This window comes from Electrona antarctica (assembly GCF_951216825.1).
Source record: "Electrona antarctica genome assembly, chromosome: 13".
Classification (NCBI taxonomy): Eukaryota; Metazoa; Chordata; class Actinopteri; order Myctophiformes; family Myctophidae; genus Electrona; species Electrona antarctica.
Window position 1 is genome coordinate 33041409 of NC_136794.1, and position 72089 is coordinate 33113497.

The following is a 72089-nucleotide window of genomic DNA, read 5'->3' on the forward strand; positions in this document are numbered from 1 at the left end:
AGATTATAAACTTAAATCAATATCCTAAACCTTGTTAACATTTTTCATCTGAGGCATGAGGCCTCCTATACAGCTATAGTGTACATGGTTAGGGTACAGAGTCGGTGAATGCATATATTTCCAGCTACTGTATCTGTCTGTCCCTCTCCATCGTCTGTCCCTTCTAATCCTTCAACTTCAACTATTGATTATCTCCTTAGTGATTATACTAACAATTACTATTTTCATTAATCAAATAATTGAGAAGGTTTCCTTTATAATGTACTAAATCAATTATGGTAGTCGGATTAATCACATAAAGCACCATGCACTCCACCCATGTTCAACCTACCTTCATATATAACTGGTCCACTCCACAGTACACTAATGCTCATTTTAGGATTTCTGTCTATTTGGACCATGTGTATCAGAGGAGGGCGGTGGACAGTTCATTAACCTGCCTACCGGTAGGCAGGTTTGGTTATTTCAAACAAGATTTAAACCTATAATTATGGTTTCCTTCAGTTTCCTATATGTCCTGATTCCTGTCGATCTTGACTCCCTACCCTCATACAGTAGTTATAACTTATCTGTGTTCTAGTGTCCTGAGACCCTGCAGGTTCTCTTCTGCTTTACCAGTTTGTTTGACCGTGTACCTGTCCCTGGACAGACTCGCCTGCTCCCCTTTTGGATTTGTTTTGCTCTGGGGACTATTTGTCCAGTCATGACCTCAGCCTGATGTTTCACCATCCTCTTGCCGTCCCTTTTGCGTTTCAATAAATTCTCTGTCTGGATTCTTGCTCTGCCTCCTTGGTCCGTGCACTTAGGTACTTTCCCCTGACACACTGTGACATTTACCAGGGTTCCCAAACATTTCCACGTCAAGGACCCCTGAATAGTCTCTGTCTGCAGCCTCCCTATTGCACAATGACTTAAAAAACAAACAAACAATGGAACTTGTGAAAATAGCCATGGCATTTTACAAGCTCCCTAAGCTACAGTATTTTACAAGCTCTCAACGCTTAATTGTAGATTGGCTACATTTGATTATTATTAATGACATGAGAGACATATCATGTTCAAAGTGGTTAAATTGTCACAATAATTTTCTGAATTGAATTATAATTTTAAAATGTCCTTTCCTTTAAAATTGGTCCTCCTGGTGCTCCTTGGTAACCCACGCACGCACACGCACACGCATGCGCACGCACGCACGCACGCGCACACGCACACGCACACACACACACACACACACACACACACACACACACACACACACACACACACACACACACACACACACACGATTCACCATAATCAAGTTATTGACGGCCTCTGCAATTAGCAAAAGACTCTCCTTGGCAAAGGTTATAGAGATCTGATTCTGATCCCCATGCTACCGACAGGATTTTCATTTAGAGTGATTAAGATTTTCTGGACATAATGATGACTCTGAGCTGCACAGATGAACCTGGCTTTAGAAACCATTAATGAGACAATCAATGAACAAATCAATGATTTTTTCTCTGCTAATCCCCTAGAGCCACCCAAGCAGCCATGCACAGTATTACCACACAGTCACTAATAGAGACAGAAAAAGGTCAGTGGTCTATGCCTATTTAAACACACATTCATCAGGGGTGTGTGTGTGTGCGTGCGTGCGCGCGCAGACGTCTGAGACGTCTCAGACGTGTACACAATACATGGGTTCAAAGTCATGTCTCCATTGGAAACAGTTGTGGTAAGGAAATAGATAGTCAAAAGATGCGCACACACGCACACGCACACTCCTCCCTTCAATCAATGGCAGGTGTAGTTCAAATCAGATTCGAGATACTCTTTATGCTGCCTCAGACCTGAGCTGTGTTCAGCGTGAGGAGGTGGTGGGAGTCAGTCAAGAGCATGTAAGAAGGCTTCACTCCTCATCACTGGCTGGGTGTATCTGCCCTGGAGTGTGAAGAGCAGCAGAGCAACTTTAGTGAAATAGGGCTCCGCAAACTGTAAACGTCTCCAGCTGACAGCATTTAGAAAAACTGGATTCTACACCCACACACTGGGAGGAACTTCCACCCGTGGAAGTGGTTGAGAGACGCGCTCCGGTGACATTGTATAATGTAAGTTTTCGCTACTTTCACAAGCCATCATCAGGAAAAGCGATTGCTCTTGCTGGTGACTTGTTATGAGAACAGGTGCAGTCTACACTGAGCCTGTGTATACCGTAGTCCCTTTCACTTGGGAGGATGCAGACCATAATGTTATGTATTTGGCCATGGACCCCCATTTGATAGCACTTTATTTTTAAATTGTTTTTAAATCTCGGGTACCCCAATTTAAGCTGTCAATGTTAATTGACTGTGTACAACAATGAGCGTCAGAGTTACAGACCGATAAAGGCATATTCATAATACTCCAGTTTTAGGTGATAAGGTGAACACCAAAAACTAGAACATGACATCACACCACGGTGGTAAGCGACTCACCGCTCACCCAAACACATCTCTCTTGTTTTTGTTAGTAAAAACAAGAGAGTGGTCACCTTATCACCTAAATCACCTTATCACCTAAAACTGGAATATGAATAGTCCTTAATGGTTGCATATTTGGACCCACGGTGGTCCCCAGACTCCAGAACTAAATGTGTGTAGACAATCATGTCTCCTCCCACATAGATAAGATAGATAAAGATAGATAAGATCTTTATTGTCACTGTATGAGACATACAATAACATTTTGTTTAGTGCAACCATAACACATATCAACAGAGAGAAAAAAAGACAAAGAAAGAAAGAAAGAAAGAAACACCGATGGTTTAGTTAGTCCGTCATAGTCCAGTCCAGTCAAGTCATCTCAATCCATTACTAAGAGCACCATTAAATGCACCATTAAAAATAATAAAATACACCAATATTTTGTAACTCCAAAGACTGTACAAATGTAATGTACTGTAATGTAACTGTAGAAATGTAAATTATTTGGGGGTTGTTCTATGCGAAACCATCACTCTGTCCATTTGGTTTGCGAGATACATCCGGACACACAAACCAACCCTCTCACAGACAGAGCTAGACTTCTGCAGAGCCTTGAAGTAATAAAAGGAATGCCGTGGTAGTGATATCACTGAGTACACAGTAGGTGTTAAGTGAGCTTGACTCACGTCTCACACAAGCAGACACCAGTTACAGAATCATCCAGACCAGCCCACCTTGCCCTAACTTTTACCTTTCCTTTACCACAGAAAAGAGATGTTGCACCTTGTGGCATGTTAGGTGTTAGAATTTACTCCCCTGTTTTCTCAGAAAATAACCATGTTCATGCATAGTCCCGACTCCCTCTTGGTTGGAGTGATTTCAGTAATTGGCTTTCCTGAATCCCTCTATACTATGTAATAGAATCAGGGCCTGGCACATGCCCCTCTACTAGGGAGTCATAGCTATCGGGTCAATAAAACGTTTAAAGCGGTTATCCTTTGGCATCTGTCATGGATCTGAACTGTAAAAAAAGATGTCATACTCCACCAAGACAACAATTGATGTTGTGTGCGACGGGGCAGCAGCCCAGAAATCCAGTCTTTGGGTTGTTTGACTCGTTTCTAGCGTGTATTGTGTTACTCTTTGGGTATATTTGTACATTTCCAACTTCAGTCAATGCTTCATATCCATATGAGTAAAATCGCTGAGGTGATTTGTTTATTTTTTGAACGCTGTCCTTGAGGCTAAGATTCCCCTGTAAGGATTGCAACACAACTAATAACCCCACGAACCAGGCGCATTGCGCCATCTTAATTATTTGTTGAATTTTGTTCAGTGGTTAATATGTATTAATTTCTAAACAATGACTTGCAATCAATCATCCCGCACAGCTACTTAATAAACATTTATAAATAAAATTGACCCAATCACCCAAAAGTAACAACAAAATGATGTATTTCCTTGCTTCCGGTAATGAAAGTAATGTAGGCTATTCCATAAATTTATGCCAGGTGTGGCCGCCCGTCCAGTGCAACACATTCGCCTCGGAAAGTGTTGATCAAATAGAATAAATCTTCGGTTACTGCATTTTCTATTTCTCGATTCAAATGTTTTATTTATTTATGTTTTATGTATTATTGAGAGCAATGTTTTGCTGTAAATTACATTGTCCGTTTGTTTACATGGCTGCCATGAAAAATCATAGAATAGAATAATCCCCACTCCTTTGGGTTGTATTTGGTCACATTATGTATTACATTGATACATCGAAACATTGCTGGCCTGGCCTGGCCTGGCCTGGCCTGGCCTGGAATTGTACCTGGACAACCAGGGGCTGTGGCTCCCGAGGCGGGCTCACTAACCCCCCAGCTATGGCCGCCCTTTGCAGCGCAGCAGGTGCTCTGAGCCTTTAATTAGACATAGACACAGCGGTCCGTTATTGAGCCCATCAGTCATTATCCAGAAATTAATAGCCGCTGAATTCAGTAATTGACCAACAACCAAGCCGTGTACTAAACAGTTTTAATTCAATCTTTAACTTTTTATACATAAATATCAGAAGTGGTATCAGTCATAGGAAATTCATATTTAATTCAGTCTGAACAGAAGCACATAAACATGAATCCTGGTCTCTAAACTGCCTCCCCCTGGCCAGCCGGGGTGCCTGATGGAGGGGAAAGGAACTGGTTGGAATAACGTGTTCCTTCCACGCGCTACGTCCAACCAGGGAAACTCCCCCCTGTCAGGTGTAAAGGAGCAACTTGGACACTCAGGCATGAAGGAAGCATGAGTTCAAGTCCGTTGCTCTCCCCATGTACCCCATATATGGGGACTAGGTGGGCGGAGGGTGTGTAGAGCCCAGGATCACATTAGATAATTGACACAGGGGTGAAAAATGGGTTACAAAATCGTGGGATAAAAATTATTATAAAAAAACAAACATAAACATGACTCATCAAAGGGGGAAGATATCAAAAGCAGAGGCATGGTGGACTTACCCCCCCTCAAGCAAATCCAACCCGTATATAATGATAGTCTTTTAACGTCCTCACTTGAGCCGTGTCAAACACAGCTGGGAATGAATTGGTGTCATTTGGTATACCGGTGGAGCATGCTGAGGTCGTTTTGCCACATATGAGCTGTGACCAATCAGATTTACTACGCCAGTGAAACGACATCTCTCATCCCGTGTCCTTGAGTTTGCTAGCTTTCATTGGCGGTGCACGCATGCCAAATGAGATTTTTCTCAGACCTTTTCGGAATGCGCCGCACCCGTCTCTCTGCTTTCTACTGTGACCCCCAGTCTGATAATACTGCGCAGTAGTCATAAACCACTTCATGGACCAAATATGTTTGCTCTGGCTTGTTCCATTGGATGTAATTCTGCACGGGAGAAACATAATGTTGAAATAAAACCTTTTTTTTATAAAAACGTTTTATTTTCTTTTTTTGGGGGGGGGGGGGGGGGTTTCTATGAACTACTTAGCCCCTATAATATGCAAACATTTGGCAAACATTACAGTAAGTGCAAAATGGCAGATCGTGAAGATCACTAGTCATCGTGTTGCGATGCGACAGTGAGCTTGTAGATCACCTATTTTTGCTTTTCATGATGCAATGAAGTCTAGGGCCTAAGCTACTGTATTTAAAGTGGTTAACATGCCTTTAATAAATTCAGTAGGCCTACAGGCTACAGCTCACAGTCAAAAGCATCAGCGATTCATTGGCACCAAACTAGACGTTTTCTCCTATCACAATATCCTATCACAATACCACTGTTTTACCAGTGGTGTAAAATAACTAAGTATTTCCAATTTCCAATACTTTTACTTCTACTCCACTACATTTCAGCGGAGAATATTGTACTTTTACTCCACTACATTTATTTGAAAACTTTAGTTAATAGTATTTGAAAATACTAGATGTGTTGCGATGCGACGCATTGTGGGCTTGTAGAGCAGGTATTTTCAAACTATTTTTATACATTTAAAAACTTGAAATGGGACATTCTACATAGTGAGTACTTTCTACTTTTGTACATTTTGATGCAAATACTTCTTTTAGTTATTTTACTCAAGCACATTTTGAATTCCAGACTTTTACTTGTAACGGAGTAGTTTGTTCTACATTGATGTATTGATACTTTTACCTAAGTAAAATAATGTGAGTTATCTTTTCCACCACTGTGTTTTACCAAGCATCCAACACTGCAGCAAGCGATAGTGGTCTGCTTGTCCCTGTCATTGTCACCATCAGTGAGGGAGCAATCGCCACTCAGGCTGCATGCTCCCTGAGGCAGAACGTACAGCAGTGATCAACAGAAATGAAATGGTAGCACTATACTGCCATTGGGGAGCTTGGGTCCATAGCAGCACAGTGTAATGAACAGGCTGATGGGATACTCTGCCGTGGCTATAGACTCCGAGGGATAAGGCGTCACTAAAGAATTCGGTACTCTGAAAACACAGCCATTATTAAAGACGGCTGTGTAGTGGGGTGGGGTGGGGGGGAGGGGAGGGTCAGATGATGCCTCATCACGTCACTGTGTATTCATGTTCACCACGAGTAGGACATATAAGTGTATATCTGCATGTCTTAATAATGTTCTGATGAATAGAAACTGGAGGACCATGATGTAAACAAGTCTTAGTGCTTTTTCTGGTTTTATCCTTTGAGCAGATTTTGTATTGACCTGTACTTTCGTTGAACTGTACCCATTCTACAAACTGTTAATAAAAAATGCAATCAATCATTCAATCAATCAATCGGAGAGTGTTCTGTATTGCTTGGGGGGAGGGGATGTATTAATTTTTATAGCCAGTGGAGATATGTTTTATCCCTGCTTCTGTCAGGCTGAATTAAATATACATCTCCTTTTTTGGAAATGTAGACATGTCTGAAATGTATGATATTTATGTTTGCTAATAATATCACAATTTAACACAGATCTACAAGCATACAACAGGCCTGGGCCGTGGCTCAGCGGTCCAGGCACCTTGGCTGGTAATCCAGTTTGGCAGTGTGCCGCGGGTTCGACTCCCGATCCCGACGGCCTTTACTGCATGTCACTCCCCCATCTCTCTCCCCATTTCCTGTCAGCCTACTGTCTGTCCCTCCATTAAAAAAACTATAAAATAAAGGCGAAAGCCACAACAAAAACATTTACAAGCATACAACACATGACATCGTGACATGTGAGCTTAGATAGGCTATTTTCACAATTTGTCTTATATTTTTTAAACAAAAATTGTAAAAAAAAAAAAAGAACTATAATAAAGTTGTGGTTCTGATTACGTATTCACCATCACCAGCCACTATTTGCATGGCGTCCTCGTCTCTCCTCACCTCGTCTTATCAAGCTACAAGCCCCTCGTGGGGCACACTATTACACATTCTGGGTAAACATCATCAAATCATCAAAATGCCGTAATAACGAATCCAGTGAGTGTGTGTGTGTGTGTGTGTGTGTGTGTGTGTGTGTGTGTGTGTGTGTGTGTTCAAGTTATTGCTTGGTGTCACAAATACACAGATACAAACACAGTGGACACACACACGCGTTCACGCAGGCAAGCATCAGTCACAGCATATAAATTAAGGGGGGTGGAGGAGGAGACATTGTGGTGATCTGTGTGCACGCCGGCAGATGTGCTCTCAGATTGTTTTCTAAGTCACTTTATTGCCTTGCTTGCTGTTCTGCAATTTCACAGCCCAGAGTCTACAGACACAGTGAGCATAAATTAAACAGTCTATTGACCTCACTCTGTCTGCATCCGCAACTAACGTTTGGAAATGAATTTCCCTCAATGAAAAATGGAGCACTGACCAAATGTCAGCAATCTGATTTGATCGTGAGGAGTTGTGTTCAGCCACTCGTGGAAGAACATGGTTATACTTGTGGACACTGTTAGACTCTTGATGGTATCTTTCCGTCTTGGCATCCTCCACCTCCCTGACTCAGGTCAGAAAACATGTGTTTTTTTCCTTCTGATGTGTCCGCATAGGTTACTTTGTGTAAAATATCTAAAACTCAGTATGTCACAAATTGTTTTAGCATTGAGCTGTTGCAGTCCATATTGTAGATGGGGAGTAAAGCATAAATTGTCATAGTTCATAGAAATAGTATAGGCCATAAAGTGCCCTAGCTACAGCCCGGCCTGTTCATAGCCACATATGTACTTTGTTGTTAACAATTGATTTTCAATGTGCGTCATCAAGGCCCGCGTTGATTGATGAACAAGTTGTAAGCCTTTAGATCTGCTAATTCCAGTTTGCAAAACATTGAGAAACCAAGTATACTACCTCATAGATTGATGAATCCATTGTGCCTGCATGTTGCACACTGACAAGCTGATCTACAAGCTCACAACGTGTTGCAGCACTACATGTTGTGAGCTTTTATATCTGCTATTTCCAGTGTGCAAAACATCGAGAAACCAAGTATAAATCAGGCTCAGACATTACTTTCTCGTCTGTGTTTGACACAGCTTTGAATTAAAATGGCCATTGTATACTTAAAATGGTATGGAAATGCTATTCTAATTCATTCTCCCAATTTCATCCGGCAAACCGTTTTGGAATGAACTCTATAACTCATTTTGACAGGGCTTCTACATGATTTCTACAAAAACAAAACCTAGGGGTTCTTGCCTGGCCCTGGACCCCGTCTTTGAAAAGCACTGGGTCAGTCAGTACAACATCGTACACAAATCCGCTTCTGCCATTAGCACACAAGCACAAAACAAGAGCTGCCCTGCATACTGAAGAACAAAGATGTAACTAACTCTAAACCAGCTCTGATGTATCTTCTGCCTGTGCACATTACATTGATCAAACCAGTTGCGTCCACCGGCATTGTGAATGCAGGGGAAAATGAATGTTCCCATTCAGGGGTTGAAAAGCCTGACCGGGGTATTGAATTCCGGTTGAGTCAGATGTAATATAAACATAAATCTATATCAGTCCCTGCATCCACAGAGAGGGTTTTGTGTGTTGGGAAAATATTAGATTTAGCCGAGTTGTTATTGTGCTGTAGCGCTCCGCTGAGTACTTTGCTGTGTATCGACCTTTTTGTTTCACTGAAAATGAATATGATAGAAGTCCTGGTCAGGCTTGGAGTGGTACAGTAGGTCTCTTACAGTGAAAACAGCCGATCTACAAGCTCACAATGTATTTCAGATGCAACCCATTATGAGCTTCTACGTCTGCTATTTGCGGGACCATCGTACGACGGAGCATAAATTAAGCAATATGCAGAGAGCAAAAGTGCGCTCTGAATGATCCTCATGCTGTGGGTGTCTGTGGTGTGCAGGGTTGAGGAGTCAGGGAGAGCGGTAAGTCGGTCAACTATAATGTTTGACCACTGAGCTGAAGCCTTCATAATCTTGATCGATGGCCAACTTCCACGTACCTCATCGCTACCAGCCTTGACCCATCCGTCAGGACACTCATATTTCAAGATACAGAAAGTCGGAATCATCAACTTGGATCTAAGTCGTATTAGCTGCTAGTCTAATATTATAAGAACAAATATGTGTTTCTGTTTGTTGCAATGCTAAATCAGTCACAAACAAATCCTGACGGTCTGCTTCTCTGTTGTAAACAGTGCCGTGGGATTTAAGGATAAAGTGTTTGATGTTTCAAAAAGGGGCTCAATTGAGAGAATAAACTATAAAACCTATAACCAAAAAAAGGTATTTTGGCTATTGCCTAAATGATAGTCTCATCTCTAATGTACAGTAATGCCTATAAAAATGTAACCAGCTCTAATATTATAAGAGGAACCATGCACCTTTCTGTGATTTTAATTTCCAAATTGGTCACAAATGTTGTCTATACAGAGCCCTCTTTCCCTCTACACCAAATCTCTATGCCATACATAACTGCTCTACAAGCTGAAAATAGATCTACAAGCTCTTATAGATTGCCTTTTTTTTGCAGGATGTTCACCTATTATGAATGAATCCAAAATAGGGAGTTAGAGATGCTAAGGTGCATGTGGTTAAGGCCTCAAAAACATATCCCTGTGTGGTAGTTGTGATTTAACAAAAACAAATGCTAGAGCTTGTTGCAGTATAGAGCCCTCTACCCTGTCCCCTCAACCAGCACGCCTGAACCTCCTCACACCACCCCGGCTTTGATGATGACTCCTGGATCAGGTGAAATACTGCTCAATCCTCTCTGCTGTCTGGTGAAGATGCAGTGGTGGCATGAAGATGTACAGTATGTATGCCAGGAGCCAACTCATATCTCTCAACTGATAGCCTTCCTCTATTCGCATCTTTCTCTCCTTCCGTCTTTGTCTCTTTCATTCTTGCTCTTCTAGTCTCTCTCTCTCTCTCTCTCTCTCTCTCTCATGCATGAAGAGCACTTCAGTGGCCGTTCAGTAGACCCCGGTGACAAACATCCCCCCACCCCCCGGCACCACAACCCCTGTCACAAGTGTTAGTGCTGCAGTGAGTATCATAAAGGGGCTGGCTGGTGAATGGGGTACATGGCTGGTGCCTGGTGGCCACATTGAGGCGATGCGGCGCAGAGGAAATTGTCTTTGTAGCATTAGATACTGTCAGTAAGATTGCTAATAGCTTCCTCTACTCGGATAATCGGGCATGTGAATGAACAGGCGCAGCCTAGGAAAAGGAAAACTCGCCCCAAACGTGAACATTTAATGCTGTGATCACTTTCTTCTATGTGCTCTTATTGCACATTGCTTTCTGCAGCTATGGTGAAGGTAAATACAGAACATCTTTCTGCAGCTGTGGTGGATGCATTGAAGGTAAATACAGAACATCTTTCTGTGCTCTAGTGGCATGCAGTGTTGATGCTTCAGACCGCAGCAGCCTTCCATGTCTCTGATCTCTGAAAGACCACTAGTGCCCTCTGTCAGCCGCTGTCTGGATCTGAAATATACTGTGCTGTTGGCTCATTTCTTGGAATTATACTGAAGTGGCAGCATTGTTGAGGGGCGCTAGCCCCTCCTATGTCCAGCTTTGAGGGTCTGTGTAAACACAAACATTGAAGACAAAAGTGTGTAAACACAAACATTGAAGACAAAAGTGTGTAAACACAAACATTGAAGACAAAAGTGAGGACACAAATTGTGATTGGCCGGAATGAGATCATACAGAATATGATGATGTATGATGATAAGAGCGCCCCTCACTTCACACAAGTGTGATTACGGTTGGTTTAACCACTAGGCCCTAATTTATACTTTGCATGGTGAAAATAGTCAATCCAAATGTGACGCGTTGTGAGCTTGTAGATTTTCTCTTGCCATTTATGACAACATTTGAACCTGCCTATAATATAATAATAATCATATAATAATACTAATACTAATACTAATGATAATGATAATGATAATGATAATGATAATGATAATGATAATGATAATAATAAATAGGGATGCCAGGTTGAAAGTGGTTAACCACAAGAACCCATGCAGGTGAACATTTGGCAAGAAATAGCCGATTTGCAAGCTAACATCCCGTCATGCAACACATTGTGAGCTTGTCAGGCAAATCTCTCAGTATTTATTATTTCCTGGCCTGATTATTCATAAGCCTGATTGCCGGGGGTAATATTAGCTAGTATTTATTAGCAGTCTACTGCATGTGGCTCTGAGGTTGTATTGTGTAGGCAGCTCAACTGGCTCTCTCTGAGGTTATGTCCTTTCACTTTGTGTTTTGTTGTGAAAGCACAATGTTTGAAACAACACAGTTTGGCTGCTGTGGTAAATAAAGGCTTGTTGCAGCTACTGCAGTGCAAAAAATAGGAGAAACTGAAAAGAAAACAAGAATGGTTTCCCAAGCAGATGTCATCAAGTCAGATGTGATGACATCAATGACTGCATCAGATTGATATTATAATCGTGTTTCCGTGTTGTGAATGTAAGAGGCCACAGGTGATATGAAGGCACCAATCCCCTTAATCCAGTGGGCCTAGCTAATAACTAGAGAGCATGTCTGTGCATGTTTTGTTCCCAAGCACACACAAAAACCCAGCATTTGCCATGGTATACACTTTTTAAGCTCTCTTCAGTTCACAGGGAAATCACCTATTTTCATGTAGACATTTTGAGTGAGAGTGAGTGTACAAATTGTTATTTTTTTATATCAATTTTGAGACAGAGTGTACAAAATGTAACCAAATGGGTCCAGGTCCATTTGGTTACATTTGTACACTCGCAGGCCTTATACACAGTCACACACACATATAAAACAAATGTTCTGTGCTCTGTCTGTGATTAATGGCTGCCACAATGCAAGTCCAATTGGAGTCACATGGTTTGACCAAACATTTGTGTTTGATTGCTGATTGCTGCCCCATCAAACACAAATGTTTGGTCAAACCATGTGACTCCCATTGGAATTGCATTGTGGCAGCCATTAATCACAGACAGAGCACAGAAAATTAGTTTGATACGTGTGTATGAGGCCTCAGGCTTCATACACACATACCAAACGAACATTCTGTGTTCCGTCTGTGTTTCATGGCTTTTCATGTGTTTCAATGCTTTTGGTTTGCATGGTTTTGGTTTGCACAAGTGCATAGTTTGACCAAACACTTGTGTTTGATGGGGGAGGGGGGCTATCAAACACAAGTGTTTGGTCAAACCATGTGACTTCCATTGGAAAAGCATTGAGCCTCGAGCAAGAGCGAAACACAGACAGAACACAGAATGTCTGTTTGATTTGTGTGTATGAGGCCTCAGGGTTAAGTGAACAGTTTGTGTTGGTTGTGGTGGTGTAAATGGGGCAGTGGTGTATTCTTCATTTCTTAGTGAGGCCGGGTAGGCAATGATTTTTATTTTTTATTTTAGTTCTCTTTTCAAATGAGCCACTGCAGCAGCAGTTTTCATATTGACCTGTACTTTCGTTTGAACTGTACCCATTCTACAAACTGTGAATACAATTATTGTCAATCAATCAATCAATCTATTGTACTTGTAACACTAAGTTGATGGTTGATAGTGAATTCTGATTAATTCGATTTTTTTGCAGTTGGCCAACTGGAACTTGGAAGGATAAAAACTAACCAGCATAATTAAAAGTAGGCCTAATCATAGTATAGGTAATGGTATAGGTGTGTATATAGCCTATTAGGTATATAGTATATTACTGTACACTATGTACAGGAGGAGACAATGTCAATGTGATAATAAATGGCATTATGTTTATGTCCCTTCTTTTCTGCTAAAACAGTGGTCAGTTTGTAATAAACATTATTACCACAGGAGGGAGCTAAAGTAGAGCTTGTATTCGATAAGGTTCACTGAGTTCAGTGGAACGATTATTAGGTTCAAACTGTAAGTGTAGACACAGACAGACACAAGAGAAGACTGTTTTTGTTTTGTTTTTTATATTTAAAAAAAATGGTGTGGCTATGCTTATAGTAGATAGCCAGAATGGAGTGATCAGTTCAGTGCAGTTAAAGTTCATGCAGGGCAATCATTTTGGCAAATAAATAAATAGGAACTAATTGGAAATAATTAAGTTGACCTTAGTGCAACTTGGACAAAAGAAGCCCCTGTAACCTTATCGTTAAGCAGCGTCAGGCATCAGGCAGACGAGCCGTCTGCACAGCGATCCGTTTGTCCGTATGTGATGGTCTGTCTGGGTGTGTGTCTGTCAGACCAAAGCTCCCAGAATAGCAACTCTGTACTGGCGCGGCTGCTGCATGCGCTGCTTTCGAAGATGGAGGAAGTCAACGGCGGATTTGTTTATTTATTTAGTCGATTACTGTAGTAATACCGTATTGGTCCCGCCGCGGGGGGGATTGCAGTTTTTCAGCTTCACCCAGCTGATGACTGCTGCTCAGATGGTGATGATGATAACGATGATGAATGAAGAATGAATGGTGATGAGCCCTCGGGTGGGGGTGGGAGTGCAGCACCAGCGGTGCGGTGGCCAACTGTTGCTGCAGCGGAACCAACTGTAGCCCGCACACATACTGTGGCTAGAATAATGAAGTCTGTCCTAAACCGAGACATTCAAGCTGGAGCAGCATGTGCAACTGCAACTTCCAGGAATTTTAAACGCCTGCTTTTTTAAGGTAAATCAATAATAATAATTTAAAAAATAATGACAGTGTGCAGTGCATGAATCGGCTATTGGTATAACCTACGGGCGCTGCTGTAGCCTACTAGCCTACTTGGTGAGGCTAGACATTCACCCTCAGCCGAGCAGAGCCGATGAGTAGCCTATATCATTTCAGCTCAAGCCCTCATCCGAGCTGTGGGAGCGTGTCTGCAGTGTCTGCACTCTGCAGCGTGCAGGGGAAGACAGGTGCGTCTGCCTGATAAATGACAAGTCGGACGGGCTTTATACTGCAGCCAGACAGAAGCAGACTGCTGCGATCGGATAACCTGTTGAATTGCAGCTGTCAGTCAGTCGGGCCACTGTCAGACTATACGGCTTTCTTTGGACAATACAAATAAAGCCACAGAAATAATAGGCTATGGTAGGATACTTTGCGCGTTCTAACTACCAACCAACCACCGACCGACCAATGCTGCTGCTGTATTCCCATTGAGAACGTGCTGCCTGCCTGCCGGGTGTGATGTAATAATAATAATAACTCACTCACAGCTCCATTCTCTAGCTTTTCAACGTCGCCTAGTACCCACCTACGGTTTTCCAATCCCTTTACAAGTAGTACATAGCATGGCTGCTCCCTAGCTGCCTCTTTGGCTAATTCCTTAGGAACCGGCCGATCCAGTTTGATTCATCCCTTCTCTTTCTTTTCCTTTACAAACTCCTCGAGTCTTTCCTTGACCTGTTGCGGGTGCCGTGAAGACGCATCGCACGCACAATATAGACTAGAGCGCTTTACTACCTCTATAGCTCGCTAATGTTATGAAAATAGAATTAAAGCCCACATCTGAACCAATGCATTGATGTGCTTAGGCTATATTAATGAGGAGGTGCGGAGGTCGCGCATGAGCTGGAAAGACGGGCACGCACCGGAAGAAGCGACGCACGTAAAGTAGCCTACTTGAGATAGATATCATGTTTTCCTAACTTTTGTCATTATAGTTGTAGCCTATAGACCTATATGGTCAGGTTATTGATCAGCAAGGGTCTTTAATTGCATCAAGTAGCCTATATAGTTGTAACACTTTTATTAGTTTAATACCGGTTCATATTAGGTCAAACAAAAATATTTTGACAATTTGCAATTTAAAGGAAGGTGGAGACAATTAAGTTGTCTCCTTGACGGACATCACCGATTAAGCAGTCGCATAGGGGAGACAGACACTTTAAGGTAAATACATCAATCAACCCCTTTTTCATGCTTGTTTGCTTGCTTCATGCTTTCTGATGTGATTATTGCTGTCACACTTCTCTGTCACATCTCTGTCACACAATTCTCTTATTTTAATTAAACGCACAACCTGCAGATTATGACAGCATTCAACATGTATAGGACTACACGTTTTCCACACTCTCATGCAGCCACACAGGCAAAGGTTAAGGTTTACCCCAATAATATCCATGTGCTTATTAGTATAGTAGACTATAGACAAGGTCACATTTCAAAATAAATAGTGACCTGATGATGATGTTATATCCTTATGCTATATAGGCCTATGTGTTTGCATGGTAAACTAAACTCAAACCTCTGGATGAAAACATGGGCCCTCATGGGGTCTGCTGACTATAACATTTGGAAATAAGTTGTTGTTTTTGCTTCTCCAAAGGAAACATTTAGATTTATGCAAATTGTAACTGTGAAATAACTATTGTTCTTAGGAGCCCCATTCAGGGCTTAACAACTAATTGTATAACTTAACTAAGAAACAGATGGTGGTGTTATACAATATTGACCTGCACATGCAGGTGAAACCTTGCTGGAAAAACTCTTGCAGAGTTGATTAGATGATGTTGTGGACACAGTGAAAGGCACCCACCGTTTTACCCTAATATGAGTAATATATTTGACTCATAGAATTATGAATATTGTTAATTTAGAACCCTCAAGTGTCTCAGCATATTCTAAAGATGCTGCACAGTGTACACAGAACCAATGGGTTTCAAATGTACAGTATTTTAAATGACATGTCTATACAATTGCCATGTTGAGGACATGTGTTGAAAACAAATTAATTAGTTCTACCAATCAGACTGTTCAGACACATTGAAACGCCTGTGTTGGTCCCCAACAAGGCAGGTGTTATAGGACTACATACAGAATTGTGAATACCGTAGTTAGATCCATCAAAACATGTCTCTGAACATTCTAAAGATGCTTCACAGTATACAGACAGAACCAAATAGATTTGTTTTCCTTTTTTTAATGAAGCTGCTTCAGAATGTCACTTGTCACATATATCTTTTTGGATCTTTGATGATCCAGGATGACCTGAAAAGCTGTCCTGAACTACAACTAAGCCTGCCCTTTATAGTGTTAATAGTTATTGGAAATGTCCTAAGGGGTTAAAAGTTGTATTCAGCCATAGGCCTAGATACTGCCAAATGTGCCACACACAACAGGTGATTTCCATGCATATCACAAACTCTGTTGTGATACTTCCTTTTTGTATGACTTAAGTTGTCAGTGGTGGACAGTAACAAGAGTGCATTTGCTTGAATACTGTACTTTAAGTATTCTTTACTTTACTTGCGCATTTGTACTGGATACTTAATGTGATTGTCACTCCACTCCACTCCAAATTACAATGCAATGCATTGTGAGGTTGCATAATGTAGAGATCATATCAAAAATAAAATGTACATTGTAATTGCACTTTTGAATACTAGCACTAGCACCCATGTACTTTAACTCAAGTACACATTTGACAGAGCAACTTTCACGTGTAGTGGAGTAATATTTGACCAGGAGTATCTGCTATCTATACTTTGGCTCAAGTACTGGAGCTGAGTACCAAGCGTCACTGCAGTTGGTTTGCTATACTGACTTCCAATGGGTTAAATGTCCAACCTGTAGCCTACTGGCAGCCAGCCAGCTAATTAATATTAATCCTTCATCAGTAGGCAGGATGATAAGTCCAGGATAGGAAGAACCTAAATCGGACACAATGGGATTCTTAATTGTGTCATTATTTCCATGCCATTATAGTGTCAGCTGCATGTGCTAATCAATTCAAATTAGAACACCTGATTACAATTGTAATTTCCTAACATGGGCTTTCAAGTACACAAAACGTCACTAAGAATAGGATAAGAATAAGAATAGGATTTTTGTAATTATTTTTGGCGAACGAAACCGTCAAATTAATTAAACTGCAATTCATAGAATTCACTGTATCACAATATATAAGAATATCTCTGAAAAGGAATATCACAGAGACATTGTAACAATATTTATAACCATGTCGACCACCCGTACTCCCTAAGGACCCCTGGGGCTGGGGGTCCCAGGACCCCACTTTGAGAACCAGTGATTTAGTGCATATTGTTGTGATACAGGCCAAAGGTGTGTGCTGTTCTTTTAAAGTCCAATGCCGTAGCACATTATTATATGCCTTTAAGATTGCCATGTTTAGCTCATAAAACATAATGATCAACCTCCAACAATTACTTCAAACTTATAAATGTCCTGGCGGGATTCATCATTTCATGGTCATTAATGGTATAAGATGGCTAGGAAACGAAATGTTCTATCCATAAAAAGTGACAGGAAGTTTTCTGTTTGACCCTTGCAGCGCTCCCGAAGATATGGAAACAGAGGCCCCCGATGGCTACTGTGTTGGTAATGGTAAGTCCTCACAATATTATTTCTCATGCAGTACATTCTGTGCAGATACATTTAGTTCTGTTGGCTAGGCCAGGGAAAGAATACACCGTACGTGGCTACATGCCTAAGGAGTGTGTGTGTGTGTGTGTGTGTGTGTGTGTGTGTGTGTGTGTGTGTGTGTGTGTGTGTGTGTGTGTGTGTGTGTGTGTGTGTGTGTGTGTGTGTGTGCGCATGTGTGCGCGTGCCTGCACGTGCATATTATGTCAGTGTGTGTTGTTGTTCTACACATGTTCAGAGTCAATATTTGCCAATTTGGGGCTGATATACAGTATGTGTCCATGTTTTGCAAACACATTATGCATTAGGTACAGTGTCCCATTTTTCAATTGCTTTTGTTGCCCTGTTTAGTAGTGAGGTGGACAGAAATGAATTATTTGTTAATGTGCATGTGCGTATGTGTATGTGTGCGCACACGTGTATAAACTATTGCAAACAAAGTAGAAATGTTACCTCTTCAACACTACCAAACACAGCCTTACCGCTTGCAATGCTTTTACAATTCGTTACAATAATAACACTGATCCCAAAAATGTTGTTTTATTTATTAATATTCTATTATTGCACAAGACTGTAAACATTGCAAGGGATTTTCCCCTAGCGCAGCCCTTTTCCTGTTCAGCCCATACAAGTATAGAAAACGATGCTCAGGCAACATCCTGTCGTTCTGCTCATTGTGGCTCTCCCTTGCCCTTTTCTGGCTTCCTCTGGGCAGGTGTTTTGAAGCATTTCCCAGTGTGTCCTCCTTAGGTATCTGTATGTGTGCATATGTGAACACACGGGTACAGCTACAGTATAGCTTCTTTGCTGTTGTTTATTACATCAGCAGGGACTTTCATGTCTCCGTCGGGGGTACACGCACCTGTCGGAACAGTCTGTAGGTGGTGTATGTACAGGGGCGGTGGTGGAGGACATCTCCATCGGGGGTACACATACAGGGGTGGCAGCCATGGGCTGCTTTAGAAAATGTCCGCAAGCATGATGCTGAGGAAATGTATACCTGTGTGTGTATATATAGGCTATATACTGTATGTCTCCCTTAATGGCTTCTGTAGAAGTTGGTTTAGACAAGACAGGTATATGTTAGTGAAATTAATATCCATCTAAGCATGCTCATGTTTAAGCAAAGTCACTGGAACGTTTCTCCCTCAGCAGTAATAATGCCGTCTGAAAAGCTGTTCTGCTTTCTGAAGGAGCTGCATGTGGAACATAAAAGCTGTATCATCCTCCTGCAGTATGGCAGATGGGCCAGAGATTTGTTATCTTGCAGGGTTAGACGGTACCAGGTCCACCCTGGTACTTCCCTCCACTCCCTCAGCAATAAGATTGAATGCTTTTGTAATTAACCACCTGAAGTAGCATCCCTATTCTGGGGGTGAACATTCAGTGAAAATAGACAATTTGTAAGCTCACATTGTGAGGAATTGTGAGCTTGTAGATCCCTAGGGACTTTGCTCAAGGGTGGAAGTAATTAAGCCAACATATAGGAAGAAGCATTATACTTCTGCTTTACCTTTAAGAACACCTGACTGTGAACAGCATAGTTCTGAGTGTAAGTTAACTTTTGTCTGCAATCTGTCTCCTTCCCTTGTCGTGTGTAGGTGTGTGTTTGTTGGTGTTCGTTTGGGAAGCTTGAGTTTGACAGGAAAAACCAGATCCCACACTGTGTGTATCCAACAAGCCAGAACTGAGTGCGCCGTCACTCAGGGAACAAACCGTGTACAGTCCCACATATGCTGCTTTTGTTCTGTGTAGTACACGCTAGATTTGTAGGTGGCTGGAATTTTATCCTTGATTTGAGTTTTATATTATTCATAACCTCTATTCATGCAAGTCTTTCAAGCCTGTTCTGAGTCACAGCAAACATGCAGACTGGTCTTAAGTTCCGAGGGGAGATTACTTATTTGGATATGCATGCGTCTCAATTCAATTCCATTGAATTCACTGATGTCACCTACAGGTTTCCTTCTGTTTTCTGTGACTTGTACGCATTTGTTCCTTTCCACTCGCCAACACAACAGTGAATGATCCCAGGTGGCGTGTTACTCAGAATGTGTTTCCCTGAAGCCTCCCCTTAAGTCTTCTATCCAGAGCTTGCTGCTGCTCATACCGCATTGACTCAGCAAATGGGGGACGCCAACGCCGGGCACAGCTCCCTTGCTGATTGTGTGTGTTTTTGTGTAAATTAACTGAATGTCTGTCGATTAACCAATTAAATGTGGGGGAGTGAAATGTGTTCACTTACTGTATGACTGTATATGACCGTAAACAAAAGTCTTACATCTATCTATCCATCTATTTATCTATCTTTCTAGCCACTGCACTCTGTCTGTCTATTAATCAATACATTATAAGAACGTATTGGCGTATTTTAACATTTTAACATCAGTGGGGCTTGGTGAAAGGGTGATAGTCTTAACATTTCCCTCGTTATCATAAACTACTCATTGTACAAAAATATGTATCAAATAAATTATAAACTATATCAAAATACTCAAAAGACTAATATATGCTCATTTATATTGGATATGTATGCTAATTTAGGTAAAATACTATATCCCAGTCTCTCCCAAAATTCCTAATGTTTGGAATATGTCAAATATGTGCACTCGCCATCCCAACAGTTCCAGTTTGTCTTTGAATGCTATGCAGCCATTTTATCCGTAAACTTTAATGAGATTTCAGATTGAGACACTTTTCAACATGGAAATGATTATGTGACAGGCCTAATTGTACCCGTCATATTGAGTGACACACAGACAGGAAATGTGCAAGGTTGGGAGAATTGCATAATATTTAGCAACTCATTCACAGTAGACAGACTGGTGTGGGTTGATGACAATTGGTACAAAATGCATTGTTAAGTGGCATACTGGGCTTTGCTTTGCTAAAATCCCCAGATCGATACAGCAGCGAGTGAGCTGGTCGTGACTGAGTGGTCGTGAATTAAGCAATATTACACGAGAGGGTGTTCTTTATCGTCATTAATGCACGCCTGCGGTGCCGTAGAAGGTATCGCAGAAGTAGCCACAGATGTAGCCACTACGAACACAAATTTCCCAAGAAACTAGCTAGCCTAGCCACGAGTCTGCTGCGCTCTGAGAGACAAGCACGGCTGAATTCTTTGTTTTGATTGGCCGTGCCATTATCGTAGTTTAAGCACGGCTAGAAAGCTGTTTCAACCAATCAGATTGCTTCCCCGAAACGACCTGTTGTATAATATTATATATTTAGAACAAAACATATCCAGTTTGTGAACTGATGAAACCCAGGTTAGGGACATAGTACGATGATGGGAGCATTGGGAGCACATCACTACTGTAGCAAAACTTCACGATTGTATTCTCACATTGGAAATGTGTCTGCGAGAGTGAAATAACTTGAAAGGTAATTTGGTGTACGTCTAGGGCTGATATAATCCTGCTGCATCTATATTATTAAGGGGTGCTATTCCTTTTAGAGCAAGTGCTTGACTGTGCCGTTTACATTTCTGTCTAATAAAGTATTAAATCCATCAATGAACCAATCAATCAATCAATTAATTCCACCTTTAAATTAAAGATTGAATGCACTTGGTTTCTGATGTCAAAGAGCATCTTGAGGCATTTCTACCTTCCTGTGACTTAAAAGGACAAATTACAGTAAGATTTCCAGCATTATTCAAAGTTATATAGAATATTGTTGAACAGTTGACCATCGGAAACAAGTTCAATCTCGGATTTATTTATTTTTCTATTGTGCTAAGTTAAAAGCACACCATATCGTTTATCCAGCCTAGATTCCCTACGTCAATTTTTAAAAGCATGTTCAGAATGTTTTCCGAAGGTGAATCTTAAAATTCACACCATATCACGGTATTCAAGGCTTTGTTGTAAGGGTCTAGTTTTATATCTCTGCTGCTAATCGATCTGCCAGTGAGCCGGGCTGTGCCGAGGCTGTCAGTGTGTGCACTATACAGTAATGGAAAATCCTTCATGACAAATCTGGGCCACTCCTGTCTCCAGGACAGCGCTGCCAAGGGATAGCCAGCCTTCAGTCACCTGAGATTTCCTCCAACCCCGACATGTGCAACCCGAGCCCGGGCCCAGGGATTGTGTCGTGGACCGAGTCTCCTAGAGTGCCTCACTCAACGGCGGCCCGACGCAACAATGACACAATGCCAAAAGGCTTGTCAATAAGCACTCATAGAATTTAGGGGAAGGTCCAACACGGATGTTCTTTGAATCAATTTTGTTCATAAAAAAAAAAAGTTTAGTTTTTTCCTTTTCTTTTCTTAAAAAAAATCTAAATGTTTTCTAAAATACAACTTAAGTACATGCTCACAGGGTGACACGTTGCGAACATGTACATCTGCTGTACAGAACCTTTTACCTGTAATGACGAGCCCAAAATAAAGACGCTAGCGTATAGCGGTTAACCATTCCCCCCAACACAAATTCATCATAATTCCCCAAGTTTAAAATGCACCATCCATCACATACATGCCTCCGTTACTAGAAACTTTAGGCGCTGTGGTACAGTATCAGCATCTCAGGTGCTTTCCAGCTCCTCTCAGTTGTCGGGTCGCTCAAGGAGAAACTCTAATGGTGTCGTCGGGTGAATGGCAGCCGGGCCCCACTGTGGTTCCTCTGGGATCTGACACCTGGGTCAGAGGGGGGTGTGCACCTGTTGCCACCGCATTGTTGCGGTGACCCTGATGGGGCCAGCCTGTAACGGGATAAGGGATTGGGTAGCTCTCCCTCCGAGTGGACACAGAGCTGAGAGCTGGCCATTCGATCCGCAACGGCAGGATATTAGGATCCCATAGTGTACTGTAGGTGGTTTTTGCCAGGAGCCTTGACCGTCCGAGCGTTGTGCTCGGCATTGAATGAGCTGACCTCTATAGTGGCCATTCAGGTTACGTCCACAGGGGCACGTGAGTGGAGATGAGGAGAGTTCAAGGCATTAGCCTTTTCATGTAGAAAAGACTGCACTTCAAAGGTATACTTTGTTAAAAGAAGTCTTAAATAGCTCTATATTCCGATCGTAATCATTGCTATGAGTGTTTGTTCAATAACAGAAGATGCATTGTCATGTCGGGATACAAATTTCAACTAATCAGAGGTGAGAACTCATACAGGATATAAGATAAACAATTGACATTGGAAGTGATTGGGCAAAACAATACTATTAAAAATATAAGCTGATAAATTGGTTCTCTCTTCTGATTGGTTTACTGAAGAGCTGTAACCGAACATACACTCTATAGCAATTATTACTTTCAAAATAGAGCTTTAAAAGGATCCCTGGCTAATAAGACATATATGCCTTAAAACATTATACTTGCCCTCTATAACTAAAATTAGAAAATAAAAACACCTTAAATATTTTATTTATCTTCGAAATAGTCTGTTTTTCACTCATTGGGGGCAGCTCCCGTCACAAGTTGATGATGTCCAGCTCTATGGTATGTATGGAATGCATGTGCTAATAAAAAACAATTGAATACTTCCTATGGTTAATATGATATGTTAATATTTTAAATACTTTTAATTAACACATGTTGTTAGCACAATCAGGGCTGGACAAGAATAATGTATTAAAGCATATACGTTTCATTAGCCTCCCTTTAACAAAAAGTTTAGTTATAACCAAAAATCACGAGACAGGCTTTGTCACATGTTTTTTCTTTTTTTTTTATATATACGAGACAGTGAATCCATACTTGTTTTACAAGTATACAATCAGACAAACCATCAGACTATGTTGGGAGTCCATGCTATGTTCTGTATGATGGTGTTCGAGATGTGCTGGTTAGGCTGCCATGTGTTCAGTTCAGACATTCCACAGGTGCCTCTGTAACAGGGCTTGTGTGAAGATAATTCAGAACTTGTGTTAACTCATCCAAGATTTGGGCCTTTGGCATCTGTAGTGCACATGGCCAAGACAGATTGTGACAGAAATGGATGTAATCCAGAGAAATGGATTGTTGTAAATGAATCATTAACGTTCTATCTGGGGACTTTCTTTGTTCCATGGGTTACCCCTACAGTTAAGTTAACCTCGAATCCGTGATCGCACTGGTATACTTTCTGTCTGTCTGTGTTTTCTCTGTCTGTCTGTGTTTTCTCTGTCTGTCTGTGTTTTCTCTGTCTGTCTGTGTTTTCTCTGTCTGTCTGTGTTTTCTCTGTCTGTCTGTGTTTTCTCTGTCTGTCTGTGTTTTCTCTGTCTGTCTGTCTGTCTGTCTGTCTGTCTGTCTGTGTTTTCTCTGTCTGTCTGTCTGTCTGTCTGTCTGTCTGTCTGTCTGTCTGTCTGTCTGCATGTCTGTCTGTCTGTCTGTCTGTCTGCCTGCCTGCCTGCCTGCCTGTCTGTCTGCCTGTCTGTCTGTCTGTCTGTCCTTCAGCTTCTGATTTCATTTCTGTCAGTCCACCTGTCCGTCTGCCTTTGTGTACATCAGTCAGACTGTCAGTCAATCCGCTCACTTGAGACATGATACGAGAACGGGGTGGATAGCCTTTACAGTACAAAAGCTAAAGTATCCTATAGAGTGGGCGATAATATGCATACTGTACGGCACTGTACTTTGAAGGACACCGTTCCCACCTCTCTGACTGTTTGCCGTCTGTCTCCCAGGTAACGGCGAATGCTCTCCCAGGAAGGAGAACTCGAGAATGCTGGTGGACCTGTCGACGAGTGCACCCAACGGACAGACAAGCCCTCAGGGTCCTAAATCCCCAGCCGGTGAGTTCTTACTCAACCCAAGACAGATGCATTTGGTGTGGAAGGACATGCACGGTACAGTGTGCTCCATCCAGACCACTATCCACCCACACACACATTGGCATAGACTTGCAGGCTTCTAGGCACAAAAACACACAGGCGTAGACAGACACTCTCATGCATAGACAAACACGAGCGTATTGCTTACAAACATCAAGCTTATCGGATGCCAACTTAATGCCATTGTTGCCATTATAACCATAAAGCCAGAGTTTTATTTTTTATTATTGCGACTGTAGGTCACAGTTTACTATATGAAAACCACCATTTCATGTCAGCCACACTTCATGTCAGTCAGTTCAACCGTCAGTCACGCCTCGTGACACGTTCCATATATAGCCGTCTCCATATGAAGATCACAACACTGACCTCATTAAACCCTGGATAGCCATACATGGAGAAGACTGGATTATCACCTAGATCTACATGGAGCCGGCCAGTAACTCTACATCTGACCTCATGGACACCATGTTGATCTGTTGATTAAGGCCTGGCCCTACCTGGGCCCTAACTGGGCCTTAACTGGGCTGGCCCGAGGCCCCGCCTGGCCTTACTAATTAGCACACATTTTACGCCCTCTTATCATCATACATCATCATCATTCATAAATCACATTCGCACTTGTGCCATATCAAGATGCAAAATCCAAAATCTAGTCTCGATATCACAGTATCGATAGATTCCCCAGCCCTAGGCTGACATTATGGAATACATGTAACATTTGGTCCATTACATACATGTTTGGCACTAGGAGTAGCCCTAGCCCTGGTAATGTTTGGTACTAGGAGTAGCCCTAGCCCTGGTAATGTTTGGTACTAGGAGTAGCCCTAGCCCTGGTAATGTTTGGTACTAGGAGTAGCCCTAGCCCTGGTAATGTTTGGTACTAGGAGTAGCCCTAGCCCTGGTAATGTTTGGCCGTGTCACTGTGAGCTTGCTAAGTGAGCCATAAAAGGGAAGGAAAGTGAGAGGGACAGAGACTAAGTGAGAAAAAGGGAAGCTGCTTTCAGGTCAGAGATACAAGGAGCGGTGTAAGGGCCTGGTCCCACGGGGAGATACTTTTCACAGATAAGAGCTGTTGTCATCCCGGAGGTTGCTCAACACGATTTGTTTTCTGAGCTTTTGTAACACAAGACGAACCTCGTCTTCTGATGAAAATAAGCGCCGGGGCGGAGTCAGGTTTCGCACCGCCAGCTCCTGAACTCGCACGCTTTGAAGCAAATTGTATTTCAATAGTCGTGGTAGTGGCACATTCTTTCTGGCATAAATATACACTAGTGTATACAGTGAGAGAGTAGAATTACACCCCGTGGCATGGGTGACAGATAGTTTGCATAATAAGATCAGTAGATCAATTACGCTTAACAGAATGTGCTATTCATGGCCACTCTTCACTTTTAATTGCAAAACATGAGCATCAATCATGTTTTTTAGGGAATATTGTGGGGGGGGGGGGGGGGGGGGGGGGGGGGGGGGGGGGGCGACATATTGTGGGGGGGCGACATTTAAACAATTATTCTGTTTTTTTCCTCTCTCTCTTTCTTACATAACATACTAGTCTGTATATCTTCAGTAGTTCATAACCAGCACCTGAAAAAAAAACATCCTAGGAAAGCCCACATGTCTAAACCATTAAGGACATATTTTCTGAAGGCAATTGAGAACAGGAATGTCAGTTCATCCACATGTCATCCTGCATACCACATACTACAGGGGAAATGCACCACCCATGTACGACGTGCTCCTCTGCGATCATGGCACAGTCAGACCGACTAACACTTCAATAGATTAGCCACCTCTGTCTGAACTACTGGCCTCTCTCGCTTTGTGGAGAAAGACATGGAACAGGGTGGATACTAGGGATGTTTTATATCGCTGCTGCCGGGCAGAAAACTCTTATCTCTATATTTTAACTTTGTGTTTTTCCGTACTACATAACTACAGTGTCACACAAAAACATCAAACATAGCAGAGGACAACACTGTTGATTGCTACCCAGTACCCACATAATATCTGAAAAACTATGAATAAAGACATATATAAACTCAGCAACAAAAGTTCGGAAACTTAACTTTGGTCCATTATTTCTCCACTTTAATAATACCAATTGGTATCGTATTTCATATAATACGATCGTTGATTAGTCATCTTTACAACGAGGTATAGATTGTAAGGATCAGGCGTTCGTGGAATGAGCAACACAGCTAAACTCGAGGGTAGCGCCTCCAAAGAAATTGCCAAAAGGGCAAGTGGTTGGTATTCACCCTTGCTTTGAGTTGCTTAGTAGATTGGATGATTGCACTCTCACACAGTAATAAGGGGGGAAAAAACATATTGGCCATTTTTACACTTTATTAACTTTACACTCAGTGTTGGGGAACTCAGTAGCGTCTGGAAGATCCATACGCAGCTTGGCATGGTATGGAGCAGTATCTCTCTCACAGGCAAGACAGAACTTGAAGTTGTCATCATTGAAGGCAATATCAATGCAGTGAAATATCGGGATGAGATTCTGGAGCCAGAGGAAATCCCATATCTTCAGAATCTGGGACCTAACGCCATTCTCCAGGATGACAACTCTCGCCCCCACAGAGCCAGGATCATCACAGAGTACCTCCAGAATTTGAGAGTGGACAGGATGGAATGGCCTGCCGTGAGTCCAGACCTCAACGCATTTGAACACTTGTGGGATCAGCTTGGGCTGTACGTGTTAGAGTGACCAACATAACCACGTTGGATGACTTGCAACAAAACCTGGTTGAGGAATGGGATGCCATCCCACAGCAAAATGTGGCTAGGTTTGGTGACCAGCATGAGGAGGAGGTGCCACCTGTTGCAGCTGCTTTTGGATCTTCCACCTGCTACAGAGTTCCCTAACACTGAGTGTAAAATTAATAAAGTGTAATAATGGCCAATATGTCCCCCCCCCCCCTTATTACTGTGGGAGAGTGCAATCATCCAATGCACTAAGCAACTCAAAGCAAGGGTGAATACCAAGCACTTGCCATTTTGGCAAATGTTTTGGAGGCGCTACCGACACGTTTAGCTGTGTTGCTCATTCCACGAACGCTTGATCTTTACAATCTATACCTCGATGTAAAGGTGACTAATCAACGATTTAAATGACACACAACACAATACCAATTGGTATTATAAAAGTGGAGAAATAATGGATCAAAGTTAGGTTTCCGAACTTTTGTTGCTGAGTTTATGAAAAAGTAGCAGATCTTCTACTTTTGCAGTTTTTGACTTTGATTTATGAAAAGTAACAATTTTGGAGGTTTCCACCCGACAGCAACGATATCCAATATGCTTTAGTAAAATCATTTGATTAAACAACATTATAGCTGCAGTAACAAAGAAATAATTAAGAATTAACACATGTTTGGTTCTGTGTCGTGTTGCCTGGAGTTTTGGCGCGGGGCGGGCAAACCAGCTACAAAACTGCTTTTTCTAAAAGAAAGGCCTCTTCCACATCTCCTCCGAGGATCTTTGAGTGACAAACGCATTCTTAAGTGAATCGAGCCTCAGAGCTTGAGGGGACAAGGGAATGCAAGGAGATGTTACGCTTTGATGTGTTACGGCCGTTTCACGCTCAGCCTGTGATTAATACAGCGAGTCTCACAGAACTCAGAACAGGCTGGTCAGGATCGGGAAGGGCTGGGCCCACGTCGTAGATGGAGCCTAGATCAGGTTCTCCACACTTTGCTCAAGAATGTGTGGAGCCTCCTTCGGTTGCTCTTTTGAGTCACAGAATCATTTTCGGATAATAGCGAGGCGTAAGAAAATGGCGCGTGTTCTAAGTGGCTGATTCTCTGCCAATCGGAAAGCAGCTGTCAGGATCAAAGTGAAGCAATGTGCAACCACATGCCCGTGCAAGAGAAGTGAGCGTATGTCTAACCTCTTAGCCTTAATTTATATTTCAGCTATTCTGAAATATCTGTAAGCTCACAACTTGTAACTGATCACAAACTTGTAGATCTGCTATTTATTTATTTATTTTTAATTGTATTTGTGTGTGTGTGTGTGTGTGTGTGTGTGTGTGTGTGTGTGTGTGTGTGTGTGTGTGTGTGTGTGTGTGTGTGTGTGTGTGTGTGTGTGCGCGTGTGCACACACGCACACATTTGTGTTGCACCTGCCACTTATGTGTAAATGCCACACTGGCGACTGATAAGTGTGGACTGTGGGAGACGGTAAATACTTTACAACCTCTTCTCATCACCCGACCATACCCCTTCTCCTCCGCCCACACACACACACACGCACGCACACGCACGCACGCACGCACGCACGCACGCACGCACGCACGCACACACACTAACACACACACACACACCTCCTGCCCTCCTCCCAGAGTCCCTCCCTCCTCCAGTCATCCAGCCGGTCTCCCACTGCCAGTCAAGTGGAAAGCCACAGGGCACCGAGCACCTGTCTGCATCAGACACTCCCCTTCTCCCCAGGGAGAGCCAGCCAGGAACCAGACCATCCTGTTTCTGACTCTCTCTTTCTCTCTCATTTATATTTTAACTTGGGTATGGAGCACAGAATCATACATACAGTAGATATTGTACGATTACATTATCAGTATAAACGTAGCCAAGAGCAAACACATTCTGTGTAGAGTTCAAGCCTATGACTTGGGCAAGGTTGATTGATTGATTGATTGATTGATTGAGTGATTGATTGGTTGGTTGATGTTGTTTTACTTGATTATTGATTGGGCTCACTGTTTTGTTTGCTTGTTTAGTTGGCTATGTTATTTATTTCTGTTGCTGTTGGTATAGTTAATGGGGTGGGGGCAGTTCCCACCTGATGTCGTGTGGGAGTTCAGAATGCTCCAAACCGAACGGAATAACTGCTAGCTTGCAGAACGTTTTCAAGCTGGGACTTAAGTCTAAAATATACAGATCATCAGCCGTGTCCCTTCCTCCAAAGACGATCATATGATCTCCCATGATTCCATCACGCAACAACTCGTGATGATCCAAGACATCCTAAGTGGGCCTCAACCTTCTTCCATAAGTTATGGGGGTCCCTGGCATTAGGCCTATACCTTTCCAATAGTGGTCCACTGCCTAATACGCATCAGTTTGGGAGTCCTTGATATGAAAATGTTTTGAGAACCACTGATTTGATTGATTGAAAATTGTATTCACAGTTTGTCGTGTTTACATCAGGGTCCTCGATTTTCAATTAATAAGAACATTTAAAGACATACAAATATACACTTCTATGAAAAAAAATGAAATCATAATATACTATACAGTTAAAGAAATTAAAAGAGAAAAAAAAGGGAAAAACGTGTACAGTATATGGAAAAAAATGGTAGGGGGGAGACTTTAACTTTTTTTAAAGAGGCCAGTTTTGAATTGCAGCCGCCCGTCAGTGCTCTTTGAGAGCGGTTTTGAAGGAGTCTAGGTATTCACAATTTAGTCAACATATCACTGGCTCTTCCTCCCAGAGCCAACAATCAAGCAGGAGCAAGAGGAAGAAGAGGCGGACAGGACCAGCCCAGCAGCGGAGGACATGGTCCACAGTGGAGAGGACGGCTCAGGGTTGGAGGAACCCATGATGGACAGCCCCAACAACCTACAGGACGGGATGTCTGGGCAGGACGGCACGTCCGACACAGGAAGTCGAATTCCCAGCGGTACGTGATTTTTAAATGGAGTTTTATTAATGGTAATGGAGGTACAACAGTCAATGAAACTGATATTGAATTAAAGAGCACTTAATTAAACTAATCAAATTATTTGATTATGACAAAACATTTGAGTTTAATTTTAAAATAAATGTTTATTTTTTTGGGGGGAGTGGGGGAGGGGGTAAATTAGCTTTTTAATGGAGCAAAAGGAGATATTTTTGCACAATATGGTTAATGAGCCTTGTCGATGCCGTATATAAAAATGTAAAAAGTATTAAAAAAAACACGCTTCAGGATTAATTGCTAAATTGTAGAAGTAATCGATAGAATAAACAAAATTATCCATAGTTGCGGCCCTAGATTTGAAGGAATGAGTCATGAGAGAGTATATGTGGATTGTGGAACGAGCAGGTCCGGACCTCCTACAGTCCACTTATCTATTCGCGAATCCTTTTCCCTTATGTAGAGTGAGTCACTAATCAGTTATCTTTTTTTCTTTCTTTTTTTCTTGGGCGTGGAGAGGTTTTTGCTTGTTTGTTCAAAGACAATAGAACAGGCCTGGATTCATTCATTATCAGGGTACAAAAAAAAATCCCCAAAATCTCCCGCAACCTGTTCCTGAGCCCTTTCAAACTGACGCCATGACTGGCTCCGGTCGTCACGGCATCGGGATCGAGTTTCGCTTTTCTAAACGGCCGCCGATTATTTTATTGAAAAAAAGATGCGCTTCAAGAAGAGAGTACAGTAGTTGTGTAGCAGACAGTGTTCCTGGATACAGACAACAAAGAGAACAATAGGGACATGTGTGAATGAATTGTATAGTAGCACAGTTAGTTAGTTGACAACCTACTTTCCTGTCTTTGTCCCACATTTTTTATAATATATCACAGTTTAAATTAACCCATTTTGACCTGAGATCAGCTTCTAAAAATGTCTTCTACATCCTGACAGTTTTCTGAAAAAGCTATGTTTCTATGTCAGTCGTTCTTCGATTTTTCAAAAATAGCAGACCTACAAGCTCGTAGCGCGCCACTTGGTGGCGCGCTATGAGCTTGTAGATCTGCTATTTTTCAATAGCTAAAGCATAACATAATGCTAACACCAAAAGGGGTTCCCGCCCAAAATGGGTTCAATTAAGTGATAATTTATCCTGAGAACATGTAACTTCTCAAGCACTTTCTCAGAGCCCATAATGTGCCCAATGCCCATGCTGCTTATTGGCTGTTATTGTGACTGATAGTGTCATCCTGACACTGGAGGGGAAGTGACTCCACAGTCCACACATGCACACACACATATACCTATACCCATGCACACCCGCCTACACACAGACAGAGAAACACGCAGGCATGAGCGCACACACGCACGCACAAAAGGAGTGTTGTACTGAAAGGTGAGATGTGAGTGTGACAGAGCTTCTGCAGCTTCAGATTAGCAGCGACGGCATTCAGAAGTTGTAATAAACCAGTGGCATTTAGGACGTGTCACTTTGAACACATCTGATTTGATACAGCACCACTTCAGTTTTGACAGGAGATGCTCACTGACAACCCATGAAGTGTTTTTTCTTTTCTTTAAAAAAAAAAAGATATCTGTGCATTTATTTTTAACAACAAAAAAAGCTAGTGATAAAACTGCCAGAGTTTGGTGTATGAGTTGAATACAATGTGTGATGACAGACTTCCTGTGTGGCTGTTTAGGTGACAGGCCTTTCCAGTGTAACCAGTGTGGGGTCTCCTTCACTCAGAAAGGCAACCTGCTCAGACACGTCAAGCTGCACACGGGAGAGAAACCCTTCAAGTGTCCCTTCTGTAACTACGCCTGTCGGAGGCGTGATGCTCTGACTGGACACCTGCGCACGCATGCAGGTTTGTGCTGTTTTTATTGAACGTAGAAAAGGACTTTTAAAAAGCAACAGCAAAGATAAGAAAGAAAGCACTGTAGCAGATCAAGGACAAGATTAGTCAACATTACCAATTACAAAGTAAAAAGCTCATGCAATTCATTGTGCAGACTCAGAAAAAACAAACAAAGCCGCTTACATGAATTAAAATTCTATGTAACAACTGTAAACTACCTAAAAGGGATTGGACTCTGATGAAGATGTGTCAACTGTTAGTCTGTCGCTTGCACTTAGCAACTTGGAATTTGAATAGCCCGAGCAGTTCCAGTGCTTTCTGTCTCAGCTTTTATTTTCTCTCATTTATTCTCATCTCCTCTCCTTCCTCCTTCTCTGGCAATCTGCAACATGTATGCCATGCCATATTAAAGCTAAGTGATGTATTCATGGCAGGCTTGAATAAAGACAGACAGACCTGCCACACATATCCTGAAATGTCTTTTCGGGGTGGAAGGGGGGGGGGGGGGGGGGGGGGGACTACACAGTCTCTTCTGCTATTGCTTTATCTGACATACCATCATTCAAGCCTGTGGGTAAACACTTTAAGGTTCTTCTTAAATGACACTGAAGTTAGCTCAAAGATGTTCCTCTGCATGAAAGGCCTGCGTGCAGTAGCAGCATTTCAGCATTTTACTGCACAGCAAAAGAGTGTAGTGATTATTTATTTATTTATTTGTATTCATTAGTGTGGTTGCTATAGGCAACAAACTATTGTTCTCGGTCCGTGAACCTGTATTTCGTTTGTTTCACAACAGAAACGTGAAGCTTGTGGTCATGCTTCACAAACTGTTGTCATGCTTCACATGACATCAAAATATATATTATAAATGGAAAGACGGAATTCAGTTCCCAGTGGATTCCTTATGCAACCACACTTGCAATTTCCCAGAATTATTTTTATTTTATAATTGTATCAGTCATTTTAGTTTTTGTTAAAAAGTTAAATTGCTATAGTATAGATTATTTGTCCAGTAACAGGCGTCTGTGTTTCTCCAGCTCTTTAGTCAAATCCATTTTCACGTGGGTCACTAATTTAACAGGAAAGACCACCTCATGTATCAGCTTCAGTTTTACAATGTTCCAGTTCCGATTTTGTCTGCTCGTTTTTGTTTTGTTTCGTATGCGTTCTCTCTCCTGATTGGATGACATCGGGATCCTGATCTGAAAATGTATTCTCTGTTACCTGGAGAGACCGGGAGACTGAGCAAATCTGCATTTTTTCTCTCTATCTTTTCAAAAGAAAAAGTTGATCGGTCTGTCAGTGGGTTTTATACGACAGCGCCTATACATAGAGATGTATGTATCAACGTCTCCATTAATAGGTCACTCTAGAATGATCTGGGTCTGTGTGACCTATGTGCCTGCTTATGTCAGAGGCAGCAGCGGCAGCCACAGTCACCACAAGTGCCTATAGCGCCATCTCCTACAGTTAGATAGACACGGCACCAGGTCTTCTCTGTTTCAGTTGTGGTTTGTCACCAAGGAAGGACACGTTTCTCGGTTGCCTCGGCTCGCACTTCTTATGGAGGAAACTCTGTGTGTCTATTGAGAGATGCATGGAGCTCTTTAACTGTAACCCACTTTCCTGTCGAGAGGGGTGGTGGTGTCGGGGGGGGGGGGGGGGGGGGGGGGGGGGGGGGGAGTGTACTCCTTTGTGACAATACCCTCGTCTCAGTCCGTGGCGGGGGTTGCCTTCCCCAGGGTTGCTCAGATGCAGACATTATTTTGTTTTGTATGTATGCCTACTGTATCTGTAAGCACATTTATCTCTATGTCGCTGTACTGAGGTTACACAGATAATCTCAATCCTTTATAGGAACTCAGCCTCATTTCTCTCTCTCTCTCTCTCTCTGTGTATGTATGTGTATGTGTATGTGTGTGTGTGTGTGTGTGTGTGTGTGTGTGTGTGTGTGTGTGTGTGTGTGTGTGTGTGTGTGTGTGTGTGTGTGTGCCGTCTTCCATGAGCGATCATGACCTTTCTTTTTCTCGCTCGTTTTCACTTCCTATTCTTTATCGTGCTGAATTCATTCGCCCGGCCTCTCCCATGCACCTTTTCATCAGTGAAAGTGTAACTGCTAACTCCCTCAGATAAGGCAGGTGGTCTGATCCAGGGGAAGTACAGAACAGTATGTGAAGAATGTGCATGCGGTGGTGGTGGTGGTGGTGGTGTGGAGGGAGCTGGCTACGTAAAATGACCTCTTCCCTTTGTCTTCCTGCATGGCGCTGCCTTGGCAGAAGTTGGCACCGGGCGGGTCTGGCGCCCTGCCATCGAAACAGGTGTAAGCGCAGAGAGAAGCATGGAAAGAGAGGTTAGGCGTGGAAACGGACGATAAGAGCAAAGAGAGTTGCTGCAGACGAGAAGCGGCGGCAGGGTGGCGATATGCTTGAATGCAGTCCTGACTGCCAGCGTGAATGCTTGCATGGAAAGATAACATCTTTAGCAGTGATGATCACACAGTAAAATTAATTTAACTTTGATTCTCAGTGTTAAACTAACACACTGAAAGGCTTCTTCACGGACACAAGAGCACAACATGGTCAATCAGGAATTGTTTTGTCTTTCTGTACATGATTACAACATGTACATGATTACAACATGTACAGTATCATTACATACAGTGCAAGATCTTCAATCTCGTAGTATCAGTTAATGTGAATAAAACCCTGACGTGTTAATCCAGATTTTTTATACTCAGAGCTGTGCAGTGTACACATAAATCACTTAACGGTTCCTTGCGATGGAAAGGTTTGCACTTTGTGTAAGGCAGAGGACATACACCAAGTTCCTGTTTTCAAGCAGCCAAGTGCATTTTGAGTGCAGAGTTTAGGTTATTTGCATGATTAAGAATAGCTCCAAAGTGGGATTCTGAAAGGTCTTTCCAGGTCAGATCTGCAGCCGGTCATGCGTGGGTGGGTGGTGTTGTTGTAAGAGTACTGGTGTCTGTCTCTGCATGTCATGTCTGTGTGTGCGCGTGTGTGCGGGCGTGTGTATGTTAAGTGTTTCTGTGCCAGTGTGAGTATGACTAATAATGGTGAGTGAGGGAGTAAGTAAAAAGGATTATGTAAAGAAACAAAGTCATGGCATTTTATTTTGGGTTGCGCACATCCAGTCCCTCGCTGGTGCTGGACCAAAGCCTGATATAGTGAAGAAGGAAGGGAAGTCCTCACAATTGGACCTGGCTAAGATATGTATGCACTTCATTTAGGAGAGAATATCTCAATTGTAAAAGTAAAAAGTAAGAGTAAAAGTAAATTCAGGCCTGGACTGGCCACTTGACGTACAGGGCATATGCCGGTGGGCCACCCAATGAATGGGCCGCTCCATCCATTCCTTTTCTTTTCTCCATTCCATTTCCTTTTTGACCCTGTCCAGGGTCATGAAGTGCATACATATCTTAGCCAGGTCCTACAACAGCTTCTGCGCCACAGTGCTTTTAAAATACCGACATACAACACAACGTTTTGGCCATGACTGGCCTTCATCAGGAGATCACCTGATGAATGTATGTACGTATGACAACACCCCGGACGGACGGACGGACAGACGCACACACACGCACGCACAGACACACACACGCACACGCACACACACACTGCATGTTGTGTAAATCAGGCTTCAGTGTCCAGATTGAGACACATCTTTAGAAATCTGATCTTAATAGTAAAGAACACTATACTACACCATTGTCACCACTGTCTGAGAGTCTCCACACTCAGTTGCTGAAGTTGTGATCGATTGCAAATGCTATTGAAATGCCGTTCAAGGACGTGGACTGGTGTCTGTGAATGGATACATGACGGCCCAGACTGACGTGGTCCACGTGCCTGGGTGATATCACCGTTTCCTTCTTCCCACCAACTGGAGTGGAAAAGGGTGCTATGAATCATCATGCCCCACCTCCATACGTAGCTGTTTGACACTGGAGTCGGTGTCCTATATGCCACCATGGGATGCTTGTGTAGCGGAGCCCCTGCTAAGATAGGCCAGTTTATGCTGCATGGCACAGCTGTAGGGGTGAGGAGTACAGTATGTTCCAGAGACCAAAGTGCTGAAAGAAAGGTAGACTGTGTGTGCGCAGTGCGCATGTAGGTGCAGGTGTCTGTCTGTCTGTCTGTCTGTCTGTCTGTGTGTGTGTTACTATGCTTGTGATTGCCAAACTGCCCCCAGGAGTATAGTAGAATTTGAGGAGCATTGAGTAGATTTTCATTATATTGTCACCTTTCAGAGATATAGGGTTAATAAAGAAAAAATGCCACCCTAAAATGTTGACGTCTTCACATTTACAGTAACATTGATAGTATTTATAGTGTGTGTGCGTGCGTGCGTGCGTGCGTGCGTGCGTGCGTGCATCACCCACACGTCTCTCACCCACACGTCTCATTCTGCCAGACTGTGGAATCCTAGTAGTGGAACATCCATGATCACAGAGGCTTTCGCTCAGTTCTTTTTGCAGTATTGCGAGTCTCCTCACAATGTTTACAACTATGTACACCCTGTGAAAAGCGTGGCGGTGTTTCATCACCTCCCCGAGGATGCTGTCTGCCTGCCCCGTTTGTTCGTTCTGCCTGTCTGTGCTGTGCCATGGCTGTATTTCATTAATAGTCGCCCTTTGATGTCTTCTCGCTTTTAGTTGGCAAACCGCACAAGTGCAACTACTGTGGCCGGAGCTACAAGCAGCGCACGTCGTTGGAGGAACACAAAGAGCGCTGCCATAGTTACCTGCAGAGTGTTGGCATGGATCCAGCAGCCAACACAGGCCCGTACTCAGGTAGGAGTCTCTGCTAACACAGGCCCGTACTCAGGTAGGAGTCTCTGCTAAGAAACACAGGCCCGTACTCAGGTAGGAGTCTCTGCTAAGAAACACAGGCCCGTACTCAGGTAGGAGTCTCTGCTAAGAACACAGGCCCGTACTCAGGTAGGAGTCTCTGCTAACACAGGCTCGTACTCAGGTAGGAGTCTCTGCCAACACAGGCCCGTACTCAGGTAGGAGTCTCTGCTAACACAGGCCCGTACTCAGGTAGGAGTCTCTGCTAAGAAACACAGGCCCGTACTCAGGTAGGAGTCTCTGCTAAGAAACACAGGCCCGTACTCAGGTAGGAGTCTCTGCTAAGAAACACAGGCCCGTACTCAGGTAGGAGTCTCTGCTAAGAAACACAGGCCCGTACTCAGGTAGGAGTCTCTGCTAAGAAACACAGGCCCGTACTCAGGTAGGAGTCTCTGCTAAGAAACACAGGCCCGTACTCAGGTAGGAGTCTCTGCTAAGAAACACAGGCCCGTACTCAGGTAGGAGTCTCTGCTAAGAAACACAGGCCCGTACTCAGGTAGGAGTCTCTGCTAAGAAACACAGGCCCGTACTCAGGTAGGAGTCTCTGCTAAGAAACACAGGCCTGTACTCAGGTAGGAGTCTCTGCTAAGAAACACGTGTGTAAACTTGCAAGGGAGGAGTTGGAAGCACCTTCAGAGTGAAACTCTTCTGTGGTGCTAAACCCCACAAGACAACCATTTAACCCTCTATTCTTAGTAAAACGGACACGAGTTATAGCTGTACTTAAGTTGGAGCACCTTTTTAAACCTAAACCAAACGTTTTCAGACAAAACAAAGGTAACAATGTGAGCTTGTAGATCGGCAAATTTTGACTAATGTTCGTCTCAGAAATGGGATGCTGGGGTTCAAGTGGTTAAAAAGACTCGACATCCAAAGGAGCACTAACCAACTTAAATAAATAAATAATATGTTAAATTATTAAAATACCTCAATTACGCACATTGCCAAAGTGTATCCTAGAACAAGGTGAGCATCTACATGTCAAAACGCGTGTGCGTGCACACACACACACACACACACACACACACACACACACACACACACACACACACACACACACACACACACACACACACACACACACACACACACACACACACACACACACACACACACACACACACACACACACACACACACACCTACCTTTATGAGTCATTGCATTTGAGAACACTACTGAATACGACACCATTGTCACCACTGTCTGAGAGTGTGATAGTGTGAGTGTGTGATATATAAACACATCTTTAGAACAGTTACTCATATATTAGAAGTGAATTAAATTACAGGTCAATTAATATACTACTAATGTCGGCTGGGGAACATCTGCAATTGATGTATATAAGTAAATAAACGTGCTTTTACCCCGCTACCTCAGGTGAGGGTCCTAAAGAGCCACGGTCCCTGGCAGAATCCAGTGCTATGGCTACCTACGATCGGCCACCCGTCATTGAACGCCTGCAGAGCGTTGGCAAGAGGAAGAGTACCACCCCGCAAAAGTTTGTAGGTGAGTGAACAACAACTAGGGGTACAACAGTTAATGGGGTGGCGGTGGCTCAGGGGTAGAGTGGCTGGATGGTAACTGCAAGGTCGCCAGTTCGAACCCGGGCTCCCCCAGAGTTAGTGTCGAAGTGTCCTTGAGCAAGACACTGAACCCCTAATTGCTCCTGATGTGCTGGTCGGTGCCTTGCATGGTTTCCGCAATTCCACCGCCATCGGTGTATGAATGTGTGTGTGAATGGGTGAATGTAATGCACAATCTATGTAAAGCGCCTTGGATAAAGGCGCTATATAAATGCACCATTTACCATTTACCTCATTCTGCGCTGTGGCTCCCCTGCCAACAGGATGCACAGGGTATTTTATTTTGGTCCAAATGGATAAGTGCGTAGGCTACTAGGCAAACAAGTGCACATCAACAACATTAAAAAAAGAAGCCCGCACACGGCCAACCTGAAAGGTACAAGTTTATTCAAGAAGAAGCGATGCCTGAAGAAGGTCATCTGTGGGCGAAACGTTGCTTCTTCGTGAATACTTGTTGCTCCTGTATACCGTGCAGGTTTGGCACCATCATACCGTCTCTGTCGTGTTGAAACCTCATATTATGTCCAAAACTTTCCAAAATTAAAATTTATTTTTGCAAAAATAGCAGATTGACAAGCTCAAAGCGTGGTGCGATTTTTGATACTTTCATGTGACACTGTAATATGTTCAAGTAGGGCATTAGTAGTAGTCAGGGATTATAATCTGGGAATACATTTCTTACCAAGAATTTTCTTCACCAATGTTTTTGTAAAGGTGTCTACTAACATATCCCATATTGGTTTATATTCAACCACCCTAGGGGAATTTTTGACAGCTGCTGAAAGTTGGGGTACCATCAACAGCCAATATATGGCAAAATGTTCTAAATGTTCATTATGCTTTAAATAGCATGTGATGTGTCAAACTAGGTGGTTTTCATCATTCTGAATACATTCCAAGCATTAGTTTTGCACGAAAAACACTCCTTGGGCTAAAAACGGCCATAGACACTTGCCCTAATGTGCCCAAATGTGCTGACCTCATCACATTTGTGATGACGGCTATGGCCTTTTTAAGCCTAAGGAGTGTTTTTCGTGCAAAACTAATGCTTGGAATGGATTCAGAATCATGACAACCCCCTAGTTTGGCCATATACCCCCTAGTTTGGCCATAGCCACTTGCCCAAATATGCCCAAATGTGCTGACTTCATCACATTTGTGATGACGGCTATGGCCATTTTTAGCCCAAGGAGTGTTTTTCGTGCAAAACTAATGCTTGGAATGGATTCAGAATTATGAAAACCCCCTAGTTTGACATGTCACATGCTACTTAAAGCATAATGCAATTTAGAACATTTTGCCTTATAATGGTTGTATGGTACCCCAACTTTCAGCAGCTGTCAAAAATTCCCCTAGGGTGGTTGAATATAAACCAATGTGGGATATGTTAGTAGACACCTTTACAAACACATTGGTGAAGAAAATTCTTGGTAAGAAATGTATTCCCAGATTTTATTAATATCCCCTGACTATAGGGCATTAGTTTACAAAAAGTTAAAATATGGAGTTAAGAGGTTACTATCCGACAGCAACGATATATAGCAACATACGTTTTTCAGAAAACTGATTTAGATGGCATTTGTAGAATCGGCCTCAGTTCTTAATGCGTTAACTGACAGACATTAGTCACCAGCACAATACTACGTCATTAACTATGAATGTTGACAGTATTACACAGGGTTGATTTTGGCTACCAATTGTTTTAATTGCTAATGAAGTCATTTTCTTTTCTGGACAAATGCACAAGGCAATGGCGCTACAGCACAACTAAGTGATTTTGGCTCAATAAGAGCTTAATGAGACAGTGGATAAAAAAATACATCACTTGTTGCAAACACACATTTAAACATTGCACTGTTGATGTGAACTTCACCCGCCTTTGACCCTCTGTAGCTTACATATTGACCCTCTGTAGCTTACATATTGAGCTTGGCTTACTGTTGTCAGCAAGGATTAGTTAGTTTCTTCCAGTGTTCTATCAGGTGCATTGTCTATTATAAAAAGGGGAAGATACTGAGCAAGCAACGAGAGCGGATGACGGAGGCGAGGAAATGTTTTTCACTCTGTGGTTAGGTACACCTGTAGCTTTGCCATTGCGCTTATCGAGACTCTGAGAAAGCAGCACACCGCGTCCCTGTTCAGTAGGGGTTAAACACCAAACAGTGCATACGGATGGATGGGGCTTTCCACCTTATTAGACACAAACACAAAGCAGACCAAATATAAATGTGAAAAACAAGCGTCAAAAAATGTTTAAAGGACAACTTTAGTTTTTTTCAAACAAGGTTCATGTTTTAGATTGTTATTAGAGAAAGTAAAAGATGAGTTCATTTTTTTTCATTTGCTGCTTTCTTTTGTTTTAGCGATTTTAGCTATTTTTGACAGGGGGGTGGGGGCAGTAAAATAATACATATTTAGCCCCATGTTCGAATGCCCCCACCCCCCTGTCAAAAATAGCTAAAATCGCCAAAACAAAAGAAAGCAGCAAATAGCTCTATTTTGAATCGCAGCGGTTGAGGTATCTGTGAAGATATACCTACTGTATACTGTACGTTCATATGCGCTACATAGTATGTTCATGCACACTCGTTTGCCGTATCCAATCGTTTGATTTACACGGCTCTGTTCAAACTTGCAGCCCAAATCTGATAAATCCCATTGGATCCCAACTCAAATTTGAGTCATAGTCTTAAGTGATTTCTAAAAATGTCTCGAGTCTAGAGTAGACACTGAAGCCTTATTTATACTTTGCATTATGACGGTTTCAATTGTTGAAAATAGCAGATCTACAGGCTCACAATGCGTTGTGAACTCGTATATCTGCTGATTTCGACGATATCCGAATACACTAATACAATATGATCACTTGTCAATGCAAAACAGTGCTGGACAGTCAGTCCTAACAGTCATATTTGGGAAACTAATTGGATTTGGCTGCAGTCTTAACAAAGCCTAATCGCTCCTCTGTTCCGTGCAGGTGAGAAGATGGTGCGCTACACCTACCCCGAGATCAACTACGAGATGGGGCTGAAGTATGAGAAGGAGGCGGAGCTGATGCAGGCCCACATGATGGACCAGGCAATCAACAACGCCATCACCTACTTGGGGTCAGAAAACCTCCGGCCTCTGGTCCCACACCCGGGTCACCATCTCTCCATGGCTGAGGTGGTGCCCATGGTCAACCCACTGTTCCACCACGTCCTCCCCCTGGGACACCGCATGGAGCGCCCCGGAAACCACCACGCCATGCCGCTGCCGCCTCCCCCGCGGCAGCCCTCCCTTCCCCCGCTGCTCCCCGATTTCCCCGGCCACCGCCCCACCTCCAACGGGCCCGACGCACTAGCCAAGCACGGGAAGCACCAGCCCCACGCCATCCTAGACGAGTCCCCCAACAACAGCGGACCGGACTCGGCGGATTCGGCTAGGAGCAGCCCACGGGAGAGGCATGGTGGCTACCACGGAAACCACCTACCCCCTGGTCATCCCAGGTCGCGAGTCAGTCCGGCCATGGCCTACTCAGGTGACCGGGCGGCCGAAGCGGCGCCCAGTGGCGGTGGGAGGGTGGGGATGGCGCCGGAGGTTATCCGGGCGGCCAGGGAGAGGCCCCCGAACAAGGATGGGCTGCGTGTGTTCGGGCGGGAGGGCGGCGAGCTGCGGGCTTTTCAGTGTGAGCATTGTCGCGTCCTCTTCCTGGACCATGTCATGTACACCATCCACATGGGTTGCCACGGATACAGGGACCCCCTGGAGTGCAACATCTGTGGGCACCGCAGCAAGGACCGCTATGAGTTCTCCTCTCACATAGTCCGTGGCGAGCACACCTTCCACTGAGACAGGACGTGCGGGACGAGAATGGAGGGAGGGAGGGAGGGAGGAGAGAGACCGGGGGGAGAATATCCCCAGACAACCAGGTGGACAAGGATAAATGGTGGGAACACCAGAGGACATGTGTAGCACAATCACTGACTCCATTTTAAGCTACTTGTTATGATTCTGAACAAATATTATGAAGGTATGGGCCAAAGACACATTTTCTACATCTTTAATAGGACATTTTGAAGGAGGAAGATAAAATTACATCACGTTGTCTGTAATTTATCTTCTTACAACTGAGCAGCTATCAGACTATGCTGAGTACTAGTCATTCATTAAACCTCTCTTCTTCACCACTGCACTTGTCCCTCGGCTATGCTTCTGAGGGCTGCTAGGTTACATAGTTTTGCACTTGAATGTAAAGCCATGAAATGAACAAATCCAAATAGTATCTGTTCCTATGAAGGAGGGAATCAATTTGGTCGCATTTAATGCCAATGTTATTATGAATACAAGTGAAAACAGTCACGTATAGCTGCCGATTCCTCCTTAGAAGCCCTATTGCACTGAACCAAATTTAATTTAACTTTAGACCAGATAATACTTTAAAGATTGAAGTAGAAGTAACACGCATTGTAGAGACCCTCAATCAATTGAATAGTTGTTTTGATACTGTGGATTGAATTGACTTGCTTTTTTTGTGTGTGTGTGTTTTCTTTTTACCTTGCTGAAACCGAGTAACGGCTTTGAAGGAATCCGACCCGGTTGTATAGTGGCACAATGTAACCGTCTCTCTGTCACAGCCCGATACTTACACCATTATTATTTTGTGTAGTGAAAGGTGAGGACCCAGGGTACAATTGGTAACAGAATTTACACTGCATAAACAACAGAGGAATGTCTTGATATTTATTTGACTTGTCCCTTGAGACAAGTCTGGGTGAGCCTTGGGATTTCATGAAAAGCACACATTATTATTGCAATATATACTTTATTATTATAATAATAATATAACTATACACAAATAGGTATATATTACTGTATCAGTACTTTCTTCTTGTGCGTACTCATTTCCCAATACAGAGGCAAATTTTATACCCTATAATATTTTAACCACTTTCAACCTGGTGTCCCTAAAATTATTATTCTTTTGAATCGTTTCATTTTATTTTCACAAATGTTATAAAAAAATCACACCCGTGTGAACTGAGTGGTGCAAGGTCTTATATAGCCTGATCGTCTGACGTAATGTAATGTCAGTGACCATAGTAACCATGCTCATTCTTTTGGGCCCCACGTACAGGTACACACAAACACGGATACAAACAAAGCTGGTTGTTGGAGTGGTTTGCACCACTCAAAAATAAAATAGCAACAATAGCTTATCTACAAGTTCACATGCAGTGTGATGCAGTGTGAGCTTGCAGATTAAGCACTTTTCGCCATGAATACAGGTGTGCCTTGAGATTTGACATGCCCATTGGTGTGGCTTGGGCACAACATGTTTGAAAACCACTGGACCTCAGTGTACAGCTGGTGCTTCATTCAGGCTGTTCACTCTGCACACTCCCCAACCCTTTCCCCGCCACACGTGCACACGTACACTAATGTCTACCACATTGAAGTATGACCTTTTAGATGGGGACATGTTGGAGTGAGAGCAAGAACGAGAGAGAGAGAGAGAGAGAGAGAGCTGAACTGCTACTGTTAAAGGGATATTTCACTTTAAAAAAAACGTTTGGTAATTTTATCGTCTACTCAGGCTTATGTGAACACCCCAGACAGTTTTTAAGATGCTTGATTAGTAATTAGATATTTGATATTAATTTTAGCTGCTCCGCCCCCTTCCTATTCAAACCCATTATAACGTCAGACTCCATATTAACCATGATAGATTAATCGAAAACACCCAACCTTTTTTTTCTGTTGACTGATATTGTCCTTCTAATACATGAGGGGGGGGGGGGGGGGGGGGGGGCGTGGTAAAGAACCTCCTCCAAAATAAATGAAAACTGTAAATGAAAAACCTCACATATTAGAAGGACATTATCAGTCAACAGAAAATAGGTTGGGTGTTTTAGATGAATCTATCATGGTTAAAATGGAGTTTGAAGTTATTATGGGATTGTATAGGAAGGGGGCGGGGCAGCTAACTGTCTGGGGTGTTCACATAAGCCTGAGTAGATGATAAAGTGAAATATCCCTTTAACTCTCAAAAGCCTCTCTGCAGCACTGTCTGCCATGGAGGCTTTAGAGAGAGTAGAGTTTGTGGAGGAGAATGTTTTTTCATTATTTTTCATTAAAGCATACATTAGGGCTTAATACATTCCACAAAGAACAGGTTCCTGGGTATACTAAAATAACAACCTTCCCCTGTCTCGTCTAGTCTTGGATGACTCATTTTTTTTAATACAGACACACACAGCTCGTTGATGGCTACTATTATTTTCTCCGATTTGAAAAGGATGTGGCTTCTTCTTTTTTTTTTACATTTTGCCCATGCACTTTTTATCCATGCACTGACAATAATATAGACTTGGAGCAGCGATCTAAAGCATAGGATCACAATAGGTGTTCTGAGACAGAAGTTACTGTGATGCTATACGTTTAGGTACCCAATCCTACATTTTACTCCCGCATGAAATCAATTGAAGTAGATTATACTATGTAGCTTATACTGTATCATTCTAGAATGGTTTACTGCAAAATGTTTGATGCGGTTGGCATTTTTGTACCTGGAATTCTGTTCCTTTGTGAAGCCTTTATGATCAAAATGGCAGCTTTTTTTCTTTCTGTTTTTTTTGTTTTGTTTACATGTTGCTTCTCTTTTGTGAGATTGCCGTCGAGCCTGTGTAAAAGCTTTACCGACACTGGAGTTTGTAAATGCCTTGCAGCAGTAATACAGAGCTACAGTATACATTCCTCTGATTCATTACTCTTGTAAATATGGTATTATATCAATGACTTTGAATTGGCTAATCCTTTTTTACATAGGCAGCCTAATGCCTGATTTACAGTTGTGTGCAGCTGTCGCACACCAAAAATAGCAAAGCTGTAAACTCACAATGCATTGTAGAGGTATTTTGGGCTTTTTAGGAATTCAGACAAATGATTAAGGAGTCCTTAGTCCTCATCGTATGATATGGATATGATACTTGAAAGTGGGGACAAATATCATTACTGTTGCTCCAGGTTCCCGTGGAGGTGGGCATTTTTTATATACATTTTGAAAAAGGAAGTTTGTTGGATGACTATTTTTCTGCTTACTTGTAAATATCAATAGGTTTTTGTGAAATATGTGTTGTTTTTTAAGTATAAGAAGAAACGTGCTAACCAACAAAGATGTAAAAGAGTGGGTACAGGTCTATTGTATTTTTTATATAAATAATATATGAATGATGTATCTTTTGGCACTGAATATTGAAATTCATCCTATTCATGTAAACGATTGTATGATGGGAGTGGTCTCAGGTATCTGCATAGCCTATGTATTTTTATGTCCTAATATATGAGATTTATTTATGAAGCGAACTGCAATGTAACTGAATCTCAGCGGTGATTTGTAATTGCTTTAAGGGACCAACGTCGAATGTGGCGATATAAGTCAGGCCCTGTTTTCCCTGACATTTAAAATGAAGATACTCTGCTGTGAGAAGAATGCAATGTACATGTTTAAAGGCATGGGCTTGTCTCTATTAAAGCATTGATTCTACTGCTTTGGCTGTCAAGTGCAAACTGTTACAAACAAACTACGGTAGCGATCACAACATGCAAGCTGCTTCTTACTTGCGTTGAGAACAAGATGTGGAATGAAATTACAATGTAAGAGGCACACTAATAAATCATGAAAAGTCTAGAGTTGATTATTGCGACCGAAGTCGCAGATAACTATGAAATCTTGCGTTTTTGTCACGTCACTGATGTCTCCAAATATGAAGGCTTTCACCTTGAGTATGGAGACAATCTTTCCTCCGTATATCCGATTAGCTATATAGGCTATCTAGATTCTTCCTACACTGCAATGGTAGCTCTGCTAACAATGGTTTTCTCTTCAGACCAGCCCCAAAACACAGTCGTCACCTAGAACCTTCGTTGACCACAACCCCACCACTGCATTAATTTGTTTACTTTGTATCATGGCGTCTGGGCGTCAGAGTGTGAGCAGTGAAGATTCCCAAGCACAGCAAGGTTATTTAATTGAACCACATAAAAGTTATAAAACACAGAACACAGAATCTAGTTCCCAGATTTCCATAGGTTTCTCTTACTATAAGGTAAATCTACTAAGGTTGGTTTTCTGGTGTTGGCTAACATTTCAAATCCATCTTTTACACCTGTCAGAGGTGTCAAACATGTTCACCCTTCTTTCCTCCTCTGAGGGGAGATGATTGTCATTTACACCTGTATGAAGAGATGTTCAGTTGTCATGTTTTGCATTTCAATACTGGGTGTCTATGGGTGAAACTGCCCATAGACACCCAGTATTGAAATGCAAAACATGAAAAGGGCCATGCAGACAAATTACTGTTATGTCACCAGCCCTGTACATAAACCAGACCACTGTTGCAACTTCATTCTACAAAAAGAACAGGGATGCGGTAGTATACTTGTACATGTCAAGATTTGAAGGCTAAAATACAGCACTATTTGTTATACAATCTTATTTGTTTCGCTGTAATTTGACCAGTAGGTATATTTGCTGAAATATACATGTCATTCAGTACATCCATTGATTCAAATCGTGTACTATAAGTTTTCGTATAATGGTTCCATGGGGTGGTTGCAGTTAAATACTACCTTCAACTCCTACTACTATATTTATATTATCAACGTCAATGACCACTGTGTGTGGTCATTTCAGTCAATCCCATAAAACACCATTTGGAAGGCAATGACACATCTGAGCACGTAACTGTATTGCAAGATACATTAAGATACACATGGGATTTTCATTTAGCTTTATGCTACATGTAAATGAGCATACATAATAGCATTGGTAGTGGTTTATATTTGACTTGTCAAAATCAGAGATAGGTTGTACAGTCCATAAAGTTAAATGTCCTTATATCCAGTTTATTTCTAGAATGATGCTTAGAGCATGACCTGGGGGAGGATAGAGGGGTGGAGCACATGCAGCAGTTGGTTGTGGTTGGTGGAGAGATGGTTCTATTGTTCTCCACTTTGGCCAATCAACCCAAGCAGTTTATGGTTCCAACTCGGCTCTCTAGTATAAGAAGAGTTTGTAGTCAGTTCTCCACAACAACTCCAGTATACCAATCATTTGGTATATCCATCTGACTGTTGACTTCAGGTGAAGATGAGCACCACCAGGAACAATTCTGCTCAACAGGCGGGACCCAATGATCACCAAGACCTATGTAAGTTACTTAGTTACTGTGTCTATATGGGCATACATTATGTTATAAGGGTGTTTTTATCTAGTCAAATGTTTATTTTTAATATTGGCATTGATTTAAAAGAAAATCTGTTTTTTGTCTCTTTCTTAAAAAAGCACAACAATGCACTTGCAATTAATCAACAAATCAACATTTGTTTCATCACCCTGCTATTAATCTAGAATCAGCATGATGCTCCTATACATGTAATGTTACATCCTGTTGTAACAACCTTACTAAATTAATAAAATCACTAACCCTAGGACACCTTTGTTTCATTGTAACAAATGTTAAAAGGAGACAAAAACATTCTGTTGTACATACATACATTTGTGGAGGGAGGGATAGCGAGGGAAATTGTAGAATCAAATTATAAATGGCTGGTAAATTGTTAATTGTGTACATTAACTTCAAATTAGTACACACCTTTATGTTGTGGAAGTACCTCTAAACAATATTTCTTTGTTTCCAGTGTTGCATCATCACTCTGGCTTCCCTGTTCTACCAGAGGGGAATGAACAAAGAAGCTTGGCTAAACAAAAATGCCACTGCTGCAATCAGTGTGGAAAACGCTTCCCTACAATGTCCAAACTTAAAACACACCAGAGAATTCACACTGGAGAGAAACCCTATGGATGTGATCAGTGTGGACAACACTTCTCTCAAATGGCACACCTGAAAGGTCACCATAGAATTCACACTGGAGAGAAGCCCTTTGGATGTGATCAGTGTGGACAACACTTCTCTCAAATGCATGACCTTAAAACACACCAGAAAATTCACACCGGAGAGAAACCCTATGGATGTGATCAGTGTGGACAACACTTCTCTCGACTGGACAGCCTTAAAAGCCACCAGAAAATTCACACTGGAGAGAAACCCTATGGATGTGATCAGTGTGGACAACACTTCTCTGAGATGTCAAGTCTGAAAAGTCACCAGAAAATCCACACCGGAGAGAAACCCTATGGATGTGATCAGTGTGGACAACACTTCTCTCATTTGTCCAGCCTTAAAGGACACCAGATAATTCATACTGGAGAGAAAGCCTATGGATGTGAGCAGTGTGGACAACACTTCTCTCGGCTGGACAGCCTTAAAAGCCACCAGCGAATTCACACTGGAGAGAAACCCTATGGATGTGATCAGTGTGGACAACACTTCTCTCAAATGCATCACCTTAAAAGCCACCATAAAATTCACACTGGAGAGAAACCCTATGGATGTGATCAGTGTGGACAACGCTTCTCTCGTATGACAAACCTTACAAGTCACCAGAAGATTCACACTGGAGAGAAACCCTATGGATGTGATCACTGTGGACAACACTTCTCTGAGATGTCAAGTCTAAAAAGTCACCAGAAAATTCACACAGGAGAGAAACCCTATGGATGTGATCAGTGTGGACAACACTTCTCTCGGCTGGACAGCCTTAAAAGCCACCAGCGAATTCACACTGGAGAGAAAGCCTATGGATGTGAGCAGTGTGGACAACACTTCTCTCAAATGGCAAACCTGAAAAGTCACCAGAGAATTCACACTGGAGAGAAACCCTATGGATGTGATCAGTGTGGTCAACACTTCTCTCAAATGCATCACCTTACAACCCACCAGAGAATTCATAGTGGGGAGAAACCCTATGGTTGTGTTCAGTGTGGACAACACTTCTCTCATTTGTCCAGCCTTAAAAGACACCAGAGAATTCACACTGGAGAGAAAACCAAATAATTGTGATGTGTGTGGAAAAGCTTTTAGTAATTATATTAATATAGAAGTTCCCAGGGTTGTACACGCTGGATTTAAACTGCCCCTTGTGGTCGGTGTGGGAAGAGTTTTACTAAGCCACCGAAAACGTCATGAACATATGAACGATGGATCTGTTTAGTCTGAACATTATGTAATTTGACATGTTGATTTGCTGTCGATTACATTTAGAATATTTAGCAGATTTTTGTATTGACCTGTACTTTTGTTGAAATGTACCCATTCTACAAACTGTTAATAAAAATGTTATTTTAGTGTTACTCAACCACTAAACAAACAAACAAAGCTATAGCCTATATATTACCTTTCTATAATGTTTCTACGTTACCTTACTTAGTACACAATTACAATGTACACAAAGTATTTGCACATTAAGTTTCTGCTGGGTCTCTCTCAACTTCCATCATGTATCCATTTGTATTAATAACAACACTTTTGTACCTCTGTAACTTTTATGTAGTACAAGTCAAGTATTTTCAACTTTTGAGTGAGGTTTCCTGTCCATTGTATATGTTATGCGTACCCTTTACCCCTAGACTAATTGGTGCGTAACAGCGTATGTAAGTCAAGTAGGCTAATGTGTTCTTAAATATACAATAGAGCCCAGGCCGTAATTCCCCCTTCATATCACTGTTGATCAATTGTACTTTTAACACAATTCACATTATGAAACAGTAATAATGATGTTAGTGAAGTAGGAGGAGTAGTGGAGGCATGGGAAGACCTCTGTTACTGAAACAATATATCAATTATTTACTAGAGCCATTTTAACAAAACATATCCCTTGTGTGATCAGTGTGGACAGCACTCAAATATCCAGCTTTAAAAGCCACCAGATAATTCACACTGGAGAGAAACCACATGGATGTGATCAGTGTGGACAACACTTCTCTATAATGACCAGCCTTAAAAGCCACCAGAAAATTCACACTGGAGAGAAACCATATGGATGTGGTCAGTGTGGACAACACTTCTCTAGAATGTCCAGCCTTAAAACACACCGGAGAATTCACACTGGAGAGAAACCCTACGGATGTGGTCAGTGTGGACAACACTTCTCTAGAATGTCCAGCCTTAAAACCCACCAGAGAGTTCACACTGGAGAGAAACCCAAATAATTGTGATGTGTATGGAAAAGCTTTTTAGTAATTCAAATAATTTTGACTTTCACAAGGTTGTACACACTGGATTTAAATTGTTGACTCTTGTGTGAGAATTGTACTAATTTGAACCATTGAAAATGTCCTGACCGCACACACATGAATCCACATTACAACCAAGTGTACCATGTTGATCCATATGGTATTTTTCTGTTTATGGCTAAACTGTTTATACGCATTACATGTATATGAGCATGCTGATTCTAGATTAATAGGATGGTGATGAAACAAATGTTTTCATGTATAGATGAATTGCAAGTAAACTGGACTGTTATTTTTAGTACTACTCCAGATAAATGACTAGGAGAGAACAGTATAGGTGTAGCCAGTTAGACCAAATGTAGGCTACTGTCTTCTGCCATGTTACAGATTCCCCAGATTTGCTGTAGTTTACATTTAGACGATTTTAGTTGTATGTCATTACATTTTCTGATGAATTGAAAATGGAGGACCCTGATGTAAACCATTTTTTGTGTTTATTTTTCCCCGTATCAGGTTTTTTGTATTGACCTGTACTTTTGTTGAACTGTACCCATTCTACAAACTGAATAAAGTGTTGAATCAATCGTTTGTTTGTCCTTTATAAAAATATAGAATACAATACATTGTTGTGTTACTCAACACTAAAACAAACTGCCTATAATGTTTAGTTATATGATGGATATTCAAAATGCTATTACGAAAGGTTGTTTTTTTCTTCCTGTTTTGTTCTTCTTAGTATAGGCATATAATTAAAATGTACAAGCTTGATCTATAGGCTATAGGATCAGACCCCATGCTGTGTCTTTGTTGAGCATGGGGAGTAGATTCCATGTAGATGTCCACAGATGTCCACAAATCTTCAGTAAATTGTTTTCTCGGTAAATGTCCACAGATGTCCGTTAACATCCCGTAATCAGGGAATTAACCGGGGAAAAACCATTTGGCATTAATGCCCGTTTTTGCCTACTTTCACCCTGTGTATAGCTGATGCCCCCCATGCCAAAGCGCAAGTGCTCGCCCAGCAGTCTGCCGTCAACGAAGCTGATGCGTGTCGCTTCTCGCCCCCAGCCAGGCGTCTTAATGGTATATTGTAGCCATGTATAAACAAAAGACGTAGCATATATGTTGTGGCAGCGGTGGCCGAACGGATAGCGGCGCGGTCTAGATACCGGAAGGTTCCCAGTTCGAACCAGCCGTCCGACACGTTAAAATTACCACCGCTGAAATGCCCTTGAACAAGGCATCAACCACTACGATGAAATGTGTTCTATGAGCAGGGCCTGGCTGGAAACAAGTTCTTGAGCTTAGCCCAGATACCCTGGGTAAATATAGATTTCATTTCATTTCATTTCATTGTTCATATTGTGTCTGAATTGAGGGCCTGGTGTTCCTTAATTGCAATCTATAAATTATGAATACTTTCAAAACCCATGGCCGACCCAGTGAATTACCAGACTCTGATCATTACCAAACTATTGTGCTTTTTCAACCATCAATTCAGAGTTCTCAAGTGATAATTTCCAAGATGCTTTTTCTTTTTGGTTCTTTTTTAATCATTTTTTTCTTTTCAAACAGAAAGGAAACGTTCAGTTGTGTTAAGGTACATCAAACTATGACATTATACTGACAAATTATCTTACAAGTGCAAATGTGCAATCAAATGAACTGGATTCAGTGAGTTCTCTGACAGTATGCGGACGTTATCTTAGCAGTCACATTACGCAATACGCATGCTGTGCAATTGTGCATCCAGAGACATGGTGTGCACTGCTGTGGTGTTTTCTCCTGGGAGAGAAGACCACACCACCACACTGCTGGGTGCAAGACTTCCTCTGTTAACAGTGACCACGTCACCCCCACACTGAAGAACAGAAGACCACGTCACCCCCACACTGCTGGGTGCAAGACTTCCTCTGTTAAGTTAAGTCAGACTAGCATTCCCCAGCTGATGTGTTTTTAACTTGTTACTTGTAATGTTTTACTGGTTTTATTCTTATTTTCTTTCTTCTAATAAAGTTGTCCTTTTCTCTTGTTCCCCCCCCGGCCCCCACACATGTAAAGCGTCTTTGGGTATTAGAAAAGCGCTATAGAAGTCCCAGATATTATTATTATTATAAGTTCTTCTCCTGGGAGAGAAGACCACGTCACCACCACACTGCTGGGTGCAAGACTTCCTCTGTTAACAGTGACCACGTCACCCCCACACTGAAGAACAGAAGACCACGTCACCCCCACACTGCTGGGTGCAAGACTTCCTCTGTTAACAGTGACCACGTCACCCCCACACTGAAGAACAGAAGACCACGTCACCCCCACACTGCTGGGTGCAAGACTTCCTCTGTTAACAGTGACCACGTCACCCCCACACTGAAGAACAGAAGACCACGTCACCCCCACACTGCTGGGTGCAAGACTTCCTCTGTTAAGTTCTTCTCCACTGCAAAAAACTAAACAAGTGATTATTACTTGCATTCTGAATTTTTGGGGTTCATTCAAAATATCCAAATGACAGATTGGCAGATAATTTTGCTAGTATAAATATGTTTCATGTTACAGTTACTTGAAACAAATGGAGATAATCTTTAAACAATTTACTGTTATTTAAGATGACTTTATTATTATGATCTTTAAACAATTGACTATTATTTAAGATTATTTCATATTATTTCTTGAACGTCACATTCGATAATGATGAAGTGAGTCTTAAAACCAGTAGAATTATCCACCAATGCATGCAGATTTTTTTACTACAATTACTTGACTTAAAAGAAGCCAGAAAAGTAAAATAATCACTTGCTATATGCTGCTACAGTATAGCTTAACATTTTTGCAGGATCTGTAGATATTCTATAGATCCTGTGATGATAAGATCTGAGTGGATTTACTTGGTAACTACAGCCACACTCACACATGCACACTTTACAGCAGCACTGTGGTCAGATGAAGCCCTTGTGTCTTTCATAGTTACAATTCTAACCACAGGAAGTTGCACGTATTGCCTTCCTTAAGGCAGGCGCTTTATACAAGGAAGGAATTGATCAGGCACAGACAAAACCTAATAGGATTCAACATCATAAGGCATTACTCAGTGTAAATTGGGAATCCAGGCCCATAGCGTAACATAACTTAAATAACATAACATACTTAAATATGCCAGTGTAAAATTATCTCATCTCCTTGGATTGTGTTTTACTGGGTTTATGATTCATGGTATACTTCCTGGTTCCATGCTCTCTGTTTTATTAGTCCCAGTTATAAAGGACAAGGCTGGTAAAGTTAGTAGCGTTGACAATTACAGACCTATAGCTTTAGCCAGTATACTGTCTAAAGTATTGGAAAGGATTCTGTTGGACAAGATAAACGAGTACATTGACTCCACAGACAATCAGTTTGGATTCAAACCCAAGCATGGCCCTGATCTTTGTATATATGCTTTGAAGGAAATTGTAAACAAATATAGAGGGCAAAACTCAACAGTCCTTATGTCTTTTATTGATGCGCCGAGAGCCTTTGATCGTATTAATCATAGAAAGCTTTTTATTAAACTAAGTCTAAGAGGGGTGCCTGGGGGCATAGTTAGGATCTTGGCCTATTGGTATGCCAACCAGACCATGAGAGTCAAGTGGGGCAATAGTGAATCAGGCCCATTTGGGGTCACCAATGGGGTCAGACAGGGAGGAATTTTGTCGCCTATTATTTTTTATCTGGATGATCTGTCGAAACAGTTGAATGCTTGTAACACGGGTTGTATGCTGGGTAATGATCTTGTCAATCATTTGATGTATGCAGATGATTTAGTCATACTGAGCCCAAGTAGCGCTGGACTACAGCAGCTGCTCGACATTATGTACTGAGTATGGCATTGAAAATGATATCAAGTATAATGCCAGTAAGAATGTTGTTCTTATTTGTAGAACAAAAGGAGGACAAAAATCTTTTAACACTCTCGGTGTCTGTAGTAAAGTCAAATATCTTGGACATTTTATTACAGAACAGTTGACAGATGATGCCGTAGGATGTATGCACAGGCGAGCACCCTCGCACGCAAGTTCAGTATGTGTTCAGAAGCAGTTAAGATTACTCTATTTAGAGCTTACTGTACACCACTCTACACTGCCCACTTGTGGTCAAGCTACAAAAAAGTATTCAGAAACTTCAAGTAGTGTATAATGATGCCATGAGAATTTTACTCAAAAAGCCTAAATGGTGCAGTGCAAGTGAAATGTTTGTGGCTGCAAGAGTCAATACTTTTCAAGCTGTTCTCCGGAACTTTTAATGCATAGATTCATGTGTCACTTGGATGAGTCTGTGAATAGCATCATCGTCAGTATAAATAACCCTGTCAAAAGCTGCACTAGATACTCCTCTAGCCTTAGAAGACAATGTCTTATAAATAAAGGCTTTTAAGCCAACATTGGCTTAAAAGCCTTTATTTATAACTGTCACAAATGCCTGTCTAACATGTACATTTGGACTGTTTTTTATTGGATGTATATTGTATTTTGTGTTTTGTATGTTTTTCTATGGACCCCGAGTCTGCAATAAAGGCATTCATTCATAACATTGTATATTAAAGATTCAAGATAAATGGTATTCACTGGCGGGCCGGTCACACTAGCTACAGTAATTATCTTCTGAATATTTTTTTGTTGCCATTCTATCTATGTAGAACTGGAAGCTTAACAAATTGTCGTACTTTTGTCTAAACTTAGGACAGGCGGCCAAGCAAGTTCTCTGGGTTTCAAAGTGGGAGCAGCTCCAGATCTTTTGAGCCTAACGTGGATCGGTGGCGCGGTTGGTTGTGCAATCAGTGACTCCCATTCCAGTTTTTCCTGCCAGGTGATGGAGGATGTTTGGACTGGTCTTTTAAATCATCGCATTCTTTCTCACTCACTCACTCACTCACACACTCACACACTCACACACACACACACACACACACACACACACACACACACACACACCCCTAAACAGACACAAAGGCTCACATACGATCCTTTTTCCTCATATATGCACATTTTTGCTTCTGTATGTAGAAAGTGCAGCGCCGCATGTGACTCTGTGGTGTGCTTTGTCACCTATGGAAAAAAAAGTGCCATGAGGAAGACTTGGTGTCATTGTGCAAAGGCTTCTGGGTAATGTGGGGCTGGTTTGTGGTCGGGGCGCTCAAAGAGCTTCGTGTGGGGAGGAAGTAGGAACTGTGGGGGAACTTCCACCTTCCTTCCTCTGATTACCCGCGTTATGTAGCCATCTTGGGGGGGGGGGGGGGGGGGTCTTTGGGGGAAGGTAAAGCCAAGAAAGCAGCACCTGACTGCATGAACGATAGTGTCCCTATTCTAGGGGAGAACATTTGGCAAAAATAGAAGAATAGAAGGGGCTGCAGAAATTGCAGCAGCACATTTGGGCAGAGTGAGTGAAAATGATAACACACACCCCCGACATAGGAAAAGTAAAACGTGATTGAAACGAGAGACAGACAGACATTCATGCTTGGTTAAGCAGCGCACATATGCTGTTCAGATTACTTTAACTGTAAAATCCTATTAGGAAGCAAGACAGTGAGTGATTCGTTAACATTAGGGTGGAGCAGTGGCATAGTGGGGGATACAGGCCCTGATGGTTTGATGTACTGTAAATGGATACACAGCTGCCATGACATGAACTGAAATCAGGAAATTATGTGTGAATGCAAAACCTTTTTAGGTTGCAAAGTGAAAATAAATAAGGATCACAGAATTCAGACAGACAGACAGACAGACAGACAGACAGACAGACAAGCTCGCACAACAAGAGAGTCGCTATTTACAGCATCTGTTTGGGTACACGACAAACGGTCACTTCCAAACTTTACCAAGACTAAATCTTGATAAAGTGATCTTTCTATTTCAAAATTATGAAAGAAAGAGGACTGTGTGTGTTTGGCAACTTGACACAGAGCAGAATAAATATACACTGCACAGCTATTCTGTCAAAGTAAAAATGCAAGCATGCAGGCATCACTGGAATCAATTTGAAATGAAAACAAAACAATCAGTCCTACAGAAAGATAGCATGAAATTAAATTTCACATCTGGTGCCAACTATTGCAGCAACACAAGATTATTCACAAAGCTTCTGTGGTGTCATGACCTTGAGTATTTGTGCTGTAGGTGTAATATTGACATAATACAGTCCATCCACACAAGACCCCAAAACACACACTTTTGAGAGTTATTAGTTATTAGAGTAGTTATTTAGTATTAGTATTTTAGTGTCCATCCATCCATCTTCAACCGCTTATCCGAAATTCGGGTTGCGGGGGCAACAGCTCCACCAGAGAGCTCCAGACTTCCCTCTCCAGAGCAACATTAGTAACTTCCTCCTGGGGGATCCCGAGGCGTTCTAAGGCCAGTGAGTAGATGTAATCCCTCCATCTGGTCCTTGGTCTGCCCCAGGGTCTCCTCCCAGTGGGACGTGCATCGAGAACCTCCCTAGGGAGACGCTCGAGAGGCATCCTAACCAGATGCTCGAACCACCTAAGCTGGCTCCTTTCCAGGTGAAGAAGCAGCGACTCTAATCCGAGTCTCTCTCGTGTGACTGAACGTCTGATCCTATCTCTAAGGGAGCTGCCAGCCACCAGTATTTTAGTGTATAGAGGGATTAATTAGTAATGAGTAAAACATAAAAGTAAATACAAGAACACAAATGATGAGCACATAATTTGTTAAGTCATTATCAGTGCAAAAGTAAGTACTGTATAGTACTTGAACCCACTAATGATTATTTTGCCTGCAAACATGTTGATGGGAAAACCTAGCTGAAGGTCGTGGGTGTATGTGTTCCAGCTGTGTTCCAGCTCCTGCACAGTTAATTTCATGCTGGCAAAAAAGTCAGACTCAAAAGTAAAAAACAAACAAACTATGAATGCTAATTATTCAAAGTGCAAGAGCTCAAAAAAGCAGAACTGAATCAGTTGTAATTGGAGCAGTTGTAAGCTGCTCTGTTTCCAGTTCTGCCTCAAAGTGCAGCTGATCAACAGGGGTACTTTGCTCAACGGAGAAACCACATAATGCACATGCTGAGTTTCCCTTTGTCGACTGCTGGAAACACTACACAGGGGGAAGAGAGAGAGAGAGAAGAAACATTCTCTCTTTTGATTGCTGAAGGAATCCCACTCTAACCTTTGTGCTTTGTGGTTACAGATTCTGGGGTCAAGAGAGCAGATTATATATAGGATGGAAACACTGTTTTCCGAAACTGCAACACTGAGGCAACCTGGGGCCCATTGTCTGGGTGCCGTGGGGGTGAACGTGGTATTTGTCTGTTTTTTCTTAACTGATTCTTGTAGCTTGGGGTCACCTCTTAAGAATTGAGCATTTTTTGTTATTAACCCCTGAAGCCACTGCAAGATATTTGCTCCAATAATGCTGTCGGGGACCTTTTTTCATGGCGCTTGCCGGAAAAAACCCCAATCTGACGCAAGATTGGGCTTTGATCGTCAAGTTTTTGCTCGCTGTGTGTGAAAGGCTCTGTGAGAAGATCCGGCGGCGATAAAAGCGATCACCGATGCCTTCCCGAGCATATCTGAATATCTAGCAGGTTTGATATGGCTCTTATCGTCGACTGGACATCATACAGTATGAACTGGGTTGCAACTGCACCCCAAGAAGGTCTGTGAGCACAGGAAAGCTGTGCTCACAGACAGACAGAAAGTCTGTCTGTCTGTCTGTCTGTCTGTCTGTCTGTCTGTCTGTGTATTGATAGATTAGATGGATATTATTCCTTGGGTAAATCCCGGTGTCATATTGGTAGCTATATTAGCCTAATATAGCTGTTAAATACAGTCTATAAAACCAACACACTTGAATGTTGATAAAACAGCGCTGCATCGGAATCTACGCAGCAGCCAACTGTTATTATGGAACCATTTGGACCACGTGCGCTGCACGGCGCTGTGTGTGTGTACGCGCACACATACGGAGAGAGAGAGAATTATTTAATGAAAATCAAGATTTAGCATCCTGCCTCGCTCTAGCGCACGTGACGTAGGATATTGCATACTTTTTGCCCTGTGTATGACAGTCTGTGTGTGTGTGTGTGTGTGTGTGTGTGTGTGTGTGTGTGTGTGTGTGTGTGTGTGTGTGTGTGTGTGTGTGTGTGTGTGTGTGTGTGTGAAAGAGAGAGAGAGAGAGAGAGAGAGAGACAAGCGTCCTGTGTCTGTCTCTCAAATAATCACCGGGAGCCTGCACATACGTGAGATGTCAAAATGAATTGGAATAAAAACAAATGTAGCCTATGTAACGGGTCTAGATGCATTTTGGTGAACTCTTGCAGTGTGTGAATGTGATCCCTTGTCTGCGACCAATCATTTAGTGTGAAAACCAAGATATCACTCCTGGAGTTAACCTCCCACGGGGCAGCACACCTAAACCTAACCTTAACCCATGTCTAACCAATGACTAGTCTAAACTAAGTATGCACCCCACGCAACGATCTGATGACTTCCCAACGATGCAAAACATTGATCTAAAACAGCTTTGCGGCAACAAACTGCCCCGCCGATAGGATGTTTCTGTCTACAGTGGGGACCTCATGTTTATGTATTTTCTTGGTGTTTTTCTGTGCGGTGTAGTTTTGTTGTGGGTGTTTTGAACAGAATTGTGAAGACGAATATCCCATTAGGGACAATAAAGTGTATGTACAATGTATTTGATTTATGATAAATGCATTTTGCCAAAAATGCCAAAATCCTATACAAAATATTTTGTTTTAGATTTTATGTACAAGATAAATGTATCAAATCTGCTTTCTACAATCTTTATTAGTGGAATTGTAGCATATTTCCTTTCCAATCGTTGCATATTAACCCTTTCAGGCCATCTAGCTTGAGCTTGCACCCACAGAACATTTCCCTGGAAATATATGTGATTTCATGCAAACATCCCTCCATCCCCAACATCCCATATCATGTTCAATGTACTTTAACCCCATACAATATACAACTATATAACACAAATTATTCCACATAAATTCATAGCTGTACAGATTATCCACCCGTTTCCCAAGGAGCTCACTGGGGAAAAACGCCCATAGTCACCCAGTATTCTGCCGTCACCCAGGCGGATGCGTGCACCCGACCTCGCTTCTCACCCTCAGAGCATCTTACTGGTTAGATAATGTAGAGTAATTGTTATTTTATTCAACATTTGCCTGTTATCTTTCCTATGGTACCACATAGGAGAGATAACAGGCAAACCATCAAAATACATAGTATTCTTCATTCTCCATTAAACTGTCATTCGTCTATAGTACTCAATTGTGTAGACGATGTTTAACAATAATTTCACTCTTGAGAGTGTAAAATGAAACCAACTGTCACACTCTCAAGAGTTAAGATCTATATTGGTTACCAACTATCCATCAATTAGCTGGGGACCACCTGGAACCCCCCCCCCCCAAGGACCACTGGTGGTCCCTGGACCACTGGTTGAAAACCACTGCGCTAGACTAATCCCCATCCAGAGATTCAGCTTTTCATTCATCCCTTGTATAAATGTAACATCATCAGTACTCTCCTGCCCCAAATTAATGAAACTCTCAAAGTTGCTGAGTAGTTGCTCAATAGTCGCAAAACTAGTTTCTCACAGTGAAGATATCAGGAGTGAAACTGCAGTTTCCCACAGTTGTAAATATGTGGCCATGTATCAATGGGTCAGTGTCACCAAGAACAAATTTAACCCGGCGGTATAATTCTGGTATAATTCTCCTGGCCCCCGCAATGACTTATACCGTGACACGATTATAATTGCGTTTCTTGCGTTATTGATCATGAGGAAAGTCATTCATCACTATTCTCTGTCACGCACGCATGCGCACGCACACGCACACGCACACGCACACGCACACACACACACACACACACACACACACACACACACACAGTACAGTATATACTGTATGTGTGTTTCATTGTGTCACATTTATGTCAAGATAGAACTGTGAAACACCTTGAAACACCTTGACTGCCCACCATCAGTTGGAACCAGTACATTGCTGTGCCCAGCTATTTGTTTCTTATAGGAGCCTTTTTCAAGGTAACATAATCCCTGTGCGCTTGACCGGATGGCTTCTATCAAAACCCTTTTATCTCAGATTCTAATCCCAGATTACGATTCTAATCAAAACAAGCTATATTTACGGCCGATTACGTGGTTACAAAATTCATACCTCGGGTGCTCTGCGATCCTCCCGGGATAGGATTGCATAGCCTTTAGCTAACTTGATATTTACCCCTTGAATAAGGCACCTCACCAGTGATGCTAATAGGGTGCATTTTGCATCCCAAAACGCAGATTATTGATAATGGACCCATATGTGGACCTTTCTGGGGGTCCCATGGAGCTATTTAATTTACTTTATGTTTGCATATACTTTGCACTGTTGTTTGCATAACTCTTTAGAATATTTAGAATTGTGTTTATTTCTTTCAGATATATTTTATACATGAATATAACCATTTTATAACCATACTAGATGAAATGGGAGTTAAATGCTGCAATTTGTCAAAATAAATGACAAAATATGACTCAAAACTCGATGTCGTTGAAGCGGGACTCATAAAATGTCCATGGGACCCATCTAAAAGACCACCCCTCCCTGGGTCCCGGGACCCATTACAGTGAAAACTAATTTACATCACTGCCTCACTGAAAATACCGTTGGCACTGGAATGGACACAGACTGAAACAATGCTGGCAGTCAATGTGTAATGTGTAAGTACAATTTTGAGCCTACATTTTTCAATAATTTATATTCCACTATATCTCAGAGGCAAAAGTGTTTATTTTCACTCCACTACAATTATTTGAAGAATTTAGCTCAAATGTAAATCTTTGAACCTAAAAAGCCAGTAGTCTAAAAAGCCATTAAAAAAAACTAATTTTGGTCTATTGATGAAATGGGAGAGGTGGTAAATTAAAGCAGAGTGCAGAGTGTTCCATGCACAGAATCACTGGGCCTCTTAACAGACAGCAAATCACTATGAAGTAGATGAGGCATACCGTGAGAGGATAGAGAGCCATGGGTCAGGGAGTATACTGGAAGAGCTCAACTGAGGTATAAAATGTCTCACTTCAAAGAAGGTTTTTCTTTGTCTTTTTTTCCTGTGAAGAAACAATAATAAAAAAAGAATATAGGTGTAAATCCTTCCCGCGCCAACACAATGATGAATAGTTGTGTAAGCTCAGCTATATACTTTATACTGACAGCTGTGGAATTGTCTGAATGTCGCACTGACACACCAGACCAATACATTTTAAAGTACTCAGATGATACAGTTTTGATTTCTCTCCTAGAGAGTTCCAGTGATCCTGGACAGCACACCACCACAGTGTAAATAAGGTGGTTGAGTGGAGTGATAAAACGCTCTCATCATGAACACAAAAAAGACAGAAGAGATTGTTTTTCGTGCACCACTAGAGATACACAGATCCCCATTACTATTTAGTGAACAGATCAACCATGTATGTAATGTTTGTATAGACCATCTTTATTATGGAAAGATCAGATTGAATAAGTGTAAGAAAACAAAGCAAAGAATATATTTCCTTTGCCCGTCTAAGATCTATTTGGTGCTAGTAGACGGATTGTTCATTTATTTTTTTACTTGTTTTATTATGGGTGTTCTTCAGTACTGTATACCACCTCTTATAGATGTCTGTCTGTATAGCCTAAAAGTCACAATTGCTGCAACAACTGAACATTTGTTCAAAGATTGTTGGACAACCACTTCAGAGGCTATATACATCCATGTATGATAGCAGCATTCAAAGGTTGGCAAGGAACATCACCTCAAACACTAGCCATGTGTTGTATGGAGAATATAGGTTGCTACCTTCAGGAAGGAGATATAGTGTTCCAGCATACAATAAGGTCAGACTGAAGAGGTCAATTGTCCACCAGTCGACTTTGAGGCTTAATCAAGAGTTTGGGCAGGGGTATAAGATGTGGACATTGCTCTTGTCTTTATGTCTTATGTATGTAATATTGTTCTTTGTTCTTTGTGTTGTCAAATGTGCAAGACAGATTTCTGTGTGAACTGACAAAGTTCACACAGGCCACCGGCCTACTTGAGAACGATGCAACTTGGGAACCTAATAATACCAGTTGTCAACTTGTCATAGCACCCGTTTTAACTCTCTGTCTGTGTCCCACATGGAGATCTCTGTATCTGCCTGTCTGCCTGTGTCTGAAGAGGGCAAACTGAGGCCCCATTTACACTGGCAGACAAATCCAGCCTGAATCAGATCTGAGCCACATCCAGATTGGAATCTGATTTGTTTAAATGAGTCATGTGACCATTTAAACCAATCAGATTTCAATCTTGATGTGGCACAGATCTGATTCAGGCTAGATTTGTCTGCCAGTGTAAATGGGACCTGACTGACTGTGAAAAGTGGACTGGTTAAGTAATCAATTGTCAGGTGTGGGGTTGCCATGGCAATCAATTGGCTGAGGCAGAGGCCAAATTGCACTTGGCCTCATTAGGCCGAGCAAAATAATAGTTTGGTCTCCGGTTGCCGACCGACTCTATTAAATGTGCGCGACCCAGATGATTTTATTGGCATTTGGTGAAAAAAGAAAAGTCAGAATTCGACCGACCAAAAAGGTCTTTGATCACTAAAATTCTCTTTGGTGAGATCACCTGTCGCGCAAAGTCAAAATAAAGTTTTCTTTCATCTAAAATATCACGTGCGCAAATGTTTTGGATTGCATCATTGCGAGGAGACGCACAACACAACACAACACAGCATGGACCTGTGTACTAGTGTTGCGTGTGAGGCAGACTGAGGCAGCCACGGTGGGAACTAACTCACCATAGCGACTTCCACCATTTCAACAAATAAGCACAAACAAACCACTTCACATGAACAATATTGATGTAACCAGGAGATTTGGTGGGGGATCTGACGTTCTCTTGGATCCCTCCCCAGCTTCCCGGATGGAATCGAGCAGCGGTGAGCGAGCAGTGTTGTGTGCGAGGGATACTGCCTGCTGCTGGGCAGACTCGAGAAACACATGCACCCCTCGGGAGACGGGAACCACTGTGGCCAGCGAGCCAGCATTGTGCCCTTAACACCAAACCTATTCTGTGCAAAAAAGTAGAACTAACTAGTAGCTTGTCGATCTGCTACTTTTGCCGAATGTTTGCCCCCAGAATGAGGATACTATAGGTTCATGCTGTTAATCCCAACAGATAATGTTAGTTTGAAACAGCCTACTGATCATTCCTACCACGTTTCATTGAATTCCTTCTCCATTTCTAACCGTGACCTTGACACAAACACAAACAGACAGGACTGATTAAATACCATGCCATGCATTTCTGCGGGCAGACCGAAAAGACTAAGAACGCCACAAGAGCCAACATGATGATCTCTTTCAGGGAGTCCATCAATCACACATCTCTGTTCAGTCCATCTATCTGTTCACATGACTCAGTCTGTACAGATATGTCCACAGTGATGGAAAAAGAACTCACAAATGTGTCACGCAGTATCAATAATGCAATGTAGAAAGAAAGAGTCCAGAATTCAAAATTGACTTGAGGTAGCCTACTTATTATGCAGGAATCAGGATGTCCCATTTCAGATTGGCTATTTTTAAATGGCCGAAATGTGTATAGGTCTGAAGTGGATAATAGTTTTGTAATGATAATCGAAATATACAAATATAACCAGTAACTCAAGTTTTACAATATTTGCCTCTGAGATATAGTGGAGCAGATTAGAAGTAAAAGTAAATTGGAAATACTCCAGCAATGTAATAACACCTCATAATTGTACTTAAGTGCCGTATTGAGTAATGTACTTTGTTACTGTCGTGTCGGGGGAAAAAACATTGTGTATGTCCTAAACCTTTACATTTCAGGAAATGTATGTATGTATGTATGTATGTATTTGGTTAAAATGGGTAAGGTTTTAAAAAAGGCAAAAGCATGCTCTGTTGCACTGGCCTAAAAGTGGGTCCTCTAAAACTGCTTCAACTTCTGAGAATGTGTGTTTGGTTCATTAGCCACCAGATGGCATACCTTATAAGTATGTATGTATGTCTGTATGTCTGTATGTATTTAAAAGGGGGGCTTTTTTGTAAAATCCCAGCCTACAATACCTTAATATATTTAAAATCCAAAGTAAGGTTACCAGTGAAGGGCAACCTGCCTATTCACTGGGGACTATGCAAGGCAGAGGCGTCCACCCCCCTGAGTCCAAGTTAGACTAGACCGCATACCTAAACCATGGTCCGAACCCATCCTCTAAAACACAATGGTAAAATGGATATACTTGGTAAAAAATGGACATTAATAAAACAACCTAAAAGAGTAAAAGTTCACAGCAAGGCCTGGATACAATTTATTTAATTGAACAGAAAGATGAACATAAAAATGAATGAGGTGTGAGTGTACTATGTGGGTGTTTGATAGTCAGCTTCTTTCATTTAGACCAGTGGGTGTTACTGTTTGCAATTTATTAATCCATCTATGCTCCATTAGTTTCCGCTGTCCACTGGTCCATCGGACTCCACATTCCAGACCTGAAACGATGAGGTTAGCAATGGGATGGGATTGAAAGTGTGTGTACAGGGTAGTGTGTAGGTCTGCTCGTTTGATGTGATATAGGTGTTGTTTGAGGCGTGTTTCTAATGTGTGACTGGTTTCTCCTATGTAATGTTTATGACATTGTGTGCAGGTGATGATATAAACTATATTGGGGGTGGTCAGAGACAGGGGATCCTGAATGGGGGAGGAAGTGTGACTATGGGGGTTGTTGATGAATTTGCGGGGCTTAAAATGGAGTGTATGTGGCTGTGGGGGCTTGGGAGGTAAAGTGGAGAATGTGGAATGCACAAGGAGGTCTCCCAGGTTCCTGTTCCTTCTGAGTGCAGAGATGACCTGATGTGTTTGTAATGGGGGGTAGGATTGTTGTGTAGTGGCGAAGTTCTGTTTGAATTTATGGTGTAGTGGTTGGAGAGTATGTGAGAATGTAGTTATTAATAGGACTAGTGTTGTAGTGGTAGAGGAGCCGGTGGACTGTATAGAGTGAGAAGAAGAGTTGGAGAAGGGAGGACATAGAGGAGAGGGTAATGCGTGGGCCCCGTCCAGGTCCGTCCCTGTCCCCGCGCCAGAGAGAGGCCTCTGCTCCTGTTGCATGCTCTGATGTTGCTGGGGAGGAAAGCTAGGGCTGAGGTTAGGGTTAGAATTAGGGGTGGGAGGGTTAGGGGTGGGCGGCAGAGTGTTTGTGGAGAGTGACTGGGTGGGGGAGAGAGAGGCCAGGGCATTGCTCCTGATTGTACGCAAGAACCTGTCTGTCTGTATGTATGTATGTATGTATGTATGTATGTATGTATGTATGTATGTCTGTATGTATGTATGTCTGTATGTCTGTATGTGTATGTGTATGTGTATGTGTATGTGTATGTGTATGTGTATGTGTATGTATGGATGGATAGATAATTGTCATTATTTGCAAAAGATATTCATTCACCTATGCCACTGGTCCTCTGGGCCAGTGACTTTTCAAGATCACTGGCCCAGGAACATTATCTTTGCATCGACAAAAAAACAAGTCAAAAATTGACCCTCATAATGATGGGCTCACAGAACGCTATGTTGTAAATTAACCAGACAATTTCACAAAATCATTAAAAAACTAAAATAATGTGAACTAAGGTGTTAGGGTTAGGGATTTTATTTTTTAAATGGCATTAATTTGACTGGCAAAATAGTAAATAGTACTTCCGGGCCAGCGGGCCCATTTATAATGTCTATCCCTGCCTATACGCACCCCCATGCAACTCTGTGAGTTTGTAGATCCACGAGACACACAGACATTATGATAAAGTGCACTATACTTCTATAGAGCGTCGCAGTCCCGCCTTATACCCTGGACCAGGAAATGAAACCCAATGCATTTTTCCCATAGACATTTCTTAAAGTATTTATTTAAAGACAGTTACGCCGCGGACAAAGCCAACTCGAGACGTGACAACTCATGACAACACAAACAATATTTTGGACCAAACAAATAATTACAAAGAAGAAAAACAACAAAAAAAGTGTTGTAACCTGCCGTTTTTTTCTTCTTTCTAATTATTTGTTTGGTCCAAAATATTGTTTGTGTTGTAATGAGTTGTCACGACTCGAGTTGGCTTTGTCCGCGGCGTAACCGTCTTTAAATAAATACTTTAAGAATGTCTATGAGGAAAATGCATTGGGTTTCATTTCCTGGTCCAGGGTAGGAGGCGGGACTGCGACGCTCTATAGGATACAGTGCACTTTGTCATATGACTGTGTGCATTAATGTACAAAGAAATCATATAGAGCTGAAATATGGAGATACAAGGTGTCTGCCCGACAGCGACAATATCATTTATCTCTCTCTGTTCCCCTCTCTCACTCTCTCCCTTCAAGGGGACGTGCAGTGTAGAATGATGTATGGGCTCTAATGGTGGGAGATGGCTGTCCTTTTCTGAAGACTTGTAATTAGAAACCATTAGTCATGTCTTTCCTCAAAGGTGTCAAAGGTGTAGTCAAGTGACAGTGATTTCTTTTTTACTTAAAGGACGTCTTCAGCCTATCTTCATATAATTGGTCCTCACTAATGTTCATGAAAAAATAGCACAAAAAAAAAAAAAAAAAACATTCTACTCGGTCTGTGTCTCATAAGAGGGCTGTGGGCAGTTCAGAAACCCGTCTTCCAGTGACATCATCGATGGGGAATCCAAGGTAATAGGAATTGCCATTTCTATTCCTGAAAAGTTACAACCATCGTTCTGGCGATGATATAATATATATTTTAACATCTTGTTTAAAACATAATCTGCTTAATGATGATGGAACACGGGTTTCTGAACTGCCGACAGCCCTCCTATGAGACACAGACAGCCCTCCTATGAGACACAGACAGCCCTCCTATGAGACACAGACTGAGTAGGAAAAAAAGCTTTTTTTTATTTCATCATGAACATTAGTGAGGACCAATTATATGAAGATAGGTTGAAAAGTGGTGAAGTCGTCCTTTAAAAGTATCAATATCACAAAGTAAAAAATACTAAATATTGGCATCAACATATACTTAAAGTAACAAAGGTAAAAGTGCTCATTATGCAGATTGTCCATTTCACAGGTCACAAATGTATAAAATGTATGCAAATATTTTTGAAAATAGCCAAAGTTTAAATAAGGCTGAAGTGGTTAATGTATGTTCTGTAATTAAATATTCCAGATCTAACTAGAAAAAGTGCCCCTCAGGGCACAGGTCTCCACCAGGGCAGGTCAGGTTGTGGCCTCCTGGTGGCGCTATAATAGGCCAATGTGAAAAGGGTGCCATTTCTTCATACGCCTTTGATGGCAATTGGATGATTTGAGGCATTTTAGTTCCAAAAATGTGTTTTGCAAAAATCAACCTGTTGGTGGCGCTATAACAGGCCAATGTGAAAAGGGTGGGATATATTCCTCAGCCTAGTAAGAAAATGTGTGAAAGATTTCACGTAAATTGCATGCTGCGTTCATGATTTGAGGCTTTTGTTCAAAACGGGGCAATCTTGCAAACTGTGAAAGCCAATTATAGCCAATTAGGATGGAATATGAAATATCGGACAGATCCGACTTGAGCACATGACCATAGAGATACTGTGTAACGATTTGTGAGATTTTTGGACAGAATCTGGAGGAGTAATATCAAAAAATGTGGAGACAAAAAGTAGCTAGCAAGTGTGGAGTAGACCTAGAAGTATAAAGTAGGCTACTGAAAACTGAAAATACTGAAAGAACATACCAAAACATTGTACTTGGCACAGTACTTCAGTAGGCTACATGTACTTAGTTACTTTACACCACCAGTATTGTACATGTGTTTTGACCTTTCTGTATGCTCTGTGCTGTGGGGGAGACATTATTTCACCGTGTTGATGTCTTGTATGCATTGTCTTACAAGTGGTATGGATCCCTTATACCAGTGATTCTGTCATTGATATGCATATGGCTGGGGACCACAGTCCCCCCCCCCAGTCCCCTCCCCCCCCCCCCCCCATCTGTGCCAGATATTGACCCGTCACGCATACAAGATCAGAATATGTTTCAAAAATATTCTAAACTTTCCCATGTTCTTTTCAAGATATTGGTCCCATTGTGTGTTTGTAGATTGTATAGTTTGTATTGTCAAATAGCCCATATAGTAAGTGGTTCAGCTGATTCAGATGCTATATTAACCAATGCTACATTTTAACTGCGATACGATACGTATCACGATACATGGTTGACGATACGATACATGGATGATATTGGTTTATTATGGCGATATGATATGATACGATACGATTCAATGATTTAAAATCGATACAGTAACAATTCAGCAAAGAAGTTAAATCTGTGGATAATGCAGTTGTTTTTAAGGAAGAATGTATGAATATGGATATAAATAAGTAAACAGTGATTCTCAGGCAAATGCATAGTAATTATTCAATTAAATTATTATAAAGTAATTAAACCCCTCTTTTTTTCTTAAAATTGCTAAATACAACAACGCACAAGTATTGATACAATCGATTATTTGCATTGCAACACGATACGATACAAAGTCAATGTTGCTGTTTACATTTTGATATACATTGATTCTTGAAATTAGAATAGATTTTTAATGCAATTAGCCTACTATATCGTTACACCCCTAATATTAACAGATCTGTATTTAAACATGTTTTAATATGTTTATCCTTTGTATTGTGAATGTAGGTTTTCATCAAATAACACCAACATATTCTCTCTCCTGAATATTATTGTTTTGGCACTCTACAGACACAGACACAAGTAATCTCTCTCTTACTGCCCCCCAGTGGATTTATGATGCAAGTAGAGGCCTTAAGTGACTAAGTGACATTAGTAGACATAATAGACATTGAATATTATATTTTAAACATTTTAACAACATCCCATATTTCAGATGGGGGTCTGCGTGAACCTTCGGGGGGTCCTTGAGGACTTGAGAACAACTGCTCTGAGACTATAGTATCTAAACTCTGATTAATGAATACCGGTATATGGCCCAAACTATACACCCCTTCTGACAATGTCAGGAGTCAGTCTAATACAATAGTTGCAACTGAACTGACAAAATTGATCTATTCAGGAAGTCATCCAATGTTCATTTTGTTTACCCTAAAATAACTAGTATACGTTTTACGTTTGAATGATTTGTTTGTGACTGACACAATACTAAACCAAAGCCAATGATGGGGGTTGCCTGCAATGTAAAACAATAATCATATTACCATTAAGCCAACCACTGGTAAATAATACATATTACGTATATTATACACACACATACTGTATACTGTACATAGGCCCAGTACATACACATGCATAGTTACACATACATGTAGCCTATGTAACAGTCAAATCGAAAGGACTTTTTAAACCACAATCAAACATGCCTTTTTGTGTTCATGTTCATCGCTTCTTCTAAAGTGCTGTAAAAGGATGCGTACTTAAAGGTATTCAAATATTACCATACAATATAACTAAGGCCACTTTTACACAGCAACGGTCTCCAGAGAAAATTGCAAAGTTCCGTCACATTCTCACTTTTTATTCAGCTTTTACACGGAGATGCAACAGTGACTGAGGTGTAGTGCGGTGACGGACTGCCAGATAGACCAGGCACGCAATGCGTACTAGCTAGAACCACTTACATTCTACTTCCTATCACAAGGCTGTTTGTTTACAATTTACATCATGGTTTACATTCACTAATGCAGCGGCTCGCTAGTTGCTACATTTTTATTCGTAGGATGAGCGACGCGAGGGAGCGGTTGCTCATTCTAGGAACTCCAAATATTGCCTATGGCTCTGCACCAATGTAATAAACATAAGCGTTGTGAGCCCACGTGAGCCATGATGTCACACGTTTTGCAGATTCATCGTTTTGCCCGTTTACATGGGGACGCCAGGAGGAGCGTTTTCAAAGATTTCCACTCTGGAAGGAGTTTTCAACCCTGTTTTCAGTTCTCAACCCCCGAAAACGATTTTGCCCTTTTCTATGGAAACCGTTCTCGTGTAAAAGGGGCCTTACATAACTGCTGCGGTTGTTGTAGTTGCTGCTTTTCAATCGAAACATGTACTGTATTATATCCTGTGATTGTGTAGGACCAATCTGGTGGACAGGCACATGTGGTAGCCTATAGCAAGAACCTAAAAACGCAATATTCTCTGCCCAAACCAGGCTTACTGTATTAGCTTAGTTTAGTTTGATTTGCAGATTGGACATGAAGGTTTAAGCCAACACTATTGGTAATGGGTATCGAGTTAGTTAGTATCCTTCAGTTTGGTAGCGCTGTCCTCCTGTGCTGTTGGTGAAGTTTAGCGGAGTGGCCAGTAGTGGGACAGTGATGTTCATCTCTTTCATATTCACCGCCACAATAGTACACAGTAGATCACCACATTGGGTTACCTCAGCTATATATTATACATCAATGTCACACCTCACTGCACTCAATAAAGGGTTGCATATGGATGGTATACAGGCATTGGTAGTTTGTTGGATAACACTAATTACCTCCTTCCATAAGTCCAATTAATGGTGTATTCAATCAAAACGCCACTTCATGAACTCAACAAGACTGTGAATCATAAAAGGCAATCTTTTTTTTATTAATTATGTGAATCACCAGGCTATAAAACCCGTTCAACCAATGCCTCAATTTATTACAGCATTATTTAATTACAAAACTTTATGATTAACTAGTGGATGAGTAAAGTTTGTGCTTGCTTATGTTTATTTGTTTTCCTTTATTTATAATTTATGTATTATAAGGATGTGGCTTTTCACTTGTAGGAGGACAATGCAAAATGTAAGAATAGCCAGAGTGAGGGTGCTTGTTTTCTCCAGCATTGTCAGAAATATCAGTAAGCTGGAAACAAGAGCTCTTCATGGGTCCAAAATGACGTTAACCCTGGACCCGTGAAATGTGTTTGGTTTTGTTTGGGTTCCGACACATTTAAAGAAAAACAGTATCGGACACAAATGGACATAAATGGACCTATTCAATTTGTTTGTAAGATCTGATTGGTTCTTCTGACATTTGTCTTATTTGTTTTTATTACAATTTTAAACCAAACAATAATTGGACCCATGAAATCAAAGATCTTTTTACATTAACAAGCGGCAGTGGAGATCGCAGGAAGGTTCGAGGCAGCACATTACATTACGCAGATTATAGGATTGATAGACGGGTTGCATATTCCTTCCCTGTCCCTGAACTACTGTATAAAATACAAAGCATGTGAAATGATGCGCGTGGAATGCATGTAGGCTTTAATGTGTCTTGAAATCTCCAACAATGTCAATTCTACCAGCTAAACAGGTATGCAAGTTTATAATCGCATAACCACATTGAGTGTGAGCATCTCGAGCACAAGCTGTCATGCTCTGTAGCCTAACATAGGAATGGAATCTACTTTTGCCTGATACGATTACGTGCACATATACTGCGTCCACGACCACAAGGGTCAGACGAGAACAAATTGTTT

The 72089-nt window shown here is 41.8% G+C and overlaps 1 protein-coding gene across 1 annotated transcript; it reads left to right on the forward strand.

The window, feature by feature from the left end:
• Window positions 1–17617: 17617 nt before the first annotated feature.
• Window positions 17618–42915, forward strand: ikzf2 (IKAROS family zinc finger 2). Its single transcript, XM_079517623.1, has 7 exons — window positions 17618–17666; window positions 24315–24422; window positions 29920–30108; window positions 31803–31970; window positions 36634–36771; window positions 38207–38335; window positions 41390–42915. The coding sequence occupies exons 1-7, from the start codon at window positions 17627–17629 to the stop codon at window positions 42241–42243; spliced, it is 1626 nt and encodes a 541-aa protein (XP_079373749.1). The 5' UTR covers window positions 17618–17626; the 3' UTR covers window positions 42244–42915.
• Window positions 42916–72089: the final 29174 nt, after the last annotated feature.

Excerpts from the sequence above, each read along its gene's own strand:
- ikzf2 (XM_079517623.1), top strand. The coding sequence starts at position 17,627 with ATGGAAACAGAGGCCCCCGATGGCTACTGTGTTGGTAATG. Across the intron at positions 24,423-29,919 it reads GGGTCCTAAATCCCCAGCCG|AGCCAACAATCAAGCAGGAG; the intron begins GTGAGTTCTTAC and ends TCTTCCTCCCAG. Across the intron at positions 30,109-31,802 it reads AGGAAGTCGAATTCCCAGCG|GTGACAGGCCTTTCCAGTGT; the intron begins GTACGTGATTTT and ends GTGGCTGTTTAG.